Consider the following 64,300-nt stretch of genomic DNA (forward strand, 5'->3'; position numbering starts at 1 on the left):
GAAAGAAAAGCTGGTTTGAAAAGCTAAACACCCACAAAATGGGAAGGAAAGGGATGTGTGAGCAGTGCGTGGGAGTGGCGCCCCCTGGAGTTTTGTGAGGGGCTGCCCAATGGGGCAATGTTTTGTTCCTGGAACTAGGAGCACACCCAAGCCTGCGGGGGCCCAGCTGATGGAAGGTGAGCTGGTCAGCAGTGTTCCGTCTGGTCCTGGGTGGGGTCCTGGGCCTCTTCCGCCTGCAATATTCCCTCATCCATGTGAGGCAGAGTGGTTCCTGACAGTAGCACCAACACTCAGCTTTTACACCCCAACTTTGAGGGCTCCCCCAGTAATAATGAGGAAATTGATCTTCCAGAGAAGAGGAGACATGACTTAGACCAAACCAGGAGTTGAGGGAATCTGGGATTTCCAAGTAAGTCTGGTCTGAAACTGGCAGATATTTGAAAACAGACAAACAAACAAACAAACAAAAAACACAAGCTCTGCAGCAAGATGGCCTCAGTTCAAATCTGGGCTTTGCGTCTTACTAGCTGTGCCCTTCGAGTTAGTTACTTAACCTCTCTGTGCCTCAGCTTTCCTATCTGTTCCAAGGGGAAGTTCATATAGAGTCTATCTTATAGGGTTGCTAAAAGGAGAACTGAGTCAATACACACGTGCGCTTTACCATGCCGGTAATAAGCCCTTAATCTATTACTATTGTTATTACTATTATTACTAGCTCCTCTTTCAACACTTGACAATTTGTAAGCACTAAATAATAATAGAGAAAAACCAGAAACACCCTGAAAAAAAAAGGCAATGAGGGAGGACAAGCAGTCCTCGATAGTAAACTGTATTGTGAAGCATCTATAATTTTAAAGTTGTAGTATTGGCACATGAGTAGATAGACATATTCAACAGAAAAGAAAATCCAGAAAATAGACTCAATTACATATGGAAAGTTAGTGTATGATAAAAGGAGCACCTCAAACAGTGAGGAAAAAGTAGACAATTTTGCTAAACTACTTAGTCTACCTGTGGCAAAAGATAAAATGAAATTCATTCCTCACACCTTACACTCGGATGAATTCTGAGTGGCTCAAAGATTTAAATGTAAAATATGAAGCTATACAAGTACTAGGAGAAACATGGGTGAATGTCTGCAAAACCTGAGAATATTTCCTACCCATGAATCAAAATCCCGAAGCAATAAAGGAAAATACTGATAAATTTGATGGTGTAAAAATAACCATTTGCATGAAAAAAAAACCAACACCACCATTAGCAACATAAAAAGATTACAAACTGTGAAAAATTTCAATTTGCACGGTTAATATTGCTAATAAGGAACTTCCAAAGCTAGAGTAAAAGACCAACAACAACAACAAAAAAGGCTAAAATATGAACAGTTCACAGAACAAGAAATGTAATAGTTCTTAAACATATTAAAAGATGCTCATAACTAGAGAAATTCTCACTCATTAGAGAAACACAAATTAGAACTGTATTGAAATACCATTTTTTACCTATCAGATTGGCAAAGATTCAAAAGTTTGGTGCCGTACCCAGCTGATGAGACGGTGGGGAACAGGTCCTACCATACATTGTTAGTGGGGCGCAAAAGGTATAACCCCAAAGGACAGGAATTGGGCAAAATTAAAAACACATTTACCTTTGACCCAGTAACCCCACTTCGAGAGATCTATTCCGAATATGCACTGCCAAAAATGCAAAATGACGTAGGCACAGGAGTATCCATTGCAGCACTGTTTGTAATAGTAAAACACTCAGTACAGCCTACATGTCATCAGTTGGGGGCTGGTGGAAGGAACTGTGGTCCTGCGACACAATGGTGCCCTAGCAGCTGGCAGAGAGTGATCGCCCACCAAATCATTAGGTATAAGCAACGAAGTACATCAGAGCGCTATGTGTGGTATGGAATATTTTACCCTAGGAAGAGTGTGGGATACACATGCAGAATGTATTTGCTTAGATACTTTTTTAAATGGAAGGATAATCCAAAATTAATATAAATGATTACCAGTGGGAGAGGGCAGGGATAGAGGGAGGAGCAGCCAAAGAGGCTAGGCTTCTCTAAGTGTAAGTTTGTTTTTGTAGTTTTCATTTTGGAACCATGAGAGTGCTTTGCATAATTAGAAATTAGTTAAGTTTTAAGTGATCTCTAAAAATTGAAAGTGTTCAGTGAAAAGCTTATCACATGAATAATTATTTCCATTAACTTTAAAACACAGCAATTTCACTGTAGAGATAGATCCTAAGGACAAAAAGAACTGCAAATAACTCTTGAACTGTCAGTAATAAGATTGGAGGTAATTTGAAACACAAAGCAACTAAGTAATTCTGCTGATGTAATTGGGAGCCAAGATTTTCAGCTTAAAAAAAAAAGATCAAAGCATAAAATAAATAATTAAAGCCCTGTCACACTAAATTTGATATAGAAATATCAGGATAAATCTAAAATGTTTCTCTTTAAATATATATATATATATATCCCAATTTTTAAATGTCCACTGAAGAGGTTTTTAACAATAACTACCATGGTAGCAATGAGTACTACTAGTACCCAGCCAGTACACATTTCCCATTAAAAAGAACCAGGGTTCCTCAGCAAAATGACCAATGCCAAGGCTGGGACTGGAAATTTACAGAATGAGCCTGTAACATCTTCTCAGACAGGAAAGTAAATAAGCTATCAAAGGCTACTGAGGTCATGTCAAAAGGACACAGTAGCCAGACTGAAGGAGCTGATCTTGGCCAAAGTTTGGTTAATTGAAGCGTCAAATTGTTCACTGAAATAGGTTAAAACACAGAGAACATGTTTAAAATCCATGTATATAAAACACACTCACTGGCCACCTTTGAAGGATGCTAACACATCTCAGTTTTTTCAAAGCAAAGGGCAAGAATGAAGCATTTATCCTCTCTCTCCTGTACATCTTAGGGAAACCAAAAAAGTTGGTAAAGGAAAATTTTTCCTTATGGAAGAATTCCAGCAAGTAGACACAGAAAGAATGATATAATTAGAAAACCACTATTTTGTAACTCCTAATGAAATAATGGGTGTAAGGCAACGATCATCAATGACTGCTAGAACCCATCCTGTGAAAAATGTTGGAGAACTTTGTAATAGACGGATCAGGCTGTCAACACCTGAATGATCAAAACAAACATCAAAGAAGCGCGCCAGATATCATGTGCCTTCTGATATGATGCAAAAGGAAACGTGCACCACCTATGAAAGACTGTCAAATATACATACAAATTTGAATCTAATTAAACCTCTAGATCCAATTACCAGTTTACAGGAAAAACAAGGGAAAGAGAAATGACACCATAAGGATACCATTACCAAAATCCAAAATGTAGTAAAAATTTACAGGAAAAATTTACCTGGTTTCAGCAAATAAATGGGGCTTCCCTGGTAGCGCAGTGGTTGAGAATCTGCCTGCCAATGCAGGGGACACGGGTTCGAGCCCTAGTCTGGGAAGATTCCACATGCCGCGGAGCAACTAAGCCCGTGAGCCACAACTACTGAGCCTGCGCGTCTGGAGCCTGTGCTCCGCAACAAGAGAGGCCGCGACAGTGAGAGGCCCGCGCACCGCGATGAAGAGTGGCCCCCGCTCACCACAACTGGAGAAAGCCCTCGCACAGAACCAAACACAAGACCCAACACAGCCAAGAATAAATAAATAAATAAATTTATTTATTTAAAAAAAAACAAAAAAACCCACAAATAAATGGAAATAAAAGGAAAAAGCATTTGTGGAGGAAATCCATAAACTATAAGATTTAAGCACACATTAACCAAAATGCAAGGTGTGAACATTTTTCAGATCTCAATTTGAATAAACAAAAAATTTTTTAAAAAGACACAATTTGGGGTAATTTAAACACTGGATATTTGACATTAAGGGATTATTGCTAATATTTTTAGGTGTGTTAATGATTTTGTAGTTATATATTTAAACTCATTTTTTCCCATGATATCTTTTTTTTTCAATCGCTCAGACATCCTAGGAAGTTGTGCCATCATTAGCTCTTTTTTCTTTTTTATAACCTTTTATTTATTTAAAGAAAATTTTTGGAGTATAGTTGATTTACAATGTTGTGTTAGTTTCAGGTGTACTATCTTTTTATTTATTTATTTATTTATTTATTTATTTTTGGCTGTGTTGGGTCTTCATTTCTGTGCAAGGGCTTTCTCTAGTTGTGGCAAGCGGTGGCCACTCTTCATCGCGGTGCGCGGGCCTCTCACTATTGCAGCCTCTCTTGTTGCGGAGCACAGGCTCCAGACGCGCAGGCTCAGTAGTTGTGGCTCACGGGCCTAGTTGCTCTGCGGCATGTGGGATCTTCCCAGACCAGGGCTCAAACCCGTGTCCCCTGCATTAGCAGGCAGATTCTCAACCACTGCGCCACCAGGGAAGCCCTGTACTATCTTTTTTCTGATAGATATTGGTAATCTTATGTACTGATTATTAACAGTTTTATTGAGACATCATTCACATAAAATTCACCCACTTAAACTGTACAATTCACCCACTTAAACTGTATAATTCAATGGTTTTTAGTATACTCAAGAGTTTTACAATTTTAGAACATTTTCATCACCCCCAAAAGACACAGATATCTATTTAGCAGTCACTCACATTGCCTCTAAAACTCCTCCAGCTCTAGGTAACCACTAATTTACTTTCTCTATGGATTTGTCTATTCTGGAAAAAATCATTATCTTTTAGAGATATGTTCTTAGGCATTTATGCGTGAGATGATGTGTCTGGGATTTGCTTCAAAATCATCCAGCAGTGGCTGAGAGCAGGTAGGGATAGATTAAATTTAAAAAGCAGAATGCTGACAGTAAATGCAGCTGAATGATGCGTAGAGGAAGCATGGGGTTTCATCATACTATTCTCTTTACTCTTGTATGTTTGTAATTTTCTGTAATAAAAACAAACAAGGTCGTCTATTTTACCATAATGAAAAGTCCCAAGGTGGGCATAGGCAATATTGATTCAGTGACTCCGGGAGGATCCCATTACTTATTCTGGTTCTTTCCATCTTTCTGCTCTGCCATTCTCAGCATGTTGACTTTGCCTCTTGGGCTGGTTTCCTCATGGTGCTGGCATGGCAGTACTTTTCTATACATTACATGCAGACAACACTGTCCAGAGGCAATATAAGGGGACACACTAGTGTCTTATGTCCATTTTTAAGAGAGAGGGAAACTGCCCCAGAAGCCCCCAGCAGACTTGTCATTTCTCCTTGGCCAGAATGCCCTTGACTAATTCAATCGCAGGGCAAGAGGCATGAAACCACTCCATCAAGACTCTCCTTTGGGAAGTTAGGTTCCAGACATTCTGGAAGAATACACAAATTGCAGGGTCATGTGAGCAAGTATGAAGTGTGCAAATAAGAAGCGATGGCCTTGGGTAAAGCAACCAAGAAGGTCAACTCCAGGAGAGTCAAGGCAAGGAAGACTGGTCACAGGAGCAACCCAGACACAAGAGCACAATCCAGGAGCTTAACGATGCCTGAGGTTCAAGTACAGCCAGAGTGGTTCCCACCAGAAGGCAGGCCTGGGAAGGTTTCCTGTGGTCTCTCCCTCCCTGAAGAGCCAGGGCAGGTTAGCAGGTCTGTGGATCTTAGCCCCACAAACAATGGCCAGACCACATATAACAGAACTCTCTGACCCACAATCTCTGTAGCAACAGGCCCCAAACAGGACTTGGTCACTAACTGCCAGCTTCCCTATTTTTGCCCCTGTCCCACTTATGACCCACGGGAGAAAGCCAGATAAGCTCCCCTGAGCAATCACATAGGATGACCCACACTACTAGTTAGCCGGCCTCCAACTTCCTTACGCCACACTCAGGACACACCTGAGGCCATTTCTGTTTGTTGCTGTCAAGCTTTCCCTCTCCTGTGCCGGCCTTTGAGCCTTTGCCAAACGCAAAGACTGTGGTGGACTCCGCTGCTCTAGCGGGCTCTGAAAAAACGTCTTCTGTGCTCCTCGTCAGGTGGTCTCACTTCACTTCCACGGCAGGTCTGGCCGTTGCAAAGGCCCACGAGGAAAGCACGAAGCCGTGCACGGTTCAGACACGAACGTCGCGCCCTCGACCTGTGTCGCGGACGCCCATGAGGAGAATCAGAGTCGTCCATTAACTCGGGGCCGAGGGGCAGAGCTAAAGGGGAGCAACATTCTCAGCCACAAACCGAGCTGTTGTAAGAGATAAAAAGTTGGGTCGCCGACGCCCAGACACCAAAGGTCTCGACGCTGCCGCTGCCGCCGCCGCCCGGAGCAACGGCCGCAGCAGCAGCTGAAAAAACTACCACCGAAGCGAGAAAAACGGCCGCTAGCCCGCGGCCTCCTGGGACTTGTAGTTCGTTGCGCCGAGCGCGCACACTTCCGCCACCCACCGGAAGTGTCGCCATTACCCGCGCGCGCAGGTGAGCCTGGCCCGAGAACCCGCGTGGGGGGTCCGCTGTACCCCCGAGGCCACCCCAGCCCCAGAACATGGACACGTTTTCTTCCACTGGTACGCGGACTTTGAATTCAACTTGAAGAGAAAGCGTATGTTGTCCAGATGAACAAAGAATTAGGGGTAGTCCTGGCAGAGCAAATGGCATCGGGCAAACTCCGGACCAGGGTGTTGGGGGCCTGTGTTGGTTGTGTTTGGTGATGCCCCAAGTTAAGGGCTCGGTGTGAGAAGGGGCTGTATTGGTGAGCAGGACTAGTGGTGTGGGGAGCAGGGACATAAATTCCCTTGTGCGTGAGGGCTGGGGTTTGGATTACAGAGCCTCAGTAAGTAGACGCATCAGGCGGTGGATAACTCAGTGCAAGGGATAGTGCCAAGGGAGTAGAAAGAGTGAGGAGGACTCTGACTTTCCATGTCTAGTGAGGAGCCAGGATGGAGGCTGCAGTGCAAGAGATGAGGAATCCGTGGTCACTCTCAGCTGTGTTGAGTCCAGGAGTCTTGTCAATGATAGAGTTAATCCATAGTTGATCTAAGAAAGGAATGGAACTTTTAAAAAAAAATTATTTGTTTTATTTATTTATTTATTTTTGGTTGCACTGGGTCTTCGTTGCTGTGCGTGGGCTTTCTCTAGTTGCAGCGAGCGGGGGCCACTCTTCGTTGCCGTGTGTGGGCTTCTCACTGGGATGGCTTTTCTTGTTGCAGAGCACAGGCTCTAGGTGTATGGGCTTCAGTAGTTGTGGCACGCAGGCTCAGTAGTTCTGATTCGCGGGCTCTAGAGTGCAGATTCGGTAGTTGTGGAGCACGCACGGGCTTAGTTGCTCCACGGCATGTGGGATCTTCCTGGACCAGGGCTCGAACCGGTGTCCCCTGCATTGGCAGGCGGATTCTTAACCACTGTGCCACCAGGGAAGCCGAGAAATGGAACATTTTATTCAAGCAAACCTGAGGATTATAACTCAGGAAATAGTCTTTCAGAAAGCTCTGAGGACTGTTCCACCCTAGAGGTCAAAGCACAGTTATATACCTTTTTGAGACAGAGTCATATATCACATGATGAATTGACATTTTATGTAATCCAGAGCTGCAGTACAAAGCCAGTAGTGGGTCACTGTGACCCCTTACAAAGAAGGAAGTTTGTCTCCTAAGGAGGTAGGGTTAATGCAGATACAGGATACACACTAAATGGGAGGGAAGAGACCCAAACAAGCAGAGAAAAAGTTTATGTTTAAATTTTTCTTGTCTTGCCCTAAAATATGAATTTTATTTCATCAAGTCTTTAGAGGCATGGCTGGATGTGGAGGAGGGAATGGCAGTGGCAGGGAACCTGGGAGGGAGATCTAGGCTGGACATAAAGGCTGGGGCAGCCCTTGAAACCCCACCCCCTCACAGGCAGGGAAAGAGGAAACTAGAAAAGGAAGGAGAAAGAGAGGCCTCTAGAAAGAGGGACCCCTGCCAGACCAGCCCCCTCCTGGGTCCAGCATGAGGAAAAGAAGGGGAGTTTTATGCCCAACTATAACCAATATAATTAAATCTGCTGTGACCCTACTGTGTGTCAGCACAATGTTAAGCAGTTGTAAATGCAGCTCACATAATCATCACAGCAGCACCACAAGGCAGGGCCTGCTCTTCTCCCGGATGTCTACAGATGAGTCCTGGTGGAACTAGGACTTTGAAAGCAGGCAGTCTGGCTGCGGAGGGGAGGTGTTCCCAGCCCTCACCCTGGGGTGTCTCCAGACTAGGAAGAAGAGGATCAGAGGGTGGAAATGGACACGGGTGGTAGGAGATTGCCTGTGGATGGACGGGAATGTCAGAACAAGCTAGCATCATATAGAGTCTTCAGCGGCCTTCTTAGGTGTGGTGAACATCTGTGTGTGTGCATGGCGTGGGTGTGCTTTTGGTACAGGCAGGGCGAGAGGGAGTCAAACATAGGGAAGGGTTTGGGGCAAGATTCAGGAGGATTTTTGCCTGGCTGTCTCAGTGGGACTGTCACGTGACTACAGCCAAGATACTAGATGGGCAGAGTATGGGAAGCAACGACAGTGTTAAGTAAAGCAGGGGATAATAGGTGTGGCCCACGGGCAGTGGGGCAGCACCCAGCAGCTCCAGAAGGATGATACCCGCCTCTCAGCATGCCCTTAGCTGTTCTCCTGGTGATTTTCATTTCCTCCTTGTCCCCATCCCCCACCTCCATTTTTAGAAACCAACTGATGTTTCATTGGGATTTTTTAAAATTGTACGATTAATTGTTTTGACACTGCCTCCACTTCTCCCTATTTAGTATCTTGAAATAAGAGGAAAAACTGATCCCTCCTTTATTTGAGTGTTGAGGGACTACTGTGTATCTTTGGGCTCATGGTTCAGACACCCCAGCATGTGCCTCAAGGCATTTACCTTGAGCCTGGGGTAGCCCAGGCCCGGACCCAGGCAGACTGGCCCTCTCCGCAACTGGAAAGCTGGCTCGGCCACCTCAGCTGACCTCAGAGCCTTGAACAGGGAGAACACGTGTTCAGAGCCCCGCCTCCCTGCCCCTCACTCCCCAAGGGATGGTCCTCAGCTGGCATTGGCCACCCTCTCCTTTGGGGATGGGAATGGACTCGGGAGCGTGGAGATACTGGGGTGGGGCTGAATCCCGAATTGTTCCCCCAACCCCAGCCCTGCCTTCTGAGGACCTCTGCCCTCTTCAGGACAGCTTCTCCAGGTATGAGGAGGAAATGGAGGCATATTCTCAGCAGATCCTGTCTCAGGTGAGTTGGGGGCCTTCACTTTCATTACCTTAGTCTCCTTGGCTGTAAAATGTGTCCAAGGATAACACCCAACTCCTCAGGCCAGCACACACGAGAGTTCTGTAATGCTGCCCTATGCCTTGGGGTGAAGTCTACAGGCTCCCTGCGTGAACAAACCAGGAGCTCCACAAACCTGGTTCCCTGGGCCAGGTCTCTGCCTCAGACTTTTTATTTGTGGTTTTTGCTCAGTGGGCCCTTGAGGGCAGGCAGAGCTGAGCCTCCGTAGACATGCAGGCACTCTGGGCCCACTGATCCTCGCTGAGACCACTCAGGAGGGCAGCTGAGAGTGTCCCTGTAAAGAGCCAGAGTCGCCCTTAGATGGCTCACGGTGCAGCACACGGTGGGTGGGGGTGGGTCCCTGACCTCCTTCAGGGTTCCAGCACCATACACTTGCCTGTGCTTCCTGGATGCCAGGGGTCAGTTGCACTCATGTCCTGTGAGACTCCCCGGTGCAGGAGGCTGTCTTCATAGTCGCATCAGGGCAGCTCATGCCGAGAAGTTCAGGGACACGTCCAGGTGTCCAGCTAGCAAGTCGTGAAGCAGAGAGGCCAACTTGGCCTGGCCCCCAAGGCCAGGGCATGTGGCCCCTTACCTCCTGGCCTCCCTTGAGCATAGGCTTGACCAGCCTTTTCTGTAAAGGACCAGGTGGGGACTATTTTAGGTTCTTCAGGCCACGTACAGCTTCTACCTCATATTCTTTTTTTTTTTTTTATGTGGTCCTTTAAAAAAAAATCCTTTCTCAGCTCTATTAGTCTACTTGGGCTGCTGTAACACAGTACCACCCGCTGGGTGGCTTGGACAACAGCCATTTGTTTTCTCACAGTTCTGGAGGCTGGAAGTCCAAGATCAGGGTGCTAGCAGGGTTGGTTTCTGGTGAGGACTCTTTCCGGCTTTCAGATGGTGCCTTCTCTATGTCTCCACATAGTAGAGAGAGAGAGAGGCCTCTGGTTTCTCCTCCTCCTCTTGTAAGGACACCAGTCCCATCACATTAGAGCCCTGCCCTATGATCTCCATTAGCATTAATTACTTCCATAAAGGCCCTGTCTCCAGATAAGTCACATTATGGGGTAGGACTTCAGCATGCGGATTCATGGGGGAACAATTCAGCTCATGGCATTAGCCTTCTAAAAACACACCAGAGCCCTGATTTGTCCCATGGGCCACTGTGTGCTGACCCCTGATTTAGAGCATCCTCTTTGACTGGCTTCCAATCTGTGATTCTGTAGAGAGGCTGGGGACGGGCATCTCCAAGAGGGGTCCCCGTTGTTTTCCAAAACAGAAAATCGGGATCACTGGTGTGACCAGCGGTAGATGAGATACCCAGGCAGAAATGAAAACGCCACGGGCCTTAGTCTGAGTCTGATCTGAGCAAGGGGTTCTCCCTCCCCTGTACTGTCCTGTCCCCCCAACCTCCTCGTCGAGAAAGCAGGGTCCCATGGTAACACCAGTGATGTTTCAGCCACCTGTGAGCTTCAAGGACGTGGCTGTGACCTTCACATGGGAGGAGTGGGGACAGCTGGACCTGGCTCAGAGGATGCTGTACCGTGAGGTGACTCTGGAGACCTGCAGTCACCTGGTCTCCCTGGGTAAGGCAGGCACTGCCCATCGCAGGACCCAGAGTGCGGCTCATCTAAAGGGTGTGCCCAGGCTGGGCCGAAACGTGCTGGAAGTGGGTCCCTTTGAGATTTGGGTCCTGGTATTGCCGCTCATTCCACCTCCAGAGCAGGTCTGTGGCTTGTGGTTCAGGGAGTGGGAAATCTCGGGAGGGTGCGGGGGCCCTCCTAGTCCATTCACGTCTGACCCCAGGGGTGAGGGCTGCGCCTGTCACCAAGCAGAAGACCAAGCCCTCTGTTTTTCCTCCATTGACCAGGGCTTCTGCTTTCAAAACCGGATGTGATCGCCCGACTGGAGCAAGGGGAGGACCCATGGAGGGTGGAGCAGGGACCTCCCCGAGGTGAGAACAGGCCAGCGGCCCAGTGGTTAAGGTCCAAGGAGCAGGGAGGCCGTTTTCGGGGTTTGCTCAGGTGTTCTCTGCTGCCTCGTCGTGTCCAACAAGGCAGCTGTGTTCTCATCCACATCAGCGTGTCTCTGTGCCCAGCCCACCCATGGAGAACACTTGTTGCTGTCGTCAGGACCTGTCTCACACATGGGTTCATTTCTGTCCCCGTCTTCCTCTGGTCTTCACCCCTCTGCTGCCGCATCTTATTCCCATGTCCTCATGCCCCCTCTTTTCCTCCATCCTCTCATCCTGACTTCTACCCAGGGTGGAAGCTCCTCAGCCCTCCCCTTCAGGCTGGTCTTTGCTCTGCCATTTGGGTGATAAGCCCTCCTCCATGTTGGACGTTCCCATGTCTTTAAGATGATCCCAAGGTGTGGTAAAAACTTGTGCATCCAAGCCTTCCAGAAGGATTCCTGCTAAATCTTCCTGGACCTGCTTTCCCATCTCCCCTCATCCCATAGGCCCACCTCCTACCCTGTGTGTCAGCCTAATTGGAATTATTTTTTCTTTTTCTTTTTTTCTTTTAGAGCTGTATCAAAATACAGTTTACATACCATACAGCTCACCCATTTAAAGTATGCAAAGGCTCTTAGTATATTCTCAGCATGTGTATCCATCACCACAGTCTATTTTGGAACATGTTCATCATACTGACTAATTGGGCTGCTTCTGATCTTTTGTTGTTTTGTTTTAATTCATAGACTTTATTTTCTTATTTTATTTATTTATTTATTTAGCTGCGCCGGGTCTTAGTTGCGGCATGTGGGATCTTTAGTCATGGCATGCGAACTCTTAGTTGCGGCATATGGGATCTAGTTCCCTGACCAGGGATCAAACCCCGGCCCCCTGCACTGGGAGCACGGAGTCTTAGTCACTGGACCACCAGGAAAGTCCCCATTGATAGATTTTATTTTTTAGAGCAGTTTCATGCTTACAGAATGTACAGAGTTCCCGTATACCACCCCACCCCACACAGTTTCCCCTATTATTAATGTCTTGCATTCTTTGGCACATTTGTTACAGTAGATGAACTTATATTGATACATTATTATCAACAGAGATCAACAGTTTACATTAGGTTCGCTGTGGTGTTGTATGTTCTGTGGGTTTGGACAAATATATAATGTTATATATGCACCACTATAGTATCGTACAGAGTAGTTCCACTGCCCTTAAAATCCTCTGTGCTCCACCTATTCACCCTCCCTCCACCCTAACGCCTGGTAACCACTGATTATTTTACTGTCTCTGTAGTTTTACCTTTTCCAGAATATCCTATAGTTGGAATCATGCAGTACGTGTTCTTTGCTGAGTGACTGCTTTCATTTAGCAGTAAGCAACATGTTTGTCCTTTATAACACCTTGCCCTAGCCTGGAGGTGTTTAATTTATCTCATGTGTTCCTGCGCCTTTTTACCTTGTTACTCTCTTGCCTGCAGCTTCTGTTATTTCTTACTTCTGAACTCTTACCTACTTTTACTTACCTGTGGTTCTCAAATGACATCATTCTGAATTTAGTTTACCAGCAGTGTCTTTCTTCTCTTCTGTCAAAGATGTTACTTTCTTGCTGACCCGCAAATCTGTCTTCATCATTTCAAGATCTTGGTGCAGATGCTACTGTAGAATTTTAACCTCCTTTGCCCAGTTTCCAACAGCCAGGCACATCTTGGACATATCTTAGCCACTCAAAGATTTCTTTCCTTTCCTCCACTATCCCCAAATACCCTTTCACTCCCCTTCGTGGGGCTGTTGTTTCATTTGAAAAGTTCTCATCATCAGAGATTCCAAGTCAACACCCCAAAGGAACACAGCAGAGTCTTGGGAAGGAGAACAGTGCTGGTCGTGGGAGGGGTTGGGCATAGATAAGGACCTTCCCCAAGAGGGAAAGAAGGTCTTTGTTGGGCAGAAGGGAAACGTCCTCCTGGAAGTCAAAGGATAGCTGGAGAGTGTAGATCATACTTTGCCAAATGGAGGATACTTATCTCCTTGGCAGCCATAGGGAGAGAAGCATGGGACCCTGGGCAAAGGCCTTGATATTACTGGATGTGGGTGGCTACCCGACTGAAAAGGACAGTATGTGGGCAAAGTGACAAGTAAAAAGGGAATCCTGGAGGACGCAGGCGAGGATCCTGAGCTGGGAGCCTGTGGCACTCTTTGTTAAAGGCCCAGTATCTTCAACAGGCGGAGGAATCCCCTTTAGAACAATAATAAGGGTGATGACATCAACAGTACCGTGTATAGCAGTGCACCATGTGCCAGACACGGTGGGAGGCTCACATGCTGATTCGTTTACGCCTCGAAGTAACCCTTGTTAGCTAAGCATTCGTATTCCTGGCTTACTGCCAAGGAAATCGAGCCTCAGAAGTCGCCAGCTGGTGGAGTCCACTTGTGGCCCAGTCTGGCCAAGCACCCTGCTTCAGGGACCACAGCACTTTTCTGGGGAGTCTGTGACATCAATTCTGGAGTGGTTAAAGAGCCTTTTTTTTCTCTGTGGGCAGCCTGAAGCGATGGTAGAAATGGTGCGTTAAGAATATTAAATTAGTGTTGGTATTTGGGATCTCGTTTCAAGATCCAGCACCAGGAAATGGATAGACTAAGATTGTGGATCATAAGGTTGAGGCACATGTTAAGATCCTGTTTCCTGTGACTGCTATTACAGATTACCAGCTTGGTGGCTTAAAACAACACAAATTGATTCTCCCACAGTTCTGGAGGCTACAAGTCCAAAATCAGTATCATTGGGTTAAAATCAAGGTGCAGCAGGGCCATGCTCCCTCCAGAGGCTCCAATAGGGAATCCATTCCTTGTCTCTTCCAGGTTCTGGTGGCTGTGGGATTCCTTGGTCTGTGCCCACATCACTTCAGTCTTTAAGGCCAACACCTTCAGATCTCTTTGCTCTGTGTTCAGAATGCTTTCTCTGTGTGTATCAAATCTCCTTCTGCCTCCTTCATATAAGGACATTTGTGATAACATTTGGGGCCCATCCAGATAACCTCCCCATCTCAAATCCTTAACACATCTGTAAAGATCCTTTTTCCAAATAAGATATCATATTGACAGGTCCAAGCAAAGAGAATGTAGGTATCTGTTGTGGTGATTGAGGGCTTTATACCTTCAGACCCAAATTTTTTGTGTGAATTTCTCCTTTAAGCTTCACCCTTCCCTGCTTATTTTATTCCTCTGCTCCCTCTTTGGGGACCAGTCTTCCTGAGTCATCTCTTCATTATCTTTGCTTGCTTTTTTGTATTTTACCACTGATTTCCTCTTTGCTGAGCCATCCCTTCCTTTCACACCCTGCATGAAATTACAGTCCATGGATTAGAAACAAACCCAGAGATACCTCTCATACTTGGTGGTCTCCTTCATCCCACTCTCCCCTTCTAATGCTTCTCCAGTAATTCAGGCAATTTGGATTTCTTTCAGACTGGAAGACTACACTTGAAAAGAAAGAGTCAGCTTCTGAAGAGGGTATTGCTGTGGAAGAGCCATCTCACCACATGGAAATGAAACACTGTGTACAGGAGGAGGGCCCCTGGTTGGTGTCATTAGGAGAAGTGCAGCATTGGAGGGACCAGCTAGGGAAGCACCAGGAGGACTCTCTGAGTCAAACAGTACTTACCTCAGAGAGACTTTTTGCTCAAGGGGGTAGTTATCTGAGTCTAAGCCTTCTACCTCCAACATTACCCACAAGAACACATTTCCATAAGCTCAACTCACAGGTTAAAAGGTTGAAACAGAACTCGGTTTTCATTAATCATCAGAAAAACTGGGCTGATCTGAAGTCCTGTGAAGATCATCAAAGTGCTAGAGCCTTCTGTCAGAGCATTTACTTGAATAAAATTGCAAATGTTGAAACAGGAAATAAAAAACCTTATGATTATACTGTCAGTAGTGACTCTTTCAACTGTGGTACCTCCCTTCGTTTTCTTAATAGAATTTTTTCAGCAGAGAATGGCAATGACAGTAAGGATGGAAACAGCATTAATCATAGCATGTCTCTGAATGAACACAAGCCAATGAATTTTGGAGAAAGTCAGTACGAGTGCGATGAATGCCTTGTGCAAACCGAAATAAGTGATCCTGGAGAGGCACCATTCAGATGTGAGGAGGACTGTGGTGCCTTCCACGTGGCCTCATCTTTTCCTGACTGTGACATCATTCAGACTGGAAAGAAGTCATATGCATGTAATCAGTGTGCAAAATCTTTCAGCTGTTGCTCTAAGCTTGTTGTACACAAGAGAACACACACGGGAGAAAAGCCATATGAATGTACTCGGTGTGGGAAGTCTTTCAGCCAGAGCTATGACCTGGTTGTACACCAGAGAACTCACACTGGAGAAAAGCCCTATGAATGCAACCAGTGTGGGAAATCCTTCACCCAGAGTTCCAAACTTATTAGGCATCAACGAACTCACACTGGAGAAAAACCATATAAATGTCATGAATGTGGAAAATCTTTCAGGTGGAACTCTAACCTTACTGTTCATCAAAGAATTCATACTGGAGAGAAACCTTATGAGTGTGCACATTGTGGAAAGTCCTTCAGTCAAAGCTCTGACTTTGTTGCACATAAAAGGACTCACACTGGAGAGAAACCCCATGAATGTAACCAGTGTGGAAAATCTTTCATTCGAAGCACTCAGCTTATTAGGCATCTGCGAATTCACACTGGAGAGAAGCCATATAAATGCAATCAGTGTGACAAAGCCTTCACTGGGAGCTCTCACCTTATTGAACATCAGAGAACTCATACTGGAGAGAAACCGTTTGAATGTAATCAGTGTGGGAAAGGCTTCACTGGGAGCTCTCACCTTCTTTCACATCAGAGAATTCATTCTGGAGAGAAACCGTATGAGTGTAATGACTGTGGGAAAGCTTTTCGGCAGCGATCTCAGCTTTTTGTGCATCAGCGAACACATACTGGAGAGAAACCTTATGAATGCAGTCATTGTGGAAAAGCTTTCAGCCAGAGGTCTCCCCTCATTGTGCATCAGAGAATACACATTGGAGAGAAGCCCTATCAGTGTAACATGTGTGCTAAAGCCTTCAGTCAGAGGTCGCGCCTTATTGAACATCAGAGAACACATACTGGAGAAAAGCCCTATGAATGCGTTGACTGTGGGAAAGCCTTCAATGATCGATCAACGCTTACAAAACATGAGAGAACACACACTGGGGAAAAACCCTATGAATGTAATCATTGTGAAAAGGCCTTCAGCCAGCGGTGTCAACTTACTAGGCATCAGAGAATCCATACTGGAGAGAAACCCTATGAATGTAATGAGTGTGGAAAAGCTTTCAGTTATAGTACATCCCTTATTCAACATGAGAAAACCCATGGGAGAGAAACCCTATGAATAATCAAGATGGAAAAGCTCACTGCCAGACTTTCTTTACTAGACATCAGATGACTAAGGTATGATTCTCAGAGTGTAATCTAATGACCACATACATCAGAATTGCTTGGAGTGTGTGTGTTGAAACTGCATATTACCAAGCTTACCCTCATTGTACTACATCAGAGTATCTAGCAGTAAAACCCAGGAGCCTGCAGTTTCCAAAAGGAGCACACGTGATTTGTATGTATACTAAAATTTATATACTTCTGCATTTAGGTCATGAATATGACCACTGATGAAAAACGTTCAGTCAGAGCTCTCAGCAGAAGTTAGAAAACTCAGAATGGAGCTGTACACACCAGATAATCTTTTTAGTGCATACAGCCACCCAAACTCAATCAGACGTTGTCTCCACATTCATGGAAATGATGGGGAACTGAAAGATACTCTTTACACAGAGCCCCAAACACTCAACCTAAGAAGAAACCATTGCATGAGGAAGTTGGTGTTTGGAAATGAAATTTGAAGCCAGCCATGTTCAGTGTAAACCAGTAATTAAAAACACAAATTGGGGAATTTTTTGGTGGTCCAGTGGTTAGGACTTGGTCCTTTCACTGCCGGGGCCTGGGTTCTATCAACGGTCAGGGAAATAAGATCCCGCTGTGTGGCATGGCAAAAATAAACAAACAAAAAACAAATTGAAGGAGAACTAGTGATGGGAAGTCTTCTAAAATGATTTTTATTGGAATTAAAAGTAGACTCTGAATTTTTCGGGGACTCTATCATGCTCTAGCTTAAGGTTGTTGCTCAGTTAGGTTGACTAATCAAAAGATGTCAAGTGAAGTGAAAACAGGGCTCAAAACAGTATATACACAGAATGTTACAACATATAAAATCATGTGCACAGATGGTTGGTTAAGAAGGTCAACTCGGCAGCATGTTCAAAAAAGGCTGAAGTGTAAATCAATGGTGAAGCAAGTAGGAGAGGCCATTATTGCAGGTTTGAGCAAGGTGAAAGCAGGTGAGAGCATCGCCTGGAGATGCAGAGTGGGAAAGGCTGAAGCTAGGAACTTGCAAAGAGGGAGCTGCTGGAGTGGAGGTCACAGCCCCCCTGTCAGAGCTGTAGACTGACAAGTGGGGCAGGAAAGCAGGGTTCATTGAAGGTCTGTCCGTGAAACTCCCTAATTTGCTCTCCCTTCTCTTGCATTAAGTATCTGGCCATGGGTAAGCAAAAAATACAGTAGAGAATGAATTATGTGCTATAAAAAAAAGTCTGAGGGACTAGGGAATCTGGTGTATTATGCTCCAGAACAAGTGCTGCCTTATTTTGGCATTTCAAGGATCTTCATCCTAACAGCTGGTTCTTACCCTTTTAATCCTAAAGCAAAGTGTGCCATTAAACCAGCTCCACCCATCTGTGGAGCTTACTCTCTGCTTTCTGATAGCTTCTTCAATATCATGAGAGGTAGGGAGTGAAAGATTAAGAAAGCCTCCAACATGAATGAAAAAATATCTGGGGCTTCCCTGGTGGTGCTGTGGTTAAGAATCCACCTGCCAATGCAGGGGACATGGGTTTGAGCCCTGGTCCGGGAAGGTCCTACATGCCGCAGAGCAGCTAAGCCCGTGTGCCACAACTACTGAGCCTGCACTCTAGAGCCCACGAGCCACAACTACTGAAGCCCACGCACCTAGAGCCCATGACCCGCAACAAGAGAAGCCACCGCAATGAGGAGCCCCTGCTCACCACAACTAGAGAAAGCCCACGCACAGCAATGAAGACCCAACGCAGCCAAAAATAAATAAATTAATAAAATTATTTTTTAAAAAAATCTAAGATAAAACAGAAAAAAAACACCACCAAAGAGAACAGATATTCAAGAGAAATAAATATTTTAAATATTTTATTCTAGGAGTGAGTCAAGAAATAATTGCAAATGAAAAATAAATCCAAGATGCTCTTTTAAAAAGAATAGACTTCCTGGGCTTCTCTGGTGGCACAGTGGTTGAGAATCTGCCTGCCAATGCAGGGGACACGGGTTCGAGCCCTGGTCTGTGAAGATCCCACATGCCGCGGAGCAACTGGGCCCGTGAGCCACAACTACTGAGCCTGCGCGTCTGGAGCCTGTGCTCCACAACAAGAGAGGCCACGATAGTGAGAGGCCCGCGCACCGCAATGAAGAGTGGCCCCCATGCGCCACAACTAGAGAAAGCCCTCGCACAGAAACGAAGACCCAACACAGCTAAAAATAAATAAATAAATAAATAAATTTAAAAAGAATAGACTTCCTGAAATTAAAAGTAAGACTGTTGGGCCGAAAAGAAAAGAAAAGAAAGAAATTAAAAGGGAAACTTCCAGAGCTGAAAGATCTTCATATCCTGGATAGATCCATGCAGCATGAGAAATTGTGAACACAATTAAAAAGACATCACAGACTGGGACTTCCCAGGTGGTGCAGTGGTTAAGAATCCGCCTGCCAATGCAGGCGACACAGGTTTGAGCCCTGGTCCGGGAAGATCCCACATGCCACGGAGCAACTAAGCCCGTGCACCACAACTACTGAGCCTGCGCTCTAGAGCCCGCGAGCCACAACTACTGAAGCCCGCGTGCCTAGAGCCTGTGCACCGCAACAAGAGAAGCCACCATGAGAAGCCCACGCACCACAACAAAAGAGTAGCCCCTGCTTGCCACAACTAGAGAAAGCTCACGCAGCAACAAAGACCCAAGATAGCCACACACACACACACAAAAAACAACACAGAAACTTCTGGAAAGAATTTTGAAAGTAGAAAAGGAATATTTTTTTAAGAAAAAGGAATGTTTCTTCTAATTAAAAAAAAGTTAATCAGAGATTTCAAAGTAAGCAAATTGTTTGAGAAAATGTACAGATTGTACAAGACAATTGCAGTCCAAATGTGAAGCAAACTTTTTAAAAATATATTTATTTACTTTTGGCTGCATTGGGTCTTCAATGCTGCATGTGGGCTTTCTCTAGTTGCGGCGAGTGGGGACTACTCTTCGTTGCGGTGCACGGGCTTCTCATTGCCATGGCTTCTCTTGTTGGGGAGCATGGGCTCTAGGCTCGCGGGCTTCAGTAGTTCTGGCACTCGGGCTCAGTAGTTGTGGCTCTCGGGCTCTAGAGCACAGGCTCAGTAGTTGTGGCGCACGAGCTTAGTTGTTCTGCAGTATGTGGGATCTTCCCAGACCAGGGCTTGAACCCATGTCCCCTGCATTGGCAGGTGGATTTTTAACCACTGCACCACCAGGAAAGCCCCTGAACCAAACTTTAGAAAGGAGTATTCATTTGACCCTTGTGTTAATAATTCTTCCTGGAAGAGGCAGAGGACTCAGGAAATTGGAAAAAAAAGAGGGGGAAATATAATCGTTGTTTTGATTGGCCCTTCACTGAACAGTGTTTGCATAGCTCTGATATAAACAGTAGATACTGTTTATTTTTATTTTTATTTTTCAATTTTAGGAAGAAACCCAGATCTATGACAGAATAGATTTCATAATGGCAACAGAGTGGAGTGCCATTGTCCCCAGTCCTGTCACCAATAGTAATGGCACAGCCTGTGACTGTTACAAAGTAGAAAGGGGAAGAGAAGTAGAAAGGAGGGAGTGTATCCCTGTATCATCATCTTAGGAAGTGGGCTTTTAAATACAATACTTTAGGTTACTTAGGAGACCAAAACTAGAGCTCAAAACAGTAATATGACAAAAAGTTGGAAGCAAATAGAGGAGCAGTGACGTGAGTCAAATCTAAATTCCTTATCAGAGCAGGAAGCCAGTAAAGTCTATAGACTGAAAGATCAGAATGGCAGAGGTGGCCTCAGGAAGAACCAGAATAGAAATGGCTAAAAGTGGTTGATGGGATTTGTGGCTGTTGGGTAAGGTGGGGCAGGAGACAACTGCTTTCCATTTTAAACCTTCTGTAGTGTTTTATTCCCTGGTGGTACACTTCTTACTTGGGTAACAAATTATTTCAAATGTGTACCTATAGGTGAGCAAAACTACAGTGCATGAAGACACCTGCAGTTAATTTGAGGGTTATGTACATGTTTCCTTTTGACTCAGTGTCACTGTAAATTGAAGATTAAAGAAACAAGAGCTTAAAGAAAAGATGTCAGGCTCTTCTGTTTTTGCCAATCAGAGTTGATTCCAGTAGAGCAGGAAGGCTCCTTGGCTTCTTAGAATTCCTTGGAGTCCTTTTAAGGCTCTAAGACTTGATTTTCCAGAAGCCTTATCACCAGGAAGTCAGTGGGTCCCAGAGAGGTGCTGGTATCCTGGGACACCTGGGTGGACAAGACAGGTGTGTGAATTTGTATAACCACCAAATACTGAATGTACTCCCCCAAGGTCACTCTGGCAGTTACCTGGTATTTACTTTCCATAAGACCCTATAAGTAACGGCCCGCATGATTCATATGAGACTCGGAGTTTGAGACAGGGAATGCCTTCCTACAGTGGCCTGGACAGAACAGAGGGGACTTTGCTGCCTGGTTAGGCAGTTGGTCCTGCTGCTGAGACCAACCTTGTGTAGCTTTCAGAAGATGCTGGGGCCTGGGAGGAAGGACTTGCACAATGGATCTAGCAAAGTGAGTGTTGTTTGACAATTCTTGTTGACCAAACACCTGAGAGACATTTCCATTCAGCAAGTCTTAAAAGTAGCCTCGTTCGGTGAATGCACTATTTAGGGACTCAGTACGGAAGATGCGTGTGATGCCGCAGTGCCCTCAAGTCCCTTCTTCCCAAGATGGGGACGCCACACAGGAGCATAGGGGTTATGGGTTCCTGGAGACCACACCCTGTGGGAATCACACAAGAAGGATGCATGTAGGGGGCGGGGGGAAATGGAAGACAGAAGTTGCTGTTTACACAGTGAGTGCTTCAGGCCCTGCTCTGAGAGGGATTCTACCCTTTCATAAATCGGAAACCGGAGGCTCTTAAGGACCCAAGAAGTGGGCTCATTTGAAATAGGAACCTGAGACCTTTCCGCCCAAATGATTCTCATACCCAGTGGTTCCAAATCAAAACGTGCATAAGACCCACCTGAAAGGAAGTGTTAGAATTACAGCTTACTGGACCCATCTTAACATGTTGTAAAGAGTGATCTCAAAATTGTATATCCATATATCTATTTCTTCTTTGTTGGTTTCACTTACATTTGTGGCTAAATTTTTAGAAGACCCTAAACAGATACCACACCTGTGTTACATATGACCCAGGGGCTCCTTTTAACAGAAATCCATTCTCCCTGCCCACCCTCCCCCCACTTTTTAAAACACAGATACCAAAATAATCATAATGTATTTTTTATACAACCAGTAGTGAATCTATTGGTGGTCCACAAGACCACTCCCACATCTAGAGATTTTTCTAGAATTCATAGGGCTCAGCATCTAACTGTACTCACAGCTGAGATTTACGGCAGTGATGTATTAAGGATACACAGTTGTTGGGACTTCCCTGGTGGTCCAGTGGGTAAGACTCTGTGCTCCCAATGCAGGGGGACCAGGTTCGATCCCTGGTCGGGGAACTAGATCCCACATGCATGCTGCAACTAAGACTCCATGTGCCACAAGTAAGAAGTCTGCATGCCACAACTGGAAAAAAAAAATATCCCATATGCTGCAACTAAAGATCCCACATACTGCAGTGAAGATCCCATGTGCCTCAACTAAGACCCAGTGCAGCCTAAATAAATAAATAAATATTTTTTAAAAAGATACACAGTTGTAGGACTTCCCCAGTGGTCCAGTGGTTAAGACTCCACGCTTTGACTGCAGGGGGCACGGGTTCAATCCCTGGTAGGGGAACTGAGATCCCACATGCCATGTGGCACAGCCAAAAAATTTAGAATAAAAATAAAGGATACGGGTCTTCCCTGGTGGTGCAGTGGTTAAGAATCCGCCTGCCAATTCAGGGGACACGGGTTCAAGCCCTGGTTTGGGAAGATCCCACATGCCATGGAGCAACTAAGCCCGTGCGCCACAACTACTGAGCCTGCGTGCCACAACTACTGAAGCCGACGCACTTAGAGCCCGTGCTCCTCAACAAGAGAAGCCATGGCAATGAGAAGCCCGCGCACCACAACAAAGAGTAGCCCCCACTCGCCACTACTGGAGAAAGCCAGCGCGCAGCAACGAAGACCCAACACAGCCAAAAATAAAATAAATAAATTTATATATTAAAAAAACTTTACTTTAAAAAAATAAATAGGACTTCCCTGGTGGCGTAGTTGTTAAGAATCCGCCTGCCAATGCAGGGGACACGGGTTCAAGCCCTGGTCTGGGAAGATCCCACATGCCGCGGAGTAACTAAGCGTGTGCGCAACAACTACTGAGCCTGCGCTCTAGAGCCCGCGTGCCACAACTGCTGAGCCCGCGTGCCACAATTGCTGAAGCCCGCGCGCCTAGAGCCTGTGCTCCACAACAAGAGAAGCCACGACAATGAGAAGTACGCTCACTGCAACGAAGAGTAGCCCCCGCTCGCCGCAACTAGAGAAAGCCTGCACGCAGCAACGAAGACCCAACGCAGCCAAAAATAAATAAAATAAACAAATTTTAAAAGTAAATAAATAAATAAATAAATACAAGAGCTGTTCCCAAGGAGAAGATAATAGACTCAACACCCCACACCACCTTCTCCACCCTCTGGGGGGCTGCTGCTAAGGGGAAGGCAATAGATCCTCCTGGGACCTCCTGGGTCCCTCCTGGGACCTTCTCTGCCCACGGAGAAAGGAATACCACCAGGAAATTTTGTTGGGCTCCCAGTAGAAGCCAGATTCGGTCTCCTGGAGGCTGCCTGATCCGTGGTTCCCACAGCCACGGCGAGTGGTGAGTGAACACATGCTCCTCCTGGTACCACAGACCTGGTGGGGTTGGGTCCTGGGTGGGGTTGCAGGGGAGATGCCCAGCAGATTGCAGAGCGGTGGTTGGACTGAAGCGGAGAGATGCAGGAGCAGTAAAGGGCTGACAGGGATGGGAGTGAGTGCGGAAACCGCGCGCCCCTTGGAAGCCGGCTGCCCCATCCCCGCAGTGACCACGGTCGTTCACCCCTTTGCCATGTTTGTGGTTTACTGTCTGTCTCTCCCCACTATACCAACAGCCCCGTGGGGGCGGACGAGTATCTCTGTTCTCTGCCTTGTTGTGCCTGGTTCCTAGCACAGAGTACATGATCAAATAAATATTTGTTCTGGTTCGACTGCATCCTGGTGAACATCTGCTTTTCCTTTCTTCTTTTCTAGTAAACTTTTTAATGGACTCTAACAGAACCACAGATATGACCCTTCGCAAAGGGAATACCCCAAATCGAGAAACAGAACGTGATCAGCTCTCAGAGCCCGCCTGTGCCCCCTCTGGGCCACTAGCCCCCTAAACCTATTCTATTAACAAAATCTTTAAACGTTCATGTAATTGTAAAGCATAGAAATATTTTAAGCACAACGGCAGTATACGATCCACAGACAAACAAGGAAAGCCCCAGGCCTCCTGCGCCTTTCCAGCTGGGAAGAGCAGGCCCAGATTTCAACCCGGGCCGTGGCATTCCAGGTTGCAGACTGGCTTTCCGATGCCAGGCCACAGGGCGCAGACTGGCATTTGGAAGCAGGGCCGCAGGGCGCGGACTGGCATTTGGTCTGGGAGAACGATTCCCCCACCACCGGGGTCCGCAACACCATGGCGACTGGCCCTGGACCCCCGCCCGCCTAGGCCCACAGCGCGGCGGCCTGAGGGGCCCCATTGGCCGAAGGGCAAGCGAGAGGAAGCCCCCATTGGTCGAAGGCTCGATGAACGAAGGCTTTCATTGGCCGGGGCTGCAGCGCGCTGCACAGCCTTCTGGGAGCTGTAGTTGCAGCGTCGCCGGCGCGGCCGCCATTGTCCGGCGGGCGGCGAGTCCCGCGGTCCCGGTAGCGGGAGCGGCTCTCTGGTTCAGGTTCACATCGGGCGCCTGTCCTCGACCTGTCGGCCCAGGATGGACCCCGAGGAGGAAGCGGCGGCACTGGAGATGGCTACGGGGCCGCCGGCGGAACGGCTCCAGGTACGGCGGAACAATAATAGTAACAATAACAACGACGGCAGCGGGCCCCAGGCCGGGCATCTCCCTCAGATATTGACCCTTTACCCTTCGCAGCGCACGGTGCGCAGGGTCGGGCGTTATCCCCTGGTCATACGGGGAGACTGAAGCCCAGGTCGGGCGCCCCGACTAGCCCAGCTGGTGAGGGGTGGCGTTGGGAATCGAACCCAGGCCTTCCAGTCCCCGAGTGCGCATGCTCCGCAAGTCCTCCCGCCTTTCCGTCCCGGCCTAGAATTTGGGGTCATTCCCGAGGACCGGGCTGGCCCCGCCCCGAAGGCCGACCACCGTGAGGATGGATAATAGTAACTGGAGTAGAGATGCTTCAACATGCGGAGTCAACCGACACCTACCCAGAGCCCCGCTCCCTGAACACCCTGGCCCGCGGCCGGGTTCAGCCTCTGGGGTGAGGACAGGTGACCACACACCGCGTTAATGGGGCGGGAGCGACCACCGGGTCTGACCCCTGCGGGGCTGTGGGGGACTGCAGTACAGGCTAGTCTGCTTGCAGGGCCGTCTGGGAAGGCGCCTGATTCAAAGCTCCAGCCTTTCTAGACAAAGTGGCCTCTGTTCTCCATGTAGTGCTGACTCCACGTAGCAGGAACCAAAAGAAATTCATAATTCCTGAAGCTCCGGGTCTTTGAAATTACAGACTTTCTGTCTTTTTGTTGTTGTCTGCGGGGGTTTGCATTTATTTCGCATTTGGTATGCAGAGTGAGACTCTTGACAATCCTAGGTGTGCATGTGTTCAGAGACGTGTTGTTGCAGATTGGCAGGAAATGCAACCACGCTTTAGTTTGCTTTTGCTGTGGATGGCAGGTAGTGAGCAGTGTCAAAGAATACCAGAGCTGGACAGTAATTAAAGCAGTAAAAAACAGATTTTATTTGGGAACTGTTGCAATAGGGGGAAAGAGACTTCTGTATAGAACTGGGCTCTATTCCGAATACAACAGGGAAAAGTGGGTATTTATAGTGGGGGGGGGTGCGGGGGTAATTCTTGCTAAACTAACCTAAAACAGGATTATTGCTGAAGCACCCAAATGAGGGGATGTTATCTGGAGGATTGTGGGGGATGAGGACTTTGAAAAGATATCAAGGGTGATCAGATATGGAGGGTGGGATTCTGGCTAAATCAGTGGATTTTTGGTAAAACTGAGTGATGCAGAAACGGACACAGAAGCCCAGAAGTCAAAGCTTAGTTGGGAAGAGGGTTGTGAGGAGCCAGACTAAAGTTTGGTCAAGGAGAGAGTCTTTGTCAGCAGTGAGAGGCTTAAGAGAAAGTGTGTTCATTATCGGTTGCTGTGTAACAAATAACGAAAAAGGTAGTGGCCTAAAACAACAATAAATATTATCTCAGTTTCTGATGATAGGAATCCTGGAATGACTTAGCTGGTGGTTTTGGCTTGGGCTCATGGCAGTCAAGGTGTAAGCCTGGACTGCTGTCACCTGAGACTTGACTGGGTCTGGAGGATCCACCTCCAGGGTGGTCCGTCACATGACAGGCCGGAGCCCTCTGTTCTTCTCACGTGGGCCTCTCTGCGGAGCTGCCTGGGCGGCCTCGCAACATGACACCTAGCTTCCCACAAAGTGAGCGATCCCGGAGGGAGCTGTGTGGCAGCCACGGTGTCTTATGACCTGGGGTCAGAATTCACACTCTACTATATCCTATTGGTTACATAAGTCAAACTTGCTCGTATAGGAGGGGGCTACAAAGGGCTGGGGATCCTTGGGGGCCATCTTGGAGGCCAGCCACCACAGGAGGCGAGGACCAGAAGTGGAGGGCTTTGAGGTCCAGTGTATTAGCGTCCTCTGGCTGCCATAACATTACTACAAATGTGGTGGCTTAAAATATACACATTTGTTCTTAGAGTTTTGGAGGTTAGAAGTCTGAAATCACCTTCACTGGGCTGTGATCCACATGTGGGCAGATCTGCCCTTCCTGTCAAGGCTCTAGGGTAGAATCTGTTTCCTTGCCCTTTCCAGCTGTTAGAGCTGTAGACCTTGCATTTTTTGGCTCGTAGCCCTTTGTCCATCTTCAAAGCCAGCAGCATAGCATTTGCTTTAGTGGTCACGTTGTCTTCTGCCTTCTGTAGTTAAATCTCCCTCTGCCTTCCCTTCAGAAGAACATTTGTGATTGAATTTAGGGACCTCCTGGATAATCCAGGATAATCTCCCTATTTTTAAAATCCTTAATCACGTCCACAAAGTCCCTTTTTCCATTTATGGTAATGTTCACATGTTCCAAGAACTAGGACCCACATACCTTTGGGGGCCGTTTTTCAGCCAACCATAGCCAGGCTAAAAGGGGTCGTCCTGTATCCAAAGATGGAAAGGAGCCATTCAAGTGTTTTAAGCAGGAATGGCGTGGGTTTGAGAAAAAACATTCAGGCATCTGGGGGGTGGGGGTAGGAGAGACACTGAGAGCTAACTAAGGCACTGGGTGAGGGGGGAGGAAGGGGTCTGACAAAGCCCATTCCTCCAGGACCCAACAGTGCAGAGGAGGAGGAGGTTTGCGGGGGTCTGAAGACCTGGTGGCTGGGCTGTCACTGGTACCCCATGCAGATTAGGTGGTGTGGGTGGGGGCAGGAGGCACAGGGAGCATGTTGTCAGGATTGGAGGACCTTCTGAGTGGGAGGTGAGGATATGAGGACAGGAGCGGAGACCTCCGTTCCCAACCAAACGGTTCTGCATATTTGCTGCACAATTTTTGTCAGAGCCATATGCCACCTGTACTATATTTCTTTAATATCTTTAATATTTTTAAATCTGACTGTGTTTTCCTTAAAAGAAAATACAATTTTAAAATTGAAGTATTTGGTATGTGATTTTGACTTGCATTTCCCTGGTGGTGAATGATGTTGAGCATCTTTTCATGTGTTTATTAGCTATTTGTATATTCTTTTATATCTTCTTGAAGAAATACCTATATAGATCCTATGCCCATTTCAATTGGATTGTCTTTATTATTGAGTTTTAAGAGTTCTTTATATCTTGTGGGTACAAGTCACTTATCAGATATATGATTTGCAGTTATCTCCCATCATATGGGTGTCTTTTCACTTTCTTCATAATGTCCTTTGGAACACAAAAGATTTTAATTTTGATGAAGTCCATTTTACTTATTTTTTTATTTTATTGCTGGTACTTTTGCTGTTATATCTAAGAATCCTTTGCCAAATACAAGGTTATAAAGATTTAGCACTATGTTTTCCTCTAAGAATTTTTTTTTTTTTTTTTTTTTTTATTTTGGCTGCACCGGGTGTTAGCTGCAGCACGTGGGATCTTTGTTGCAGCATGCGGGATCTTTAGTTGCGGCATATGGACTTCTTAGTTGCGGCATGCATGCAGGATCTAGTTCCTGGACCAGGGATTGAACCTGGGCCCCCTGCATTGGAAACACAGAGTCTTACCCACTGGACCACCAGGGAAGTCCCTTCTTCTAAGAATTTAATAGTTTTAGCTCTTACATTTATGTCTTTGATCCATTTTGAGTTCAATTTTATATATGGTGTGAGGTAGGGGACCAACTTTATTCTTTTGCATGTGGCTATCCAGTTGTCCTGTAAGAAGTGTTTTACAGCCACTTAATCCCTATCACAGCTCCCAAGGAGTGATTCTTTGTAGACAAGGAAACAAGGAGGCAAAGGTGGGTACCTGCTCTCTGCCTCTCGAGGAAATGGCAGAGCCAAGCCTTTGATCCAGCTTTTAATCATGGCCACAGCCAGCCCACAGAAGGGTTTCATTTGTGGGAAACATTTTAAACATATTGCATAAACTTACCAAAATTTAAAGTTTTCACTTCATAAAATGTGACCGAATTTTCAGCTTCTCACCAGAGATTGGGAATTCTGACCACGTGGGGCCTGTGTTTCCCCACAGTCAACTGATTCTGAGTCCCAGCCACCCCTTCAGACAGGTCACACATATTACTCATCACTTCCCGTGTCACCTCTTATAGGTTAAAGCCTCGTAAGCTCTTACGTGGGCCCACTTTAGTCACTTGTGAGCCTGCCCAGTCTCTCAAGGCCAGCGAGTTTCTGACCTCAGCTGCACATCCCTCTTTTCAGGGAGGATGATAAGCCTTCCTTTGAATCTGAGGATTTCTTAGTGTGTCAGTTAGTTGTTGCTGCACAACAGACTATCCCAAAATTAGTGGATTAGAACAGTAGCCATTTCTTTAGGCCACAAATCTGCAAGTCAGCAGTTTACACTGGTCTCTGTCGGCACCGGCACCTGTCTGAGATCAGTTGTAGGTCAGCTGTGGTTGGCTTTGATCTTGCCTGGATACTTATGTCCTCGCCACACAGCCCACCCCCGCATGAGGCAGCCCAGTAGGTGCCCAGAGAAACCTGACTTGCATCGCTCAGAATGTGCCCTCTCTGGACACTGGCCTGCTTGTCTTCACCTTCCCCTCTCCTCCTCCTCTTCCCGAGCACGTTGATGAGGACAGTCCGGCTGATTGAGAGTGTGTGTGATGTTTCAGGAGCCGGTGACTTTCCGGGACGTAGCTGTGGACTTCACCCAGGAGGAGTGGGGGCAGCTGGGCCCTGCCCAGAGGACCCTGTACCGTGACGTGATGCTGGAGACCTTCGGGCACCTGCTCTCTGTGGGTGAGGCCCACTTCCCAAGCTGACAATCAGATTCCTGTGGTGACTTATTCTTCATGGGTTATGGGTCGTAGGGCCTCTGGTGTGAGGACTTGACCTGGGCTAGGGATCAGAGACCTTGAATTCTCATTTCCTGTGGGACATGCGGGTGGGAGGGTGTCTGCCCTTTTCTGTCCCACTGCAAAACCTTACGAGGCGCCCCCATGTCCTGACGGTCAGGAGTCTAGGGCTGGAGCCTGGGCTGGTTCTTTTTCTCCGGAGCAGGCTCCCACCTCCTTTGTCTTTCTCTGTTTCCAGGGCCTGAGCTTCCCAAACCTGAAGTCATCTCCCAGCTGGAACGAGGGGCTGAGCTATGGGTGGCAGAGAGAGGAACTGCCCAGGGCTGCTGTCCAGGTGAGAACCCGCCAAGTGGGAACCCCTAACAGGAGCAGTTGTGCTGCTTGGAAGGGGTGGTGTGTCGGGGTCCCCGAGAAAGGATACAGAGGAAAGTCAGCAAAGGGAAGAGGCCAGTGGGGCCGAGTCCAGAGGGAGCTTCAGAATCCCTCCCTGGACGTGCAGTGAGTTGTGGCAACAGGGGAGAAGTGTTGGCTGCGGGGGAGGCTCAGTATAGGCTCTGTGCCAGGGGGTGTATTGGGGGCTGGTCACGTGGGCACCCCCCACCTGGCACAGACCGAGACTCCAGGCTCCCAGGAGGAAGCAGGTGTTCGCCCTGAACCGTATTGTTGTCGCAGAGCTTGGGCACAGTGAGCCTCTCTGACCAGTTAGGTCTGTGGCAACCCTCCCCAACTCCAAGTTCCCAGACCCAGCCAAAGACCAGCCTTGAAAGCTGGCCCTCTTAGGATGGCAGCCTGGGGCCGGCCCTGTCACTCTTTCCTGCACGGGCAGTCTGGGCCTGTCCTCCCGTCCCCTGCCTGGAGGGCTCCCGGTGCTCTGAGGCCTCCTCACCCGTGCTCCCCTTTCTCTGAGCTCAGAGACCTCCCGCCTCTCCTCGAGGGGTCAGAACGCACCACTTCTTCCCTCTCAGCAACCTTCCCAGCGTGCCCTTACCACAGGATCGTTTCTGATGTGTGAACTTGCCCTTCATCCTGTCCGTTTCATTCTTGCACGTCCACAGTCTGTAAACCTCTTCCCTACACCCTTCTGTTCTCTCGGGAACAGGATTGTGTTCAGCCATAAATTCCTGACAACTGGGCTAGAGCACCTCAGAGCAAGAGAGTAGCATTTTTCTCACGAAGCAGGAACCCAGGGGTGGCCATTGCTGGTGCTGGCTTTGCATTCTAGGAGTGCCAGGGCTGATGGTTCTGATTCTCCTGGCGTTTCCTCGGGGCTCAGCGTGGCTGCAGCAGCTTTGGCCGTCACATCTGTGCTCCAGACAGGGGCAGGAGGAGCTGGGAAGAATGGCGCCAATCACATTTGTCCCCTTTTATCAGAATTCCAGATGTTGTCCATTGAGGTCTCCTTGGTCAGGAGGGGGTCACCCCAGCTGCTAGGGAAGCTGGAAGGAGGGAGTCTAGATTGTCATCACTGGCTTATCCATCCCTTCCCTGGGGCTGGTGTGTTGGTACCCTGACTGCTTTCTGAAGGAAGTGGGCTCTGGCCATGGGATACCTAACCAGCTGTACCTGCAGCCCAGCCTCCCACCTGGAAGCCTCTGACGCCATCTGTAGGGAAGCACCGGTACCTCCACAATAGGGTGTGGCCCATCACCCGGGGGCAGGACTGACAAGTACCCTGTCTCCTCTGAGGCCACGGAGCCTGTCTGACGTCTTCCAGCCCCGAATGCTGGCCTTCACCCCCAGGCCCTGAACTCACTCCCATCAGGCCAGCCCCCTTCCAGCTGCCAGGTCCCAAGCATGCCATGAAGTTCACCCATGTAAGGTGTACGAGTCCGTGGTTTTGAGCGTATTCACAGGTTGTGCCTCCATCGGCAGCATCTAGTTCCAGAACATTTCTGCTGCCCAGAAGTCGCCCATTAGCAGTACCATGGTTGGTTTTTACCCACAGAACACTCCTGACACCAAACGTGTGGGGTTTCCACATCAACAGCCAATTCTCCACCCCTCCAGACACTAGCCGCGTGTCCCAGCGATTCAGTCCAATTCTGACGCCGTCTCCGTGGAGCTGGTGCAGACCCCACGGCTTAAGGACTCAGTCCCATAAGGCTGCCCCGACTTCAGACACTGGCCACAAAGTCAGGGCCTCCCATACTTCTGACCGACTGGCTGTAAATCAGGAGTTCCCCACGGCCCCCTCAGGTTCAGTAATGTGCTGTAACAACTCACAGACCTCAGGGAAACACTGCTTACATTTATTGTTTTTTGTAAATGATAATATAAAGGATACAAATGAACAGACAGATGTCAGGGGAGAGGGGCTGAAGCTCCCCATCCTGAAGCTGTCCAGGGGCCCACCAAGAGTCACCTTGTTAGCATAAAGTCATATAGTTGAGGGGGACTTATTACAATTAAGAAAAGACACTCCTGACCCCTCTCACTAAGGAAATCCCAAGGCTTTTAGGAGCTGTGTGCCGGGGACCAGAGATGAAGACCAAATATGTATTTCTCATTAAATGACAATATCAAAGGCAGTCACTCTATCGCCTCATCCCTCCCAGCCCCTGGCAACACTAATCCACTTTCTGTCCGTAGATTTGCATATTCTGGATATTCCATTTAAATGGAATCTTACAATATGTGGCCTTTGGTGTCCAGCTTTTTCTTTTTTTCTGTTTGTGTTTGTTTTGTTTTATTTTTTATTTTTTTATTGAAGTATAGTGGGCATACGATATTATATAAGCTACAGGTGTACAATATACTGATGCACAATTTTTAAAGGCTGTACCCCACTTACAGTTATTACAAAATATTGGCTAAATTCCCTGTGTTGTATCAATACAATATATCCTTGTAGCTTATTTTAATACCTAATAGTTTGTATGTGTCTAGCTTCTTTCAGTGAACATCTTGTTTTCAGGGTTCAGTCATGTTGTAGCGTATGTCAGTACTTCATTCCTTTCCATGGCTGAATCATATCCCATTGTATGGATGGACCACACTTATGGGCATTTGGGTTGTTGCCACTTCTTGGCTCTTGTGAAAAGTGCTGCTGGAAACATTCCTGTAGAGTTTTCTCGTGGGCTGGCTGGTGTTTTTGTTAAGTACCCTCTGGGTACTGTGCATGGAGTCCGGTTTGGGGGCTGGAGGTGAGCGAGACAGGCGCCTGCTGCCTGGCCAGGCTCGGCTCCTGCGGCACCTGTCCCCCGGCCAGTGCTCCCTCACTGCCTCGCATCTGAAGCGTGTATTTTGGAGAACCTGCTCCCTGTCAGCTCTAGGAACTGGCTGTGGACATTCTGATGTGGTGAGATGGACCCTAAGTGAATGAACACATAGAGTGTGCTGTGGACAGGATTCCAGCAGGTGAGGAGGTTGGAGAGGGCTGGGGTGAGCAGGGAGCCTGGCCCCCAAGGATGTCCACGTCCTGATGCCCAGCGCCCGTCCGTTGGATTATTGGGCCAGCCCATGGCAGTCACAGCAGTCCTCTAGTGAGAGAGGTGGGGAGAGGACAGGTGACGTCAGAGAGGGGTTGGCAGGCACTCCGCTGCTGGCTCTGGAGGCGAGGGCAAGGGCCAAGGAACGTGGGCGCCTCTAGACGCCGGAAATAGCCAGGAAACCCATTCCTGCAGTCTCCAGAGGGGGCGCAGCCCTGCCGACTCTGGCTCTAGACTCTGCCTTCCAGAGCGTAGGCGTGTGCTGTTGTAGGGGTGAGTGCGTGGTAAGTTGTTCCACCGCCACTTCACGCCTTGCCTGCGTGAGGGGCGATTCTGGAGGATCCACAGGCCAGGTTCCTCTCCTCCAGGGTGTTCTCAGACAAGAGGGCACCTGCGCTTGGGGATCTGGCCTGTCACACCTGGGTTTTCTGTACTGAGCTACTCGTTCCGCACCCAAGCCTGCTTCTTCTGCGCTTTGTTCAGTGTCTGCCTCCCCAGCTTCGGAGGGTCACTGCCTTGTCCCCAGCATCTAGGGCCAGACGGTAGATATTTTAGGCTTTGCGGGCAACTTGCAGTTGCCGTGTTTGTTTTCTGTCACCGCTGAAACAGATTGCCACAAACACGGCTTAAGACAACATACATTTATTATCTCCCAGTTCTGTCAGACCTGACTGGTTTATCTGCTCTGGGGCCCACGAGGCCAAAGGCAAGGCGTCGGCGGGCTGGGGGTGGGGGGGCTGACTTACTGGGAGGCACAGGAAGAATCCGCATCTAGACACAGGCAGGATCCAGTTCCCTGCGGTCACAGGACTGAAGTTCCTGTTTCCTTGCAGACTCAGCCGAGAGCTTCCCTCAGCTTTGAGAGGCACCCGCATTCCCTGGCTCATACCCCCTGCCCAGCCAGCCTCTCCCTTCTACCTCCTTCTGCTTTTTTTTTTTTCCTCCTTCTGCTTTTAAAGCTTGAGGGGATTGCTTTGGGCCCAGCCAGCTAATCCAGCATCATCCCCCTATTTTGAGGTTTAAGGTCAGCTGATGAGTAAACTTCATGTCACCTACAAAATCCCTTGATAGCAGTACCTGGATGACTGCCTGAACAGCCACCGACAGCTTCAGAATCCCGCCCATCTCTGTCACATATTTTTTTCCTACAGCCCTTTAAAAACATAAAAAGCATTGGTCGCTTGGGGGCTGTAGTTGGCTGTCTCCTGATCTAGGCCAATATCTGGCCCATGGCAGGTGCTCAAGAAGTTTTTGTTGAAAGGATGAATGAGTGAAGCTGTGTTTGCAGACAGGGCACTGGGGTCAATGTGAGAGCAGAATTGAGAGGTGGGGCAAGAGGTTAGGTCACAGGCCCAGGGTGTGTCCACCAGCCCCTCACAGCTCTTGGGTTTTCTTTCAGGCTGGGAGCCTGGACCTGAGGGCCGAGCACCGCCCCAGGAGCAGGGCCTTCCTGAGGAGAAGGGGCGGGAAGGCTTCCTGGGGGAGGCTCCACGTCCCGCTACACCGGGGGAAGACTGGGAACGTGAGGACCGGGTACAGGGGCCCGAGAAGGACCAGGGTAATTTGAGGCAATTGGAATTCAGCCTCAAGGAAGCACTGGTTCAAGATGGAAGCCATGAAAGTCTCAGACTTGGGGAAAACTGTGTCCTGCGTCCAAACCCAAATCCCCTCACAGAGACTTCCAGGACAGAGTGTTTGTGTGCTCCCGACTCAGGGCTTACAAGCTCGCAGCAGAACCCGAGTCCAGCCGGTGAGCGGATGGGCTCCTTGGGAGGACAGCCGCGTGACAACAGTGACCGCAGCAACTCTTCTGGTCAGGCGGTTCTGGAACCAGAACCCGAGCCTGCGCGCAGCCAGGTGCCGGACAAACCCTACAAGTGCGCGGACTGCGGCAAGTCCTTCAACCACAACGCGCACCTCACGGTGCACCGGAGGATCCACACGGGTGAGCGGCCGTACGCGTGCAAGGAGTGCGGCAAGGCCTTCAGCCAGAACTCCTCGCTGGTGCAGCACGAGCGCATCCACACGGGCCACAAGCCCTACAAGTGCGCGGACTGCGGCAAGTCGTTCTGCCACAGCACGCACCTCACGGTGCACCGGAGGATCCACACCGGGGAGAAGCCCTACGCGTGCCAGGACTGCGGGCGGGCCTTCAACCAGAACTCGTCCCTGGGCCGCCACCGGCGCACGCACACCGGGGAGAAGCCGTTCACCTGCAGCGTGTGCGGCAAGGCCTTCTCACGCACCACGTGCCTGTTCCTGCATCTGAGGACGCACACGGCCGAGAGACCCTACGAGTGCAGCCGCTGCGGCAAGGGCTTCCGGCACAGCTCGTCCCTGGCGCAGCACCAGCGCAAGCACGCCGGCGAGGGCCCCTACGACTGCCGCCAGAGGCTGGCCTTCGAGCCCACGCCGGCGTGGCCGGAGCCCCTGACCCCTGGGGAGGGGGCTCCCCGCAGCGACAGGCCCTTCAGGTGCGGCCAGTGCGGCAAGTGTTTCACGCAGAGCTCGCACCTCATCCGACACCAGATAACGCACACCAGGGAGGAACCCCGAGGCCGGGGCCGGCGGCGCCCGCAGCCCTGCGGCCGGAGCCCGCACCTCGGGCGGCACCAGCTCGGGCCCACGGGCGAGAGCCCCGGGGCCGGGACGAAGGCAGGGCAGCCCGCAGGCAGGGCACTGGCCCTGTTTGACATCCACGAAATCATGCAAGAGAAAAACCCAGTGCATGTTATTGGGGTGGAAGAGCCTTCTGTGGGCACGTCCGTGTTGTTTGACATCAGAGAATCCACCTAGGGGAGAAACTCTGCGGATGACTTTTGAACCACAGGTACAAAAATGTGGTAAGTCCTACAAGGTGTATTTATGGAAGGGGGACTGGGGTAGAAATGCCCTCTGATTTCCTAAGGAAATGACGCTTCCCAAACACCTGAGATCAGTGGTTCTCCAATCTATCAAGCCCAGTACCCTGAAATGAATTCACAGGTAATGTAACCCACTCACGTGTAATGTTGAAAAATCCATACGTGCCCCCATTTTGTAAAGGATAATTAAAGCGAAAGTAATTTACAGTAGGGTAACGTGTGCTAAGTTGGTGGTATCTCTCCCTGTGACCTTGTGGCCGTTGTGCCCGGAGACCTGGGGCATTGCCTGTTGCCGTCCAGTACACGGGGTGTAGTGTTGACCATGGAAACATTACGAGAGGCATTCCTGTGTGGGTGTGATTTCCCAAAGTGGTGACTAACTCTTGGAAAAGGTTTGAACAAAACAAAATGCCAGTGCATTTCTGGAAGGTTTATGTATAACATTTGAACTTTCAGGAGTTAATTGGTTTGTACATGGAGTCGACCCAGGGTCTCAATTCATACATTACAGACAGGTGGTTTCACACATACATACACGGTCCCTGGGGGCCAGTTCTGCACTTCAGAGTCATTAGAGCATACGTGGCAGCCACACTCATGCCCAAATCAAGTGTCAGAGGAGCCCCCGTGAAATTCCACAGCGTTCGCTGGGGGTGTCACAGCTCCCGCTGGAAACCATCGCCTTAGAACAGCAGTGTGGCCTATGATGGAGGTTCTCACTCAGAGTGCTTTTGTTCCCCAGGAGACACTTGATGATGTCTGGACGAATTTTGGTTGTCATGACTGGCGGAAGGGAGGGGTGCCCCTGGCATCCAGTAGGGGAGGCCAGGGGTGCTGCTGAACATCCTATAAAGCCCCAGACAGCCCCTCAGCAAAGAATCACATGGCCCTGAGGTGGAGAAACCATGCCCAGCACAAGAGCCGATTTCCCCCAGACTCTGTAAATTGATTGATCAGGGCTGTATTAACAATCCTATACATTTGATTTTAGCAAGTGATATCATGAGCATGTGCACAACATGTTTTTTAGTAATTTTTTTTCACTGTTTTGTAGCATTCGTAGTTGGTATGAAGGAAAAGAATCCACTTATTTTTCTGAGTAATCTAAATTTTAACATTTTATTTTGGACATTCCATGTAAAACGTGGATAATACATTTTCACTGGCACCCCTGCCTGCCACGGGATTATTTTTACATCAGCCCCAGAAATCTTGTCATTTCATCCATTTTTCTGGATATCTCTAAAAAGCATGGACTTTTAAATATGTATATAAAATCATGTTAGCCCATGCTGACAGAAACCATTTTCATAATCATTCTGAGGCATCATTTGCCTTTTTCACCAAGTTGATGTTTGCACTGATAGTGCAAAAGCAACAGTGGGTAAAATTGCCAGAGCCTGAGTGGGAATCAAGGAAGTGGTCCCAAGGTCGTTGTTCATATTTTTCCTTCCCCGGCATTTCAGTAAAGGAAAAAAAAAATGTTGGTTTCATTTAAGAATGTCTGTGATGAAGCAGGAAAAATGATTAATTTCATTAAATCTCGAGTAAAACTATATTACCATTTTCACATCTAAACAGAAATAACAGTAATTCCTCAATATATTATTAAATATCTAGTGTTCAGATGGTCCTGGTTGCCTCATAAATTTTGTTTTGTTTTCTATTTGGTTTGTTCTAATTATGATCTAAACAAAAATCACACAGTGCATTTGCTTAATATTTTTCTTAGGTCTCTTTTAATCTATAGGTGTCCCTTCTTTCTTTTTCTTTTTTAGTCTTTTATATGTTGGGGGAAACAAACAACAGGATAACCTAAATTTTGTCCCCATCCCAAGCCTGCCCATCAGACCCTCCTTGGCCTGGTGGAGTGACTTCTGATTTGGCGTCAAGTCACCAGGCTGTGCTGAGGGGCTGTGTGAATGGTGTGACTCACTGTTCTGTTCTCAAAGTTCGTCTGCCCCATCTCAAGCACGGCTCCCCATCTTGCTGGGGTCTCTGCTGGAAGACCTTCGGAAGACCTTTCAGCTGTCAATGCCCAGGAGAGAGAGACGTCTGAGAAAGTGGTTTATTTGTATGTGATGCAGAACATTCTAACATGACCATTTTCGTGTCCACAATTGGAAACTTCATCTGGATCATCTTTTTACTTTCCTCCAACTTTACTCCTCAGGAAAGCAAAGCCTTGTGACCTTTGTCTATGCTGTTCTTGACGTAAAGAAGAACATTGTGTTCGAGATGTGATCCTTGGTATCTCATAGCAGAAAGGATGTAAAAACCAAGGATTTAAACCTGCCTGCTTTCTAACCTACACTGAAAGGGCGAAATGCCCATCCCACCGGGACACTATGTCGTGTGCTCCAGTTATACAGCACGGTTGCCTTTTTTTGTTTGTTTGCTGTTCCCACTGCAGCTGAGTTCTAGTGAAGTTAAGCACAAACCATAAACAGCAGAAATTGGAAGGAAGGAAAATTGGTCGTGGCACGTCTCAGCTTGTGGAAATTGTTCCTAACAACATCCACAGAAGGAATGTTGGATTGGCAGAGCGTCAAGCGGAATGGAAGAAGTATCATCGTGGAAGGATACAGCGGCAGTTCTGAGACCTCCGTCAGAATGACAGCACCAGGACTCTCAGTGCCGAGACGTGATGGCTGAGTGTCAGGACCCCGTCAGAACTTGCTCGTGTCCGTTTCTGTTCTTTGGGTGCTGTGGGTGTCCCAGCAGCGGGGTCTGCACCCCGGCAGAGCTGGCCTCCCGGGCGCTCAGAGCCAGCCTCCCTGCTCGTCTCCAGAGGCTCCGCAAGAGCCCTCGAAGCCGCGCGTTTGCTTCTCTGCGCTCACCTGTCCTCTGGGCTTGTCCTCACGGACTTCCCTCGTCAGCTCTCCCTGTCGCAACACCTCTGTCCTCGTGGCTTAGCCTGCACCACCTGCCGCTTCATCCTTAGCAAATAACCTTCTATTTCCGCGGCTCAGAAAAGCTGTGTTTTCAGACAGGCAGCGCCTCACAGTTCTGTGAGGCGGCGCCATTTTTCGTACAAGGAAAATGAGGCGCAGGACCAAAGCAGCCACGGCCAGCTCGCACAGCTGGGAGCCAGCGCTTGAAGTCGGCATCCCAACAGATCACGCTGCGTCCTCAGGGCCTCAGCTGCGTCAAAGGCCGCGTCTTCTCTCCCACCCCGTCCCTCCTCATCGCAGGGAGACTGCTGCAGCCTCAGCGCTTGCGTCCACAGTCAGGCCTGCGGGACGGGGCAAGGGCAGGCCCGTGCTCATCTCTCCACTGAGGTTGCAAAGAAAAGCCTTTCCCCGAAGCTTCCAGCCGGTGCTCCTTATGTCTCACTGGCCAAGCCTGGGCCACAGGGCGCCGCCTAACGACGAGGGCGCTTGGAAAGCTAGTGTTCAGCTTCTCTAACCTCTGTGGCTGAGACTGCACCAGAGGAAGGTCTCGGGAAGCGGGTAGTGGATAGGCAGCTGGCAGCGCCCTCAGCCCTCCTCCTCCAGCCTCTTCTTGGAGGAGTAGCTCGTGCTCCCCAATTCCTGATCAGATGCCGCCACCGCCTCGCGGCTCCGCCTCTTCATCCCCTGGATTGTTCAGCCTGCCGGCCAGGCCCCCTTCCCTATAATGCTCGGTCCCCTGGCATTCTGGAACACGCCACTCTTCCAGATCCCTTCTACCTCTCGAGGGGCTTCTTGCCCTCCCCTCCCCTCCCCTCTTAAATGTTGGGGTCCCTGGGGTGTGGTCCCCGAGGCCCCTTGCGTGCGCCGCTCACTCCCAGATGTCCTCGTCCACACCCATGGCTCTGTGCTGCTCACGCCCACGTCTTGGTCTCTGAGCTTCAGGCTAGAACAGCACCTGCTTGCTGCTGGGTAGTTCCCCTAGGTGTCCTGCGAAGTCCCGGAACACAGCCTACCTGGAGGGAAAGGCCACTTTCCAGGCCAAACCTGTTCCTCCTCCCCTGGGCCCTTGCACGGGGATGGTTGCCACCCGCCACCCCACCCCTCAAGCCAGAAGATAGATATCCTGTTGGTTTTACCATCTAAACATCTCAGCTGTCTTCATTGCGTTCCATTCCCACTGCCACCACTGGTGCAGGATGGCCACGAGAGGGGGAGTGACATGACACCAAGTGGCCTGGCCACCAGAGCCCTCCCCACTTCTGACTTTCCCTCCTCACGACCCCATCAGCGGTGTGGGGTGCAGACTCGGAATGCTCCCCCCACCAGTGTGCTCTGAGGAGGGGAGACCCCGCGGTAACTTCACAGCTCTGGACAGCTTGGAATCCAGGCCTGCATTTGCCCCGTTCCCTCCACCTTGGCCCGAAAAATGGCAGCTGCCGAAGGGTCATGTTTCCACAGTTCTCAGAGTGGACACTGGGTGGGCTGAGGCTACATTGGCCTCACCAGGTAAGCCTGGAACAAGCTTGTCACCGTTGCCATTTGCCGCCCTCTCCCGTGCACTGCAGATCTTTGGGAATTTTCCATTTCTCTTTTCGGGTCCCGTTTTCTAGGCATCATATTCCTACTGATTTCCTTACAGATGCTTTGAAACCAAGTCAGATAAGAAACTCCTCAGGGGAAATTACTATAAACTAGGGAAAATATATGGTTTTATCAGTTTGTCAAAGTAATGCAAATTCTTTGTAGCAAAACCTGTAAAATGCACAAAAGTAAAATACACGTAAGTATGGAGGTTTATTTAAAATTTAATTCCTCATACTTCCACCATCCAGAGACGGTCATTACCTTAAGATTTTGTTAATTTTCCTTGTAATTTTTTCTTGAAATATACATGTGTGTATACATAGAGTGAACACTAAATCTTATACACACAACAAAAATATTTATGTGTAGTTATCTTGTGTTTAGAAAATTAGAATCCCTTCTGTTTCTCTTGTAACATGTGCTTCTTACTCTATCTTGAACATTTTCCTCTGAAAATGGATTTCATGTAGCTTTTTAAATTACCTTTCAGGAGGATCGTAACAATGTGACCTCCACCCAACATCTTACCAGCCTTGACTTTTAGCCAAAAGGGGGAGGAGGGATTCATACACATTTCTGAAGGAGCATGAATTGATACAGCCTCTGTGAAGGGCACTTTGTTGGTTGCTGTCTAAATTACAAACAAACACTTTGTCTCAGCAAGCCAGTTGCTGATGATGAATCCCACAGATATATTTGTGCCCGTGCAAACTGTTTGTATGTAGTTTTAACCGTGGCATTGATCTCAAAAGTGAAAATTTGGAAACAACCTCAGTGTCCGCCACATGGAACTGGCTAAGTGATGTATGGTGAACTGGCTGCCTTTTACACAGCCCTTCAAGTGGGGGCTGTCTTTATGAACTGTGGAAAAGAGCACCAAGATTGTTAAGTGAAAAGGTGTAAAACAGTTTGTATGGTGTGTTTCCATTTGTGTAAAGAAGAAGCCATTGCTTACGCACAGACACACACACACACTATATCTGAAGGGTACAGAGTGAACATACTACCATACTACTTGCTCTTGGGGAGGAGAAGTGAGGGGAAAAGGATGAGGAATAATTTTCACTCTATACCTTTTGATATTTTTGGAATTTTGAAACATGTAAAAGTATTACCAGTTCAAAAAATAAATTTAAACAAAACCTTAATTCTTTCAAATTAAACTAAGTTTGTTCATTTGTTTCATTGTTCACTGTCTGTCTCCCCCCAGTTAAATGTCCCCATGACTGTGTGTCTTGGCCACACCTGTTCTGTGTATATGCACACGTTGTGTGTTGAGCTAACAGGACCAACTGAGTGTAAAACAGCCTAGACTCCATAAAGTTTCCTGCAAGCTAGTTGTAGCACATACATTTCCCATCAATAAACCAATCTATAGTAGGAATAGAAGAAAGTTTTATTTGAGCCAAACTGAGGACTATAGCCTGGAAGACAGCATCTCAGATAACTGAGGAACTGCTCCTCTGAAGCATGGTTTTCAGTGCAGTTTTGTATCTTCTCAGAACAAACAGCGTCAGACAAGTCAAGGATACCTTCCTTCAAGGTTTCAAAAAACAAAAACAAAACCAATCAGATCAACAGCGAGTCAGGGGGCTTCCCTGGTGGCGCAGTGGTTAAGAATCCGCCTGCCAATGCAGGGGACACGGGTTCGAGCCCTGGTCCGGGAAGATCGCACATGCTGTGGAGCAACTAAACCCATGAGCCATAACTACTGAGCCTGTGCTCTAGGGCCCGCGTGCCACAACTACTGAAGCCCGCGCGCCTACAGCCTATGCTCCACAACAAGAGAAGCCACCGCAATGAGAAGGCTGCGCACCACAACGAAGAGTAGCTCCTGCTCGCCGCAACTAGAGAAAGCCCGGGTGCAGCAACGAAGACCCAACGCAGCCAGAAATAAATAAATAAAACGGATAAATTTAAACAAACAAACAAAAAACAGTGAGTCAGCATGGCCTTGGCACCTGGGAAGGGAGCCTTATTGAAGGAGGACCGGCATTGCTGTCCCAGGAAGGAAGGCATTTAATCTTTATTTTTAACATGGACATTCTTTACTTCTGGTCAGTGCACCCTTTTCTTTGATGATTAAAGCAGATGTACAATATGTGTGTGATAGGCTGCAAACAGGCTTAAGTTTTAGTTAGCAAAAAAGTAAAGTTAAACCGTGTGCAAGCCAGAATGACTTCCCCGTACCTCAATACATGAAAATTTCTTCCATTAATACTTATACACGTATATGTGTGAGGAGGAAGAGGAAAAAAAGTACATACGTTGCATATCTAAAAGGACACAGGAAACTGTGCCTGTCACTGTATGTCCAGTCCTCCAACCTCCCCCCCCACCCCCGGGGAAGACGGACTGACACGTCCCCACGCTCTTTCTTTGGCGGTGCACTTGGACTTCATTTCCCAGAAGGCCCTTCACCCTATGCCGGCTGTTTCCAGGCACGGAGCGCGCGGGGGCCGCTGGGAGATGAAGTCCCCAACCACCGGCGCTGGGCGGAAGCGGCCTCAGTGAGCCTGCACAGGACGGCATGCGCGAGAGTGGGGGCGCCCTCCCACTCTGTGGTGAGTCCGCGGTCCCAGCGGGTTGGCGGTGCGAGTGTGAGGAACGGGGAGGCCCGTGTGTGCAGGCGGTGGGGCCCAAGGGGCGTGGACCGGGGCGGCCGGGCTGTGGGGGAGGGGAGAGAAGAGGCGGTGATGTGCGTGCCAGGGGGTGGGGGTGGGGGAGCGACCTGCGCTGGCAGTTGAGACCTCAGGTATGCAGCCGAGCGCGACCCCGCATGTGTGACACCGCCTGTGTATGCAGGTGTGACCTCAGGTGTGTGCCTATATGCCCTGAACCCGTAGCCACCACTCCCCCGTTCACCTCCTCCCCAGCCCCTGGCAACCATTAATCTACCTTCTGTCTCTGTTCTGGACATTTCATATAAATGGGGTCCTACAATATGTGCTTTTGTGTGTGCGCTTTTCTCACTGAAAGTAATGTTTTCCAAGTCCATTCATGTTGTGCTGTGTATCAGTACTTACTTCATTTTTGTAGTTGAATAATATTCCATCGTATGGAAAAATAGACCAGTTTGTTTACTCAAGCATCGCTGCTGTGAACATTCACACACAGGTTTGTGTGTGGACATATGTTCTCAATTCGGGGGACTGAGGCAGTTGGTCCGTCCCAGGGGAGCCCATGTGTCTGGCTGTGGCCACACCCACTCCCTGCTGCCTTTGCCCAGCCAGCAGTACTTCATTTACCAGAATCCCAGCCCTGGGCCCCAAGGTTCAAGCCAGAAGCTTGGAGCCCCACTGCTGTGTGAGAAGTAGACTCTGGGGACAGGAATCCATCCCTGCCAGTGTCACCTACAACCTGGCTCCTCAGCCTGAGACCAAGACCACTGTCCTGTATCTGCTGAGGCCAAGCAGCCCAGAGACGGAGCAGAGTGGCAGGTGATGGAGCCCGAGGCACCAGGTGAGGCAGACGGCAGGGTGGTGGTCACAGGGCTGGACATTTTTCAGAAACCAGATCTCCCTCGAAATATGTCCTGCTCCTTGCCTTCCTCAGCCTGGTCCAGACCACCCCCCCTTCACAGGTCTCTGCCACCCTTTGCCCCTTCCATCTCTCTCCACATAAGACTGGAGGGGTCTTTAACCCTGAATGGTGAGGCCACCCCTCCGCTTAAACCCTCTGTCACTGCCCAAGTCATCAGAGCAGGGTCAGCAAACTCTCCCTGTAAAGCACCAGATAGCAAGTATTTTGAGCTTTGCAGTCCAAGAGGCAAAATCACGGATGTCATATAGGTTGTTATCTAACAAGAGAGAAAACACACATCCACACTGTTTTCTTTTTTCGTGACAAAATCCACGACTTTGTTGATGGACACTGAAATCTGACTTTCATGTAACATTTGTCTTCTTTTCACCTTTCCCCCCCAGCCGCTTAAAAATGTAAAAACTATTCTTAGCTCACAGACCGTACAAAAACAGGCAACGGGGCCGTGTTTGCTGACCCCTGATTTGAAACAAATTCACACTTCTTTCCATGCCTTCCAGGCCCTGCATGACCTGACTTCTACCTGTTTTCCAGGCCTCCCCTATGGCTCTCCCTTTGCCCATCATTCTCCTCCTTCACCCCACCGGCCACTCAATAGGGTATAAGCTTAGCCATTCAGAGGCCTTCCCTGGCCACCCAAACCCACATTACGCTTTTATCTCTTACCACGTTTGAACACTTTACACTTGTTCCCATTCATCACAGACTGTAAATTTCATGATGTGGTGCCCAGTCCGTGGAGTACTTGTTAAATGAATGAATGAACAAACAGCCTCCCACAAGAGGTACTATTACCCCATTTTACAGATAGAAAACTGAGGCCCCAGGGGAATTGAGCAGCCCAAGGTCACCCATCAGGGAGTGGTGAAGGTGGGTTTGATCCTAGATCTGACAGACTCCACTTACCCACCTCTCTCGCTGTCCCCAGCCTAGCAATGACACCAGGAGGAAGGAAGGGCGCACTGGGCCCCAGGGATCTGCTCACCACTCTCACCCCTGTGGGGAGGGGCAGAAGGCCTCAGTCAGCCGTTCCCTCCTGGGAGTCTCTGTCAGGACCTGAATTCAAGACAGCTGGGACTAAGATTTTCAGCCCTCTTGAGTACTCGCCCACCTGGTAGCTCCACTTCGTCCCCAACCGTCCCGGTAACAAGGGATCCTGAAATGTGCCTTCTGCCGCTGCCACCCGTGAGCCTGAGAGAGCTTGGAGCTGAGACTTCAGACTGTTACACAGCACATCATTCACTTTGTACGAAGTTCAAGAATAGGCACAACTCATGCGCTGTCAGAAATCCCAGCAGTAACCACCTCCTGGCTGGGGAGGGCATTGCCTGGAGGGGAGCCAGGAGGGGTCTGTCCATGGTGCTGAAACGCCCCAGGGCTGAACTTTCCAACTGGTATCTTTGAGCCACATTGTACGTATTGAAATCTGCATTAAATAAATAAACTTAAAAATCACAAATCTAGTTTCTCAGTCACACCACCTGCGTTCCTATTGCTCAGGAGCCACATGGGGCTGACGGCTGCCAAATTCCATCCTCACAGAAAGTTCTAGAGCTTGATCTGGATGGTGGTTACACAGGTGTGTGCATTGCTCAGCACTCATTGAGCTGAGCCCTGATATCTCTCTTTTTAAAACTTACTGTTTTGGGCTTCCCTGGTGGCGCAGTGGTTGAGAGTCTGCCTGCCAATGCAGGGGACACGGGTTCGAGCCCTGGTCTGGGAGGATCCCACATGCCGCAGAGCGACTGGGCCCGTGAGCCACAGTTGCTGAGCCTGCGCGTCTGGAGCCTGTGCTCCGCTACAAGAGAGGCCGCGATGGTGAGAGGCCCGCGCACCGCGATGAAGGGTGGCCCCCGCTTGCCCCAACTGGAGAAGGCCCTCGCACAGCAGCGAAGACCCAGCACAGCCATGGATAAATAAATACATAAATTAAAAAAAAAAAAAAAACTTACTGTTTTGAAGGCACAGACTCAAGTCTGACTGCCTTGTTTCAAATCCCCACCTACCCATTATTTGCTTCACAACCTTAGATTTAACCCCTCTGTGCCCGCATTTCCCCCCACCTGTATAACAGAGGGTAGTGACAGTACCTGATTGTCCCCACATTAGGGAACTGGGCCAGTGTGGCACAGAGAGCCTTTGAGAAGCTCACAGGCTGGGGGTGGCATGGGGCTGCAGCTCGGGGACTCAGCCTAGGCTCAGGGACAGGTCTGAGGCCCAGCCCACAAGCATCAAATCAGAGGGCTGCTTTCTATGGAGCCCTGAGCCCCATGACCCCTTGCCCAGCCTAGGAGCCAGGCGGGGGTGCAGGGTGTAAAGGCGGTGTGGCCTTGGGCAGCAAAGGCCCTGTGAGCTCTTCCCGTGTTGTGTTTCATTTCACCAGGACTTTTCACAACGTAATGCTGTCCATCCTCCCGGAGACTGTCCCTGCTGTACCTGAGAGGAAACAGGCCCAGAGGTCCAGGACTTCCTGGTCCAAGCGTGCATCTTCCCCGGGTCACCCTGGATCCATGGTGGTTGTGCAGACCCCTGCACCAGAGCCGAGGTGGTGTTCCACATCCCCAGACTAATTCCAGGGGCACAGATCACCCCATCTGTCCGTGTGAACTCAGGCGTCTTCCCCTCTTGATGCCTCAGTTTCCTTCCTGTCAAATGGGTCAGGTAGTGTTGCCTCACTCGTAGGGGCAGAGTGACGATCAAGCAAGCTGATGGAAGGTTCTCACAGCGCGCCTGGCACAAAGCAAACGTTGGGGGCTGTGGTTCCGTGAGCCCTGGAGGGCGAGCAGGAGGGAGCAGGCCGAGGGCAGGCAGCACAGGGGCAAACGCCTGTGGGAGGGTCTGGACTGGGAGGGCCAGGGTCCCTGGGAAAGGGGCCACTGGCTGGCAGGGCTTCTGGGTGAGGGGACTTTGAGGCTGCGGTCCCTGGGGTCTGAGGGCAGATCTGGCCTCCCTCAAGCCCCTGCCCTGCCCTCCCCCAGCTCCTCCCTCTCAGGGGAGGATCGAGGACCATAAGCCTGAGGCCCAGGACTCCACACTCCTGGCAGATGCCGTCCACGTTGAGTCTCCAAAATGCCAGTGTTCTCAGCAGGCACACCCATTTCCGTTCCTGCTTCTGCGCCACTTCACCTCCGAGCTGAACTGGAGCTGCAGCCCCCAGGGAGCGTGGGTCCTGGGCCAGGGCCAGCCTCCTCCTCTCCCTCCATCAGCCAGTGCATGCCTCCAGACGGTGAGCCCTTAGGGGAATTCAGGATGGAGAAAAACAGGAAGCATTCTGTGGATAACACAGAATGTTATCCATTCTGTGCTTTGGATACTGGCCCTGGATAGTTAAGATACATATCTAAGGAATAATTTCAAAGAACCCAGACTCTTGCATCTTCCCACACATAGAGAAGCACTAATGTTATTAACTTGAGGTGTCTGTTCTTTGCGATTAGCAGTGATCTTTTGATGTTCGACTACATGTTTTGTTGTTTGTTTGTTTGTTTTTCCAGCAAAAAGACCTTCTCTATATCCTGGCTCCTCCCTTGCCTCTTTTTTTTTTTTAATTTTTTTTTAAAATTAATTAATTAATTTATTTATTTTTGGCTGTGTTGGGTCTTCGTTTCTGTGCGAGGGCTTTCTCTAGTTGTGGCAAGCAGGGGCCACTCTTCATCGCGGTGCGCGGGCCTCTCACTATCGCGGCCTCTCTTGTTGCAGAGCACAGGCTCCAGACGCGCAGGCTCAGTAGTTGTGGCTCACGGGCCTAGTTGCTCCGCGGCATGTGGGACCTTCCCAGACCAGGGCTCGAACCCGTGTCCCCTGCATTAGCAGGCAGATTCTCAACCACTGCGCCACCAGGGAAGCCCTTCCCTTACCTCTTTGAACGATGTTACTGCGAACATTTCTGTACACGATTTTGTGTGGACCTATGTTTTCATTTCTCCACTAAACTGTTTTCCACAGAGGCTGCATCATTTTATGTTTCCACCAGCGATGTATGAGGGTTCCTCTTTCTCCACATCCTCACCAACACTTGTTACCTGTCTTTCTGATCATAGCCATCCTCTCGGGTGTGAAGTGGCATCACAGTGTGGCTTCGATTTGCATTTCCCTGATGACAAAGGACGTTGAGCATCCATTCATGTGCTTATTGGCCATTTGCATGTTTTCCTCGGGTAAATGTTGCTGTCTTTGCCGATTATTATTTTATTATTTTATTTATTTATGTAGCCACACTGTGTAGCTCGCAGAATCTTAGTTTCCCCACCAGCGAGGGAACCTGGGCCCCCAGCAGTCCTAACCACTGGCCCACCAGGGAATTCCCTGCCCATTTTTAAACTGGGTTATTTAGGGGCTTTGTTGTTGGGTTACTTGAGTTGTAAGAGTTCTTTATATATCCTGGATGCAAGTTGTGTGTTTGTGTGTCTGTGTGTCTTTGTGTGGGTCTGCATGTCTGTGTGAGCCTAGGTGTGTGGCTGTGTCTGAGCAGGTACAACTCTGCCTCCCACCATGGACATGGAGAAGCAGAGGGCGTCTTGATCATCCGCGAAGAGGGGAGGGTTTATTATCTCCCTGTTACAGAGAAGGAAGTAGAAGGCCAGATAAATGAAGTCATTTGCCCATAAAAGAGTTACGAGGCAGAACTGGGAATTGAAATCAGCTGGGTCCCTCTCCGTAGCCTTTGCTTCCTACTGCATCATGCTGTTTCTTATCCAGTGGCTCTCAGCCTTGCCTGCACATTAGAATCATCTGGAAACTTTTAAAAGTCTGGATGGGGGCTTTGCTGGCAGTCCAGTGGTTAAGACTCCACGCTTCCACTGCAGGGGGCACGGGTTCGATCCCTGATCGGGGAACTAAGATCCTGCATGCTGCATGGTGTGGCCAAAAAAAAAAAAAAAAGTCTGGATGCCCAGGCCAAACCCAGACCAATGAAATTAGGATCTGTAATAGGCAAAATAATGCCTCCCCTGCCCCCCAAGTTGTCCACATCCTAATCCTCAGAACCTGTGAGTATGTTACCTTACATGGCAAAAGGGAATTTGCAGATGGGGAAAGTATCCTGGATTACCAGGTGAGTCCAGCGTAATCACAAGGGTCCTCATAAGTGAAAAAGAGATGCAGGAGGGTCAGTCAGAGAAGGGGATGGAATGACGGCGAGGCAGGTGCACAGAACAAGGAATGAGGGCAGCCTCTAGAAGGTGGAAGAGGCAAGGAAATGGATTTCTCCCTTAGAGCCTCTAGAAGGAACACAAATGCCAACATGGTGATTTTAGCCCAGTGAGACCCATTTTGGGCTTCTGACCTCCAGAAACCTAAGATAATAGATTTTTGTTGTTATGAGCCACTGCATTTGTGGTAATTTGTTACAGTAGTGTGATAGGAAACTAATACAGCCTCTTTAGACACAAACCAGACCAGTTAGCAGAGCCAACTGCACCCACGTGTATAATAGGAAGAAGGACATGACGGTTCATAGAAGTGATGAAATAGGAACCAGGAAAATCTGGGGTTCCCTTCACCGGTGGGAGGCAAGTTAGGCTTGGAGGCGGGGAGGTATCAAGGCAAGTGCCGCAAGACATCAGTGATGTGAAGCTGGGCTTGGTGGAGAGGGCAGGGCTGGAGGGTGGGAAGCAAGAGCTGCCAGAGAGAAAGCCTTTGGTGGTGCAAAAAGGGAGAAGGTCATGGGCAGAGTTGACAATCTGGATGAACTGACTAGGCTCAGTAATTGCCTGGTGTGCAAACGGGGCTCAGTGCAGATGTGGTTTATTGTTGTGATTATTGGGGGTGGGCATCATGGGGCTGTGCCTTTGACAAAAGAAGTGGGACAGCAGAAGGCGGAAGACCACAAAGAAGGCCAAGAAGACCCAAAGAAATGAAGGCCACCAGTGCCACCCACAGGCCAAAGCCCAGCACTTGATGGGTGAGATGGGTCTTTGTTGGGGAAAGTGAAGGATTCCCTGGATTAGGGTGCCCATGGTGTGCCTACCAGTGGTCAGGAAATGCAAAGGGACCATTTACATAAAATATCCAGAACAAACAAATCCCCAGAGCCAGGAGGCAGATTGGTGGTGTCAGGGGCTGGGGGCAGGGGGAATAGGGAGTGACTGCTAATGGGCATGGGGTTTCTTCTGGGGGTGATAAAAGTGTTCTGGAACTAGATAGTGGTGATGGTTGCACAGCCTTGTAAAGATACTGAAAACCACTGAATTGTACACCTTAGAAGGGTGAACTGAAGGTATGTGAATTACAGCTCCAAAAAAATGGTAAAAATTTTTAAAGGGGAAAGAAAATGGAAAGAGGACCAGGTAAAGAGGCACTGTGACCACATGGTTGCAGTGGGCCACACACATTACATACATGATACACACCTTCCCACAGCATCCACACCCCTCACACCCCCTCAACACCTCACTTCCTCACACACCCCACACCTCTCACTTCACACCCCCCTCACCTCCTCACATGCCCCTCACCTCCTCACACCCCCCTCACAGCTCTCACCTCCTCACACCCCCCCACCTCCTCACACACCCCTCACACCTCTCACCTCCTCACACACCCCTCACCTCCTCACACACACCCCTCACTTCCTCACACACCCCACACCTCTCACTTCACACCCCCCTCACCTCCTCACATGCCCCTCACACCTCCTCACACACCCCTCACACCTCCTCACACCCCCTCACGTCCTCACACCCCTCTCACCTCCTCACACCCCTCTCACCTCCTCACACGCCCCCCTCACCTCCTCACACGCCCCCCTCACCTCCTCACACACCTCTCACCTCCTCACACGCCCCCCTCACCTCCTCACACGCCCCCCTCACCTCCTCACACCCCCCCACCTCCTCACACATCCCCCTCACCTCCTCACACCCCCCCACCTCCTCACACACCTCTCACCTCCTCACACACCCGTCACACCTCTCACCTCCTCACACACCCCTCACCTCCTCACACACCCCTTACACCTCTCACCCCCCACGCACCATGCACGGTTCCGCCTCCCGCACACCCTCCGGCCAGATCATCCACACACCGCCACCACTGCCCCACAAAGTCACGGCCGCTGTCCCCACGGCCCACGCACCCTGCCGGACTATAACTCCCGGCGTGCCCCCCAGGCTGCTGGGGTGGCCGACGCGGCGCCTTCTGGGAATTGTAGTCCAGGCGGGCGGGCAGTCGCACGAGCCGGGGCGCCTGAACGCGGCGCGTTCTGGGAGCTGTGGTCCCGGCTGGCGCGCGGACTCCTCACTCCAGCGCCGCCGCGTCGCCTCCCGGAAGCGTCCGCCCGCGCGCCAGCGGGTGAGGTGGGTCTGGGTGGGGTCCCCCGGGTGGGGTCCCCCCCCGGATTGCCGGAGAGAAACTGCGGGAAAGCCCGAAGCGGCGAACGCCTGCGGTGGTCTAAGCGAGATGTGTGGGACCGACACGCGCGGATGGGGAGCGAGGGAGGGGCTGACCCCGAGCCGCGCGTGGACCGACAGACGGACAGACCGAGTGTGGAACTCTGTTCCAGTGCGGGACCGGCTGACTGACCAGTTGTGTGTGTGTGTGTGTCTGGTTGTGTTTCTGTGTCTGACTCGTTTTGGTGTGTTTCTGACAAGCTGGGAGCGTGTGGTCGGCTGATAGGATGTCTGACTGACCCGATCAAGTGTGCGACTGACAACGAAGTTGAGATTTTGTCGGAGGGTTGTGTGTTGTTGTGCGTGAGAGGGTGTGTCTGTGACTGACTGATTTCAGGTGTAACCGAGAGTCTGTGTATGTGAGTGGCTGAGACAGTGACTGATGATTATGAATGACTGGCGGTGCTGTGAGCTCCTGTGTTTATTGGGCTGACTGTGAGTGACGCTGAGAAAGTTTGGGCGCAGGGGTATATTTTGGGATGTGACTGACAGACTATGCCCGAGGTAGGGTGTATGCATGTAACTACGTGATTGTCTGGGATTTGTCAGGGGGACTATATTTGGATGATTTGCGGGGAGTTTACCAAGTATGTGACAGAGAATTTGTCTGCGGCTGAAATTATGTGACCTGCAGTCACCCAGCTGGGTTGACGTCCACTCGCACCTTCTGTGGGCTTAAGCCTGGCAGGGCCTGTGGAGTCGTCAGAGTGGGCATCTACTGCATGTCTGCTGTGTGCCAGGCCTGCTGTCAGGTCGGGTACGGTAAGGAGCAAGAAATGGAAGAACTGCTCTCCTAAGCTGGTTAAGCAGTGGACAGGGGACCTCGACCTGATGTGAGGTCAGCACGTTGGGGGTGAGCTGAGCATGGTTCATGCCCCTGTGTCTCAGAGACTGTCCTCAGGGATTTTCCAGAACAGCAGTTTCAGGGGTACGAAAGGGAGCTTGGAAACTGTCGCTGTACTTATTGTCAGTCCTGCCACCCCCGTTCCCCCTCCTCTGAACAGTGATTCCCTGCCTCAGACTCCGCCTCTCCTGGTGCCTCCGTTTTCTCAGCACCTGTCCACTGCGCACTTGCTATAGGCGCTGCAGCTCCAGCATGCCCAGGCTCTCTGGGGAAACAGGGTTAGAGCACAGAGCTGGGGGAGAGTGACCCGGGGCACTCAGAAGGATACGTAGCCTGCTCCCAGGTGCTGGGACGGCTCTTGGAGAAGATGACAGCTCAAGTGGGGCCTGGAGGACTAGGAGGAATTGCTCAGGTGCAGAGAGGGATTTTAGGACGAGAGAGTAACAGGGACAGAGGAATTCAGGAATTGGGATAATGGCAAAGGCAAGGTTGCAAGAGGCCCAAGTAAGCTTTACAGTGGAGTTAGGGGCTAGAGCACAGCTTTGCCAGAAGTCACCAGCTGCCACTGAAAGGTTTCAGGATTGAGGTCTTGTTTTACTCGTGTTCACTTCTCCCTGTGCCCAAGGTCATGGCTCCAGTGCCAACAGTTGTTATCTGTTATTTTGAGTATTACATCCTCACAGGTGTAAAGTGATATCTCCTTGTGCTTTTGATTTGTAATTCTCTGGTAGCTGATGATGTCGATCATCTTTTCATGTGCTTGTTGGCCATTTGTATATCTTCTTTGGAGAAGTATCTAGTCAAATCCTTTGCCCATTCTTTAATTTGGGATTATTTGTCTTTTTATTATGGAGTTGTTCTAGATATAGGTCCCTTATCGGATATATGATTTGCAAATATTTTCTCCCATTCTGTGGGTTGCCTTTTCACCTTTTTTTTTTTTTTTTTTTGCCTTGTCACACAGCTTGCACGATCTTAGTTCCAACTCCTAACCACTGGACTGCCAGGGAATTCCTCTTTTCACCTTCTTGACGGTGTCCTGCAAATCACAAAGGTTTTTAATTTTGATGAAGTCTAGTTTATCTGTTTCCTCTTTTGTCACTTACCTAAGATGGCTTTGCATTATTTTTGAGTGTATGTGGAACACTGACCACAAAACCATACACTGGGTCACAAACCAAGTCTCAAACCAGCAAATATCAAAGGATTAAAATTGACCAAAGCACATTTTCTGAGCACAACAGAGTTAATGTGGAAATCAGTAATAAAAAGACTATCAGAAAACTCTGAATTGTTTGGAAATGAAGCAGCAGAGTTCTAAGTAGCCCATGGTTCAGGAAGAAACCAAAAGAGAAATTAGAAAATATTTTTAACTAAATGATAATGAAGATGCAAAACCAAACTTGTGGGTGTACAGCTAAAGGTATGTTTATAGGGAAATTATAGCCTGAAATACATGTATTAGAAAAGAAGAAAGGCTGAATGTCAGTTGTCTAAATATTCATCTCAGAAACTACAAAATAATTAGCAAATAAAGTAAGGGAATGCCCCTGTGGCTCCCAGGGGAGTGGGGTGTGTGTGAGATGGAAGACAGACCCACTCTGTGTGGGAGGAGCGTAGGCCTGAAGCAGACTGGCCATGGGGTCAGGCTACTGGGGTTTGTAGCTCAGCAACCGCCCTTCCTTTCACTATCTGGGAAACTTTGGGCAAATCTTTTTCTCCTGTCTGTTTTTATACCATATAATGAAAGAAAGCTCCCACCTCCTGAGTTTGTTGTGAGTTTTAAACGAGTTACTGTATGCAAGCATTTAGAAAGGTGCTCAGCACCAAATGGGCGCTGCCCTGATTGTTTTGATCATCTGTGACTCTGTGAGAGTGAGTCACATCTCACAGGCCCCAAGCCCGCATCTGCCCTACTCGGCAGCCACAAGGCAGGGCCCCAAGTTCACGGGATGACCAAGTTCTGATCTTCCTGCAGACCCAGTTCCAAGGCTCCAGCCATCCCATATCTCACTGGAGGTCTGCTGCCCGATGGCCATCCCCAGGAGCCTTGTGAGCCCGGTGCCCTGGGAACAGGATGACTTTCTGCGAGTGAAGGTCGAGGATGAGGAGGCCAGCTTCTCTCAGGTCCAGGAGTCTAACTTTGGCCACCCCTCCCACCCTGAGGCTGCCCGTCTGCGCTTCCGGCACTTCTGCTTCGAGGAGGCATCCAACCCACGTGAGGCCCTGGCCCGGCTCTGGGAGCCCTGCCGCCAGTGGCTGCGGCCCGAGGCGCGCTCCAAGGAGCAGGTGCTGGAGCTGCTGGTGCTGGAGCAGCTCCTGGGCGCACTGCCCCCCGAGATCCAGGCCCGCGTGCGGGCTCGGTGCCCCGAGAGTGGCGAGGAGGCTGTGGCGCTCGTGGAGGACCTGACCCAGGCACTGGACGAGAGAGGTGAGGGGGTGACAGGCAGGTGCCCACGGCACATGGGGCAAAGCCTGGACGGAATGTTGGGGGTGCAGGTTTACACTTGGGGGCACTCACCCAAACCCTCACACGCTGCGGTAAGCAGGTCTGTTTTGACGGCCAGTGACCAAAAGCCCAGCTCAAACTGACAGAAGCCAAGGAGGGAGGCTTCATGGCTGTGTATCAGGAGCTCAGGTGACGGCATCAGGATTCTCTCGTTCTCCTTTCTTTCTCAGTTGCGTTTTCCTACGTTAGGTTCATCTTTAAGTAGCTTCTGTCCGCAAGGGAGACACAGTTGGCCCAGCAATCTCATGCTTGTGTCTTATCAATGTAGAAACCTCATGGGGAGAACAGCGAAAGATCCCCGAGCTGAGCTTCACTGAGCTGAGCTTCACTGAGCTGGTCGGGGTCTTGTGCTTGTCTTTGACTGACCAAAGCCCCAGGGCCTGATGTGAGCAAGGGAAGTTCCCCAAAGGAAAACCAGGCTGCTGCTGCCAGATAAGGGGGCTGGATGCCTGGGGCTGGGGAGGGGGCAGAAACGCCCTGTGTCCCGATGCACCCCCTTGGAGCCCTCCCTATGCTGACCTCCAGCATCTGGGTGAGACAGACCTGCCCCAGGCCAGAGTGGGCACCATTGCTTAGAGACCCACTCAGATGTCGCAGCCCAGGGAGATCCGATGGGACACCAGGAGGACCCAGCCCCACCTGATGGGAGCGTTTGGTGGGGTGGCTGTGCCAGCAACCAGGGCGGAGGTCGTGGGCGGGGAGACCATGGAGTTTGGGCTCAGAAGAATCATCGAGGCTTGGTACGTCCAACCACTGCTCTGCCGCCTCCTGGCTGTGTGTTTCTTTCGTGCCTCATTTTCCCTGTCAGTAAAATGGGGATTGTAGTCCTAATACTTACCTCAGTGTCATCGAGAGGTGTGAACAAGGCAGTCTCTGCGGCCTGTGAAACGGTGCCTGCATGAATCAGACAGGTGGTAACTGGAGCTGTTCGGAAAATTTGTTCTGCTCCCTGAGAAACGAACCTTTCTGAAAGAGCTTGTCAGATGCGCTCCCTTGGCCCCATCAGCCATGCCGAGACATGGACGTCACAAGGACGGGGGAGGAGGGAGGGCGCGGCCCCATCCTTCTGTAGGGTCAAGAGAGTCTTCAGGGAAAATGCAAAACGGCACTGAAACAGCAAGAAAGAACCACACTCCAGGCAGAGGGAATGGTGAGAGGCAAAGGCCCCTGGGGTATGGTATGCACTGGTGCATTCTGGGAAGAGCAGGTGGTGCAGTGTTTCTGGAATAGGGGAAAAAAGGGTGGTCGGGACCCAGCATGTGGCTACGGAGGTTGAGGGACTTAGGGAACACCTGTGGGTCTAGAGGAGGAGGAGAGTCTAGAGCTGAAATCCCGACTTGGCCACTAGCTAACTGTGTGATCTTGTACGAGTTACTCAACCTCTCTGAATTAATCATGTGGTCTTGTACCAATTACTCAAGACCTCCCCTCAGCTGGGCCTCAAGTTTCCTTGCCTGAAACACAGTTGTCAAAGTGCCCCTTTCTGAGAGCAGAATGAAGCTGAAACGAGGCAATGGGAGTTACCCATTGCACTTGGAGCCGAGCACAGAACAAGAGCCTAACAGTGGCCAGCAGCCCTGGGAGGCAAGCAGAATAGCGTACCCCTCTTGCAGATGAGGAAACTGCGGCCCAAATGAGGTCAAGACTACCCAACCCTTGGAGCTGGCGAGCGGCAGAGCTGGGGCCCCATTGTGGACTTAACCAGCAGTTATTCCGGCCACCCCACCCCCCACTTCCTGGAATCTGTCCAGTAAACGATGTCCAGTCAGGCGTCCTAAGGTGCCCTGTGTACCCGTCAAGGGCAGGTCCGTTCAGGAATGCTTCTACCTCGTACACAAGCCAATCTCCAGCTGCCGCTCAGCCATGCTCTGCCTTCACAGCGCATTATACAGAGCAGGCCTCAGGCTTCCCGGGGGCTCAGGGAGGCCAGTTAGAGGCATCACCCACCCACCCACAGCAGCAGGTGTCTACTTGGGGTTCAGGGTGGAGTCTACTGCATTCTGGATTGATTCCCTCATTCAGCCGGTATTTACTGAGTATCTGCAGATGCATCCAGATCCAGGTGGCAGGGCCAGAGCTCAAGCCTGCCCAAGGGAGCAGGTGCATAGGCGCCTGGCGTGCTTGCTCTCTCACTCGCTCCCTCACTCTCTCTTTCAGATCCATTCAACCTCAGGGTTTTCCTCCTGACACTTGTGACAAAATCAGGAGCCTTAAAGAACGGAGAGTTTGCGGTGGGTGGTGTGAGGGGTGGATGGAAACATGTGATGCAGGGTTTTGTTTTTTTTTAATTGAAGTTTAGTTGATTTACAATGTTGTGTTAATTTCTGCTGTACAGCAAAGCGATTCAGTTATACATATGTATACATTCTTTTTTATATATATATAAATTTATTTATTTATTTTTTTTGGCTGCATTGGGTCTTCGTTGCTACGTGCGGGCTTTCTCTAGTTGTGGAGAGCAGGGGCTACTCTTCGTTGTGGTGTGCAGGCTTCTCATTGCAGTGGCTTCTCTTGTTGCGGAGCACAGGCTCTAGGCGCACGGGCTTCAGTAGTTGTGGCACGTGGGCTCAGTAGTTGTGGCTCGCGGGCTCTAAAGCGCAGGCTCAGTAGTTGTGGCACACGGGCTTAGTTGCTCCGCAGCATGTGGGATCTTCCTGGACCAGGGAGCAAACCCCTGCATTGGCAGGCGGATTCTTAACCACTGTGCCACCAGGGAAGTCCCATACATTCTTTTTAAAATTCTTTTCCATTATGGTTTATCCCAGGATATTGAATATAGTTCCCTGTGTTATGCAGTAGGACCTTGTTGTTTATCCATTCTATATATAATAGTTTGCATCTGCTAATGCCAAACTCCCAGTGATATCATATGGTATTTGTCGTTCTCTTTCTGACTTACTTCACTTAGTATGATAATCTCTAGGTGCATCCGTGTTGCTGCAAATGGCATTATTTCGTTCTTTTTTATGGCTGAGTAATATTCCATTGTATATATGTATCACATCTTCTTTATCCATTCATCTGTTAATGGACATTTAGGTTGCTTCCATGTCTTGTCTATTATGAATAGTGCTGCTATGAACATAAGGGTGCATGTATCTTTTTGAATTATAGTTTTGTCTGGATATATGCCCAGGAGTGGGATTACAGGATCATATGGCAACACTATTTTTAGTTTTTTGAAGAACCTCCACACTGTTTTCCATAGCGGCTGCACCAATTTACATTCCCACCAACAGTATAGGAGGGTTCCCTTTTCTCCACACCCTCTCCAGCATTTCTTAGTTGTAGACTTTTTGATGATGGCCATTCTGACTGGTGTGAGGTGATACCTCATTGTAATTTGGATTTACACTTCTCTAATAATTAGAGATGACGAGCATCTTTTCATGTGCCTATTGGCCATCTGTGTGTGTGACGCCGGTTTTGATGGTGTGGGAGGACAGCACTGTGCCCTTTTGTCATCCAAGACACCAAATGAGAAACTTTCCTTTGGAAATGGGGCCAGATATCAGGAGTGGCCCACATCTCCCCTTTCAGAGTGAGGCCAGGGCCCGACAGAGAGGGGAGGCCTGGTATGGAAAAAGTGGTGACACTGTGGTTCGGATTGTTGCAGGCTGGGTGCTGGGATCTGAGCTCTCAGAGGCAAGCTGTAAGCAGAGCAATTCGGACGAGTCAGAGCCGTCGGACAGGGCCACTGAAACCCTGGTAGGAGGGCTTTCCCCAGGACCCACCTTTGGTGATGCCCGCGAACCTGAGGGCAGCTCAGAGAGGCAGGCCGGACTCTCAGGGAAGATGTGGACAGAGTCTGTCACCCAAGAGATGGATTTCAGGAAAACTTCAGGGCCTCACAAGGGCGCCCTCGCAGACCAGCCCGGCTGTGAAGCTGGTGCTTTGGGGCACAGTCCCAACGTGTGGCCAGACTTCACCTCCCAAGAGAAGACTCCTTCCAGAGAGAAAGTGGATCCACTGGATGGTTATGGAGCCTCCAGGCACGTACTTGGGGAGGAAGCCCTCCAAGTGTGGTGAGTATTGGAAGACGTTCCGGAGCCCCTTGGCCCTGGAGGCCCACCAGAAGAGCCGTGCTCGGAAGATGCCCCACACCTGCAGTGAGTGTGGGAAAGCCTTCAGCCGGAGTGCACACCTGGCCCAGCACCAGGTGGTCCACACGGGGGCCAAGCCCCATGAATGCAAGGAGTGCAGCAAGACCTTCAGCCGCAGCACCCACCTGACCCAGCACCGGCGTGTGCACACGGGCGAGCGGGCCTACGCGTGCGAGGAGTGCGGCAAGGCCTTCAGCCGGCTCACCCACCTGACCCAGCACCAGAGGATCCACACCGGGGAGAAGCCCTATGCGTGCGAGAAGTGCGGCAAGACCTTCAGCCGCAGCACCCACCTGACCCAGCACCGGTGTGTGCACACGGGCGAGCGGCCCTACGCGTGCGAGGAGTGCGGCAAGGCCTTCAGCCGCAGCACCCACCTGACCCAGCACCTGCGTGTGCACACGGGCGAGTGGCCCTACGCGTGCGAGGAGTGCGGCAAGGCCTTCAGCCACAGCACCCACCTGACCCAGCACCGGTGTGTGCACACGGGCGAGCGGCCCTACGCGTGCGAGGAGTGCGGCAAGGCCTTCAGCCACAGCACCCACCTGACCCAGCACCTGCGTGTGCACACGGGCGAGCGGCCCTACGCGTGCGAGGAGTGCGGCAAGGCCTTCAGCCGCAGCACCCACCTGACCCAGCACCTGCGTGTGCACACGGGCGAGCGGCCCTACGCATGCGAGGAGTGCGGCAAACCCTTCAGCCAGAGCACCCACCTGACCCAGCACCTGTGCATGCACACAGGGGAGAAGCCCTACAGGTGCGACGCCTGCGGCTGAGCCTTCAGTGACTGCTCGGCTCTGATCCGGCACCTGAGGATCCACTCCGGAGAGAAGCCCTATCAGTGTCAGGTTTGTCCAAAGGCCTTTGCACAGAGCTCGTCCCTCATCGAGCACCAGAGGGTCCACACGGGGGAGAAGCCCTACAAGTGCAGCGACTGTGGGAAGGCCTTCGGCTGCATCTCAGCCCTCAGGGTTCACCTGCGGGTCCACATCACCGTCCTGCAGTGGCCGAGGAAGCCTCTCCACAGCGGCTCAGCATCGAAGAGAAACCTGAGTTCTGAAAGAGCTGGGAGGGACGGGGCGGGTGACTGATGAATCCTCCCCAAATGACCAGGTGCTAAAGGGCAAACTCTGGGGCTGTCCGGGAGCAACTCTTCATTCTGGAACCCAGGTGGAGGCCCCTGATGAACATAAAGCTATTCAGGTCAGCTGGCGAAGCTTCCAGAAGGCTCCTGCTGCCCTCCATACCCCACTCACGCCCATCTCAGAGAGAGGACAGCTGAGCTGAGGATGTGGATTGGTCCTCGGAGCCAAGGCAGTCAGGGTCAAGTTGCTCTCAGGACTCAGTGGTCCCTGGATGCTTGGGGCGGGGAGGCTCCAGCTTCACATTCCCACGTGGCGTCTCTTCTTGCCTGTTCCTCCCCCGCGTAGCCCAGGAGGGACACCTGCCCACGCCCACCTCTGTGCCTTCGCACGTGCTGTTTCCCTCCACCTGTTCACGTTGACTCCAAGGCCAGCTTGTGAGGCTGCCTTTTCCAGACCCTCAGCCTCTATCGCATTTTCCGTGTCCTGAGGGTATGGCTGGCCACTTGCCTGGCATCCGTTTCTACCCCCCTCTCCTTCCACATCCCACCATCAGCCGGCCCTGTTGCTCTTGCTTACAACCACCTCTGCTCCATCTTCTCCACCACTGTTTCCTTATGCGAGCCCACATCACCTGTCACCTGGATTCCAGCAGGGGTCTCCTTCCTGACCCCTCCCTGCTTTCATCACACACACATGCACACACCACACACGTCACAGACCACACGTCTACACGCACCACACACATAATACATGCACCACACACGTAATACGCACACCACACACACACCCACACCACACATAATACACCACACCACACATAATACACCACACACATAATACACACACCACACACACAATACACACACCACACATAATACACACACCACACACATCACAGACCATACATCTACACACACCACACACATAATACACACACCACACACATAATACACCACACATAATACACACACCACACACATAATACACACACCACACATAATACACACACCACACATAATACACCACACACATAATACACACACCACACACGTAATACACCACACCACACATAATACACACACCACACACATAATACACACACCACACACATAATACACACACCACACATAATACACACACCACACACATAATACACACACCACACATAATACACACACCACACACATCACAGACCATACATCTACACACACCACACACATAATACACACACCACACACATAATACACCACACCACACATAATACACATACCACACATAATACACACACCACACACATAATACACACACCACACATAATACACACACCACACATAATACACCACACACATAATACACACACCACACACACAATACACCACACCACACATAATACACACACCACACATAATACACACACCACACACATAATACACACACCACACATAATACACACACCACACATAATACACCACACACATAATACACACACCACACACGTAATACACCACACCACACATAATACACACACCACACACATAATACACACACCACACACATAATACACACACCACACATAATACACACACCACACACATAATACACACACCACACACATAATACACACACCACACATAATACACACACCACACATAATACACACACCACACATAATACACACACCACACACATAATACACCACACACATAATACACCACACATAATACACCACACACTTACCACACACCACACACATATACACACATGCACCCACACACACACACCACGTACATACACACACCACACACATACACCCCCACACACATACACACACCGCACACATACACCCACACACACCACACACATACACACACCACACACACACACCACACACATACACACACCACACACATATCACATACCACACACATCCCAGACCACACACACACACACACCACACACACCATTGTTTTCTTTTCCACAGCAGCCTCCAGCAGGCTCTTTCCACAGCCCGAATCTGATGGTATCTCTCCATGTGGGAAGCTCTCCACCGCGTCACCTTCTACAGCAAAGCTTCCTGAATGGGTTACAAGCTTGCCAAGATATAAGTTGCTTTGGGTGCCAAGCCGTCTCTCCAGTTACCTTCCTATGTGTACAGGAATACTGTCATTTTTCTGTGTGTGCAGTAGAGTGAAGATGGTTTCAAAGTACTTCCCTGTGCGATAAGCCCCAGATCCGTCACCTGCTGTTCACGGTCATCCGTGACTGGCCCCCAGCCTTTGTCTCCCGTGGCCACACCTCCCACACACCAGCCACACGGAACAACGTGCGGTTCCTGAAGAAGCCACCCTTTTTCCCGCGAACGTGCCTTTGTGCCTGTGCCTGGAACCCGCCTCTCTTCTTCTCTCTAAGATGTTTCCAATATCCCTCCCCAGCCACCTCAAACAGACTTCAGCTTGCCCCCTCTGCTTCCAGAGTGCCTCCCCCTTACTCCTCTTAAACCTCCTATCATATTATATGTACTCCTTACAGAGCTTGGAGACGGTGTTTCCCAAGGACACTGTGAGCTTCCAAGAGCACGGGCCATGTCTTATTCTCAGCATCCACAGCACACAGGGCAACAGGCCCTGACCCATGTCTGCTGAATGCATGACCGATGCCTTCCCGGAGGCGGTTACCACGCTCCGCCCTACGTCGTCCTTATAGATGTTTACGTGGCTCTCTCCCCCGTGCCAGCTGTGGGCCCTACAGGGCAAAACAATCCAATTTCTCCAGGGCCCCAGCACTCAGACCAGCCTGGCACGCAGCAGCCTCAGTAAAATGTTCCTGTATTGAGTGCACCCTTTCCGTGGCCCCAGAGCCCCCCTGGTGCCATGGGCTCTGGCAGCCAGCATCCTGTCACTGTGCTCTCTGCCTTCTCTCACAATGCTGTACCCCTGCCCCTCTTGCAGGGTCCGTGTCTGTAACTGGATGTCGCAGCCTCTGTTCCTAACTGCCAGGGCATCGGCCTTCTTTCCTCTGTTTCTCTGATGACCCCATCGCGTGTGAACCATCTGACACCACCCCCCATACTGTTGTGTACTGGTCATCGTCACCATCTCTCCCTGTGTTTCTCCCTCCATATTGGATTCGTTCCTTCTGCGTCACGAGTAAACAAGGACCGACCGACGTGGGTGGTTCAGAACAGGAAGGCTGAGACCCAGGGAGACGGAGATCTTGTGTCAGCATCTCCGAGAGAGTCCCAGGTACACCTAGACACAGGTCGACTTCCACACAGAGTGCGGCCGAGGCCGAGGGACTGAGAAAGTTGACAGATGTGGGGGGAAACTCAGAGGCAAGAGATGCATGTTCCCAGTGCCCCCAGGCCTCCAACAGGCTGCAGGGAGTGGCCCTGAAGTCAGGCTGCTTTGGGGGTGTCGGATTAGTGACCTCCCTGAACCTCAGTGACCTGCTCAGCCTGGAACGAGGGAATGACAAGACGTGCTTTGTGCAGTACCTGATCCAGGGCCTGGCCACTTGCGCTGATCGGTGGCATTTGACTCCGCCTCTCTGCCCCCACCCTCCCAGTCTCTGTCGCTGAGGAACCAAATCTCCTTCCCCTCGGCGCTCTGAGCATCTCTGACACCCACTCTGCCATGAGAAGTGTGTCTGCCCATGTTTGTCTAAAGGGGAAGGAGGTCAAGGGAAGAAAGGAATCTTTATTAATGGCCTGCTTGTGTTGGTCAGTCTGCCAAATAATTTATATACAGCATCTCATTTAATCCTCACACAACACTCTGAGGGCAGGACAAGCATCCCCATTTTTAAAAAAATTTATTTATTTATTTTTATTTATTTTTGGCTGCATTGGGTCTTCGTTGCTGTGCGTGGGCTTTCTCTAGTTGCGGCAAGCGGGAGCTACTCTTCCTTGCGGTGCGCGGGCTTCTTATGGCGGTGGCTTCTCTTTTTGCGGAGCACGGGCTCTAGACACGCGGGCTCAGTAGTTGTGGCACACGGGCTCAGTAGTTGTGACTTGCGGGCTCTAGAGCGCAGGCTCAGTAGTTGTGGTGCACGGGCTTAGTTGCTCCGCGGCATGTGGGATCTTCCCGGACCAGGACTGGAATCCGTGTCCCCTGCATTGGCAGGCGGATTCTTAACCACTGCGCCACCAGGGAAGCCCAGCATCCCCATTTTATAGAGGCAGAGAGGGCTCAGAGAATGTAGGATGGAGGGATGGAAGCCCTGGGATTTGAGAGCACATCCAAGTATGTCAGTGATTTCAATAAGCATGACTATACTCCACACACCAAATAAGACAAATGCTAACAGACTGGATTTCTTTCAAATCCAGGCAAATGTTTTCTATTTTTGTATTTTTATGTTTTTGGCCGCACCACAGGGCTTTCAGGATTTAGTTCCCCGATCAGGGATCGAACCCATGTCCCCTGCAGTGGAAGTGTGGAGTCCTAACCGCTGGACCGCCATGGAATTCCCCAGGCATATGTTCTTTAGAAGACACACACCTAAAACAAGGATATGGGAAAGTTGAGGGTAAAGGAACACAAAAGGATATACAAGGGATGCATGAAGCTGAAGCCAGCTGATTGAGCTGTATTAATTTCAGACAAAATAGCTGTTAATGCAGAAAAACATTATTAAGATCAAAGAATCACTGTATTTTTATAAAAAGAACAATGCATTAGGATGACATAATAGTTTGAAACCAGGAAGGTTATAACAGCCTTGTTATAGGAC

General features: G+C 49.9%; 2 protein-coding genes and 1 long non-coding RNA gene across 3 annotated transcripts; all 3 read left to right on the plus strand.

Annotated features, from left to right (window-relative positions):
• Positions 1 to 6,423: 6,423 nt before the first annotated feature.
• Positions 6,424 to 18,028, plus strand: ZNF544 (zinc finger protein 544). The gene is made up of 5 exons (XM_057534239.1): positions 6,424 to 6,530; positions 9,123 to 9,214; positions 10,713 to 10,839; positions 11,124 to 11,207; positions 14,675 to 18,028. The coding sequence occupies exons 1-5, from the start codon at positions 6,509 to 6,511 to the stop codon at positions 16,606 to 16,608; spliced, it is 2,259 nt and encodes a 752-aa protein (XP_057390222.1). The 5' UTR covers positions 6,424 to 6,508; the 3' UTR covers positions 16,609 to 18,028.
• Positions 18,029 to 24,463: 6,435 nt separating this feature from the next.
• Positions 24,464 to 60,514, plus strand: LOC130705719 (zinc finger protein 135-like). Its single transcript, XM_057534274.1, is given in 5 exon segments — positions 24,464 to 24,628; positions 29,145 to 29,271; positions 29,566 to 29,661; positions 34,155 to 35,116; positions 58,541 to 60,514. Coding segments are annotated over 5 exon segments (2,286 nt in total). The 5' UTR covers positions 24,464 to 24,562; the 3' UTR covers positions 59,576 to 60,514.
• Positions 42,573 to 45,070, plus strand: LOC130705721 (uncharacterized). The gene is made up of 3 exons (XR_009006099.1): positions 42,573 to 42,661; positions 43,371 to 43,559; positions 44,569 to 45,070. It is a non-coding gene; the product is annotated as an uncharacterized LOC130705721 (long non-coding RNA).
• Positions 60,515 to 64,300: the final 3,786 nt, after the last annotated feature.

Source organism: Balaenoptera acutorostrata, chromosome 19 (genome assembly GCF_949987535.1).
Source record: "Balaenoptera acutorostrata chromosome 19, mBalAcu1.1, whole genome shotgun sequence".
Classification (NCBI taxonomy): Eukaryota; Metazoa; Chordata; class Mammalia; order Artiodactyla; family Balaenopteridae; genus Balaenoptera; species Balaenoptera acutorostrata.

What these genes read in the sequence shown, in the direction of transcription:
- ZNF544 (XM_057534239.1), top strand. Translation starts at nt 6,509, where the DNA reads ATGGACACGTTTTCTTCCACTG. An exon ending in GGACACGTTTTCTTCCACTG is followed by an intron (nt 6,531 to 9,122) that starts GTACGCGGACTT and finishes CCCCAACCCCAG; the next exon opens with CCCTGCCTTCTGAGGACCTC. An exon ending in GGAGCAGGGACCTCCCCGAG is followed by an intron (nt 11,208 to 14,674) that starts GTGAGAACAGGC and finishes GATTTCTTTCAG; the next exon opens with ACTGGAAGACTACACTTGAA.